This window comes from Trichechus manatus, unplaced genomic scaffold, assembly GCF_000243295.1.
Source record: "Trichechus manatus latirostris isolate Lorelei unplaced genomic scaffold, TriManLat1.0 scaffold00003, whole genome shotgun sequence".
NCBI lineage: Eukaryota > Metazoa > Chordata > Mammalia > Sirenia > Trichechidae > Trichechus > Trichechus manatus.
In genome coordinates, this window is record NW_004443939.1 from 13,036,716 (window position 1) to 13,108,804 (window position 72,089).

At 39.3% G+C, this 72,089-nt stretch overlaps 1 protein-coding gene across 1 annotated transcript; it reads left to right on the forward strand.

Annotated features, from left to right (window-relative positions):
* Positions 1–1,763: 1,763 nt before the first annotated feature.
* PDE4B (phosphodiesterase 4B) lies at positions 1,764–42,639 on the forward strand. The gene is made up of 10 exons (XM_004369028.3): positions 1,764–2,725; positions 24,183–24,276; positions 30,134–30,312; positions 31,539–31,637; positions 31,779–31,943; positions 33,822–33,921; positions 35,896–36,050; positions 36,167–36,289; positions 36,994–37,176; positions 40,115–42,639. The coding sequence occupies exons 1-10, from the start codon at positions 2,495–2,497 to the stop codon at positions 40,478–40,480; spliced, it is 1,695 nt and encodes a 564-aa protein (XP_004369085.1). The 5' UTR covers positions 1,764–2,494; the 3' UTR covers positions 40,481–42,639.
* The last annotated feature ends 29,450 nt before the right edge of the window (positions 42,640–72,089 follow it).

Here is a 72,089-nt window from a genome sequence, read left to right on the forward strand (position 1 = left end):
AACTGGTGCCAGAGCTACGATGCAGAGTAGAGGCCAGTCCTGAGCTACACTGGTTATTTTATTTGGCTGTACTCATGCCCCCCAGAAGTGGCAAGTGTTCGATGTCCCCCCATACTTAGCCCACTCCAATGTCCCTCCACACTCCCTTCTTCACCCAGTTTCTGTGACGAGAAGACTATGCCAGAGATATCTGCAAGTTCATGTACTATGGGACAAAAGGAAGTCCTGACTGCTGATTAAGAACTTGGGAAGTGACAAATTCTCATAACTCCAAAATGTAATAATTTTTGCTTATAAAAATATTGTGGTTGACCAGAATAAGAGAGGGCAATGGAGAGAGATCGTGTCACATCCATTGGCCAGACATTGATGTCTCACTCTTGTGCCAACGCTAGAGGACAGGTGTGCTTGTGCTGTGTAATACAGACAATAAACAAGCTGTGGTGGAAACACTGAATCTGTATATCTTTGAAGAGTCCCTTCTTTTTCAGCACTTCGGCTGTTCCAATGACTGTATTTCGTTTGTCAAGCTTGAGTGGAAATCAGATCCCTTTTTTCCTTTTCATGAAGAAATATGACATATCATCTTACAGTCATTTTGCTTATCAGCCAATTCAAAAGGCTCTGAATGAGTTGCTTACTCCCCCACTGTCCTGGTGGATGCCTGATCTTAGTTACAGAGAACCACAGGTTGTGATGTGGAAGATAACCAAGTCAGTAAAACCTGAGTAATTGGGAAGTGGTTGGATTTTTCTCTTTTATTAGAGACAGGGAGTGAGGATGGGAGGACTCTGTCTCTTCAGAAAAGACTTTCTTGGAAGAAGTGTCCTTTTGGAAGGAAACAGAGGAGGCAGGGGGTGTCTCGGAAGCACTAGATAGTAAGTGGGGAGCTGCTTCTTGTTGAGGCAACATTGCAAAATTGGGAAGGAAGAAGGGAAGGAAGGTATGTGAAAGTCTGGCTTGAAATGAGTTTTGCTAATAACACTTCAATTCTTGTCTGCATATTTTTTGATGAGTGAAAAAAATGGAGGCAGTCACTTCCAGTGGTTTTGTGGCTTTTTAAGTATGACGTACAGGATATTGAATTTTAACCCCTGTTTAGTTGGGGGCAAACAAAGCACCTATTCTTTGAAGTGTACATCTGTGGCCAAGTGATTCCAGTCTCTTGGAATCGCTCTTCTGCTTATTCCCTTTTCTGTTTCAAGAACCTGATTGCCACACACATAAAATTATTCATATAATAATGAAAAGCTATGTGGTCTATAAAACGTATAAAAAATGTATTCTAAATCTGACAGGAATGCATGTGCCTTTTTCTTTACACTAGAACTCCATACAAGATTTTTAATTGTGTTAGTGCCTGTCATGTACTTGTGTTCCAGAAAACCTGGTAGAGTTAATGGATGTTGTTCCCCTTGAAAAGAGACATTTAGGAGGGACAGACTGATTGCTTTTTACTAGCTGTCTGTAATATCATTAGTTCATTTAGCATTTATAAAAATTAATTCAATGTTTATTAACACTGGGTTCTTAAATCAATAACCTGAAGTATTGTTTAGACCCATAAACTTTTGGATATGCAAAGACATGTTGTGGACATTTAAAAAGAGTTTCAATTATCCAACAAAAATATGATCTTGAAAACTATATATATCTATATACAGTTTGTTTTGTTTTGTTTTGTTTTGGTATGGACCACTGAGAAAACTTTCCAGAAAGTCTAGATTCCTAAAATGACAAATCAGAGCCCCTGGCTTAATCAAAATGGAAATCTGCCGCGTTCACATCTGGCTCCACCTGAAAGTCCGGTTCAGAATTTCTCTGAGATCCTGGCACTAGCAGAAGGGAAGTTTTAGCTTTGTTTAGTGTAACAAGAGCACAGGACTCCCCGGCTAGTAAATGTGTTCACGTAAAATCCCAGACAGTTTCTCTTAAAGTCTTACTGGAGAGACCTCGTTTTGAGCCTAATTAAAAGAAGGCTTCCCGGGGAGGCGAGGAAGAGCGAAGTCTCTTACTTGCGCGGTCAGTGTTTGCCGAATTAAAAGTTACTCCAACATTAATACATTCCAGGAACGAAAGACTGTCTAGCCTTCCAATGTAATTGCCAAACGTCCTTTTCCCCCCTAGATTTTCTACTGTATGCTTCCTTTAGAAGAAAAGCAAACTGAGAAAACGCTTTCCTCACTTCTCTTGTAGACTGCAAACGTTCAGAAATGACATCACGCACCCCAAAGAGCCCCGGGATGACTAAGGCAGAGAGAGCCTGAGAAAACTCCTCACTGCTTCTTTCAGTTTTAGGGCACATTTATGCAGATGAGCTTAGAAGAGACAGTTTCCCCGCCTTCTTCCTCAGAGGAAGTTTCTTGGTAGATCACTGACACCTCATCCAGGCAGGAGGGGGGAAAACTTGGCACCAGCCACCTCAGGCAGAGCACCACGGTGATTTGTTCTCCTGGTGGAGAGAGCTGGAAGGAAGGAGTCGGCGGCGCAAATAATGAAGGAGCACTGTGGCACCTTCAGTAGCGCCGGGATCAGCGGAGGCAGCGGTGACTCGGCTATGGACAGCCTGCAGCGGCTCCAGCCTAACTACATGTCTGTGTGTTTGTTTGCAGAAGAATCTTATCAAAAATTAGCAATGGAAACCCTGGAGGAATTAGACTGGTGTCTAGACCAGCTAGAGACCATACAGACCTACCGCTCTGTCAGTGAGATGGCTTCTAACAAGGTAAGAGAGGACCGTTTTATTCATTAATATGGGACCGCTCAGGGAGCTCCCAGCCTGCAGCAGAGGTACACCAGGGACCGTGACTGTAGGAATATGTTTGCCGATTTCTCTCAGAATATCCTGTTCCAAAGAGCCACACTTTGCTTGTATCTTAATGCTACAGCAAAAGTTTAAGATCCACACCAAGCTTTGCATTCACAGCCACCAAACTTTTTTTTTGAATGATATAGTTTGGAATACGTTTAATGTGAGAGCTCGCAAGTCACTACACAAAAGAAAATGCCTTCAAAAAAATAATTATCAGGAAGCTAAACTAGGAATGAATCCATAGGGTAAAATTTGTAACATGTTCCACTGCAATTATGTGTTACATAGATATTTTTGACCAAAGATAATTTGACCTCCGTCTTTGGCTCTGAAGATTGATAAATTCCTTCTGAGAAGAAGGACATCCTGGGATTTTCTATTCTTTTGTGATGCTGGGATGACCTATGATAAAAAGTGACAATAATACTTTGTCCCGAAAAGAAAGTTATTTTTTAAAAGATTGCTGGTTTTCAGAGTGGAATAATTTGAAACTGAGTTTCACCCATACTGCAAAGACATTATTTTATTTACAATCCCCAGACAAAACTTAACTGTTCAAGAGCTGTAATTATCCATCATTATATCATTTGTTTAATTAACACCTGGACTTAGAGTACTAATTTATGTAGTGAGAGTCATTGTTTTTTGTTTTTATTTTTTCCTTGGAGAATTTTAAACTGTATATATAGATATATTTATATGTATATGGAGCACTGGTGGCAAAGTGGTTAAGACCTCAGACTGCTAACCAAAAGTTCAGCAGTTCGAATCTACCAGCCACTCCTTGGCAACCCTATGGGGCAGTTCTACTCTGTCCTATAGGGTCACTATGAGTCAGAACCGACTCGACAGCACGCAACAACAACAGTACATGTATGTATACATACGTATACGTTCACACACATATACAGAAAGCCTTAGCACTGTAACCTTCTAAGTGCATGTTTTCAGAGTCCCTGTCAGTCTAGCCTGAGGCGGCGTCGTATGTTTCCGGGGCTGGGAAGAGATTTTGCTGCACACCTGCCAACATGCCCTCTCTAGCCCTAGGTTTACTGGGGAAGTGGGTCCCTCCTCCCTCTTTCCTGGGGTTAAAAGTATCACCTTCCATCAAGGCTTGCTGGCTCCTGCTCAAAGGACCTGAGCAGAGGAAGCAATGAGTCCTTAAGAGTCCTGAAAGAAGAGGGCTCTTCTCACTTGAGAATTCATTGCTTTTTGGTTATTAATTAAAAGAGCAAAAATAAGTCACTTTCTAAAATTTTCATTCAGAGTATGTAACTACTTACTGCCTTTTTTCTTCTGAAGCTCTCAATTAAAGGCTAAATTCAGGGTTTTTCCAGGCCATTGTAAAACTCACCCAACTGCTTCCCCATATTCTAGAGCTGAGCTGCGTAACTTCTCCAAAACACACTGGACTCTATGTAGAGGGGTTTTTTACACATGCTTTAATTTAGCCTACTTAGAAATATTAACAGCTACTCTGTTCTCTGCATTTTGTAACCACTGATGTGCATGCAAGATATAGATCCAATATCTGGAGGTAGTTTTTCATCAGGTGCCTCCTAGAGGACATGGTGAACTCTTCCGGAATCACTAAGGTAAAGTAGGCAATTCACTCTGGGGGGAGAAGAAGAAAACTCACTGAGAAACTGCAAATGGCTATTATTTTCCAGTTTGTGTACTGATGAGTCGTAACAGTCTAACCAGGTTTGTGTCTAGAGTGCTGAAATTAGACATTGTCTATCTGTCTGTCTTGCCATTTTATTAAAAGTAATTTCATATTCAGTCTAGTAGTTACTAAGGTTCTGAGGCCGGGGATGTTGTAGGTCCTGGTGAGAATTCCCATCACTTCAGGCTTCCGCTCCTCCTTTATGGTGTGGTATGCAGGAAGTAATGAAAGTTGAATAGCGCTAACCCTAAAGAAAGGGCTAAACCTTAATGCTGACGCACTTAGCTCAAGTAGAAGGCATGTAGCATCGCCTATTTTCTAGATCTACAGTGGAAAGGTAGTAGGGCAAAGCGATTAGCCATTGTATGAGAGATGTCTGGACTGACAGCTAAAGTCAACTTTAGTTTTTAAAAAGATCACTTTTTACTTAGCTATACTTTTTTTTTTTAAGTCTTCATCATTCAGATAATTATTTCAGATAAAGCTTGAGTAACTTAAACCATGGTGCATGGCACATATGATATGCTATGACATATGATATGATATGATATAATGCAATGAGAATTTTTTGTGGCTACCAAAATGAAATTGATCTGAATTGGTTTTATGGGGAATTGAATTATCTGTGATAAAAATAAAATTCCACATTCAATTTTAAATGTTGTTGAAATTATTTGAGCTTTCCAACAAAGTTGCTGTTTAAAAACATAATCATTACTGTCTTCATCATCATCACTTCTGTGCACTCTTATTTGGTCATGTCTTGCTTATTAGCACTGAACAAAAGAACCACAGCAAATATCTGAGTTGTAGACATGGAAGTGAGTGTGTAGATGTTTTATGGAAGGAGTATGTGCAGAAATGGTCTTTGGGATCAGAAAATTACTGTTCAACTCCTGACTCTCCCATTTATTAGCTATTTGGCCTTGGCCAATTTACTTAATCTCTCTGGGACTCAACTTTCTCATCAGGAAAACAGGGATAAAAGTGGAACCTATCTCACAGGTTGTTGTGAGGTAATTCATCTAAAGCATTCAGTAAGGTATCTGATATGTAGTCAAAGTTTAATAAATGATAACTTATTGGAACATGTCCACAACAGTTTTGCAAGAAATACGTGTCCCTAGTTCTTTCTCAGCTAAGAGACTGCTGAGTTTTGTTTGTAACCCCTGAACTCACTTAAGGGTGGTGATACGAGAGTGCGTGTTATGTTTCGGGGGTATTTGGGAACTACAGATGTGCCGGTCTACATGCAAACAGTAGCGAGTTGACTGCCTCTAGAGGAGGAAAAAGAACAAACAGTTTTTCGTAGTTACTTCATCTGGGTAGGGCTATACATATTTTATTCTCTTTGTTATTAACTCTTTTATGGTTTAAAGAGGACTGAGTGACTCAAATATTGTAACTAGCTTTCCCAACTGTACTTCAGAGCCCAGGGTGATAGATAGGAAACTGTTTCTGTGACTTATAAAAATATAGTCTTCTCCTTGGCCCGAGTTTCCCAAATCCCTTAACGCTGACTACAGGCCAAATGGAATTCCGGAATATCAGAGATATATTCAGTCGGGTAGGTTAATATCGTAGATTATTTCCCCGCAAGAATGATAGCAAGATGACATCAATCCGGCGGGAATTTTACAAGGTGACAGCATTGTTTTACAAAATGAAAAGGATGTCCAGTGAACCTTCTGTCGGCAGCCCAAGGTCAGTTAGAAGTGTTAGAGCTGTTTTACTTAAAACTGTTTTGCTCAACGACAGATTGTGCTCTTTGACGTCTTCATTAATTTTTGCATTTCAACTTTTATCACCTCCTGAATCGGAAGAATTGTCTTACACTTCAGTGAAATACATCAGAACATGAGCTCCTCAGTGGCAAAACAGTCAGATGTTTTGAAAACAGGATGCTTTGGCTCTGCATTATAAAAAGAGGAACGGAAAGAGAAACAGTATAGAAAGGAAGAAAGCAAATAGCCTCAGCAGGATCCCCAGCCCAGCAACGGCATAAACAGTGACCTATCTTCCTGACCTTCACTGTGGCTCAGTTCCTGACCTCGTGTCACCAAAGCCAATCGACGTCATTGGAGGAGGATAGCAGGAATGGCGCAGCTGCTGTGAGGGTGACTAGAATTTCCTGTCTCCTTCCTGACAGACGCAGTCAGAAAAGTACAGAGTTGCAACCACAGTGGTGAGGGAGGACCGACACAGAACAACCCTAGTGAGGCATTGTTGTGACTGGTGGGTAGAGGGGTGTTTCTTCCCCCATTTTACTAAGAAAGAAACACAGTCTCTTGCCTAGAATTTTCAGGTGAATGTCAAAGGGGTCATTTGCACCCGGCATGTTAGATGTTTCTCAAAAGATGAACATGATGTGGTATTCGATATGGAGCTATGTTTAAGCAACTCGTCACTGTACTAGCTATCCCCGAAAGGCCCTCCAGTGTCCTTTATATAATCTACTCTACTATCCTTGCCCTAGGGCCATTTTGTATGTAGTACAAAGGTTTGTGTCCTATCAGTAGAAATTGATACTCTGCTGTTATAGAGAGTAATCCTGAAAAATAGCAATATTTTCTTTAAAATGAAGCATTAGGACCTGTTGTAGTTAGTGGCCATCCAGTCGCATCAGACTCATGGTGACCTCATATGTTACAGAGTAGAACTACTCCATAGTGTTTGCTAAGAAACCTACAAGATAGGAATGAAAGATAGGTGGTTGTTTTTTTCACTTAAAGCATCTTCATTTCGGAGAGAGGAAAGGAAGAAATAGAAGTTGAGGGTAGATACGCTAATGACAGGGTTTTGACTGCTTAAACTTTGACTAGGACTAGTGGAAAGGCAAACACATATCAAAAGCCCTAAAAATGCTCATATCCTCTAACCTATTAATTTGAGTTGTGGGACGCTAACCTAAGAAAGTAAACCCTGGTGGCATAGTGATTAAGAGCTACGGCTGCTAACCAAAAGGTTGGCAGTTTGAATCCACCAGGCGCTCCTTGGAAACTCTGTGGGGCAGTTCTACTCTGTCCTATAGGGTCACAATGAGTCAGAATCAACTTGACAGCAATGGGTTTAACCTAAGAAAGGAGTCCTGGTGGCGCAGTGGTTACGCGTTTGGCCGCTAACCAAAAGGTTGGCAGTTTGAATCCGTCAGCCGCTCCTTGGACAGAGTTATAATGATGAAAAACTATTGTGAATTTGTTGTTATTAATATCATATTAACACAGTAGAATATCATATAGTCATTAAATAATATTTATAATGAGAATTAATCACATGAGGAAATGTTGACTAAAAAAGTTGGAGATAAATTATCTATAGAGTCATTTTAAATTATGACAGGGTAAAAATGTTAACCCTGGTTGTCTTTGTAAGACAAGATATTTTCTGTTGCTTTATATTTTTCTCTACTTTCCAAACTTTGAGTTTTGATTTTTTTTGTTTTAATTTGGAAATTAATACAGCAAAAAGTGAAGAAAAACAACCAATGCTAGGGGCATTTAAAGTAGCTCACTTCAACTATTTTTTGCTAGATTTTGATCACCAAATTTTCAGGAATAAGAAATTAGTTCTCTTGACTTGAAATGACTAAGACAACTACTTATAGCTTCTACTCAAGAAGGATAAATAGACTATGAGAATGTTAAAAAACCATGCAAACTCAACTGGGAATGTCCCGTGTTGTATGTAAGCTTCATCAGCCGCTTGCTGAAGATGAACAGTAAGCTGGATTTGTAATCAGGCATGTATTTTAATATCTAGTCGCCTACTCATTCATTAACCATATGATTCTGGAGAAGTCATGTCATAATAAAATTACCTTTCATTTAGATTGTCCTTTACGTTCTATAAAGTTGTTTGGAAAGCATTAGCTATTTAACCCTCACTTTTTATTGATGAAAAAACTGATACTTCTGTTTTCTTGTCTATAAAATGAAGACTTCAAGAGATACGATTTTAAAGATCCTTCCAGGTTTAAAATTCTAGGATTTTGTCTACTGCAATCATGTGAGTTTATAACTAAAAGAAAAATGTTTAGAACTTTTTTTTGTTTTTGGTTTGATTTATCAGATTTTATCATCTGTGCTACCAAAGACATTAGTTAATTGCCAAATTAAGACATCACTTTTCTCCGATCAGTTTTAGCACAGCCTGTATGGTTGCATTGGAAAAACATTTCCAGTTAATGACAGTTTATCTTCTTACTGTTTTCTTTCCAAAATAACTGTTACAAATTATCTTTTCATATATCAAATGTTGCACCTCTTGTCCTAAATTTAATATTTTTTAATTGACTTAATCATTTTCACTTCCTGGCATCTGTACTCAGTTTTCATTTCTAGCTATTGCGAAGGTTATAACATTATGCCGCTATGCTGCTAGCAAAGGTAACTTGGCCATTTAAAGTTTTTAATGATCATTTAAAAAGTTACCGTATTTTGAATAGTTAAAAAGAAAAATGAAGAGATGTAATTGACAGCCATGAAGATGAATTTTATTCTCAATAAGTTCTCTAAATTTCAATCTCTGAGGGCTTTAGGTTTCCAAAGCGGTACATTTTAAAATTGCAAGTACTTAGCAGAAGGAAACACATGGCGACTGAAGAGCAGAATTGCATGATTTTATAGCTTTTAAACTCTGCTGCATAAAGAGAAAAAGATCATCGGGCATTTCTCAAAGAGAGTAAGATAATCAGGCACTTCCCAAAACAGAAGCTAAAGAAACAGGAGTTTAACTGTCTTCTTCGTTTCTGAAGAGCTTAACAGTCCTTTCTTTGTGGAAGCACTTGGCTACTTTAAAGTAAATCAAACAAAGGAAGTTACAGTAAAATATCCAAGAGACTAAACAGTTTGGCACCAGTTGAGGGAAACATCACGTACAAGTGGGCAAGACAGAGAGGGGCTGGCAGGCCCCTGAAAAATGTTAGAGGGGAAGGATGTGCAGGGAAGCACATAGACAATTGGCACAGTGCCTCCAAGAGTGTGAAATCCATTGAATGGGATACAAGTTTGCTGTGGTAGCCTCTGGTTTAGTAAGGCCTGGGAGCTGAGCTACCTCTACTTGCTGGGCACATTTTACTTAAAATGTTTTGGAACAATAGTACAAAAGCAATATCTTCCGTTGGCTTTTCCGTCATAGGTAACAGTAGTACAAAACTTGAGAGACTTTTAGACTGGGATATATTTTTTAAAAAGAGACAAAAAGTACTAAAAAATAGAAACCAAACATTTATCCTACTAATGTATTACAACTCTATTTTTCAAAAGTAGTTTTCTAGATTTATATTTGACACTTTAAACATAATTACCTGATTTTTCTTTTATGTGGAAAGAGAGACCCCTCTTAACGTGACTTATTTATCAGATGTTGAGAATGTAAAGCTCCCTTATCAGCCTGCCAGAGGAGCAGCAAAGGTAATTAATTTCCCTCTCTTCATTCCTGTTTGCTGTTTAGAGATTTGCTCACTTGGGGACTTTCAAGTGAGTTAGCAGAAAGATTGGATTAGATGGATTAGAATTCAGTAAAAGAAACAGCCCTATCAATAACAATGTAGATATATTTAAATTAAGCAAGATCGATTCCGAATCAAATTTATTACAAAGCACTAAATAACTTTCAAACCCTTTGCTTGCTAAGTTTTGATAAGACTGGAGCTTGGAATACTGAATTATACTTTCAGTAAAAAAAAAAAAAAAATGACAACTCTATTTTGTCATAGAGTAATTGAAACAATGCTAGATAAACAATAAACAGCTTAATCTACACTTTCATCTTTGTTTGAAGATAAAGCCAATTCCAATTCATGGCGACCCCACGGGAGCAGAGTAGAACTGCTCCATAGGGTATTCAAAGCTGTGACCTTTTGGAAGCAGATTGCCAGGCCTGTCTTCCAAGGTGCCTCTGAGTGGGTTTGAACCACCAACCTTTCAGTTGGTAGTCCAGCGCTTAACCGTTTGTGCCACACAGGCACTCCACGCTGCTAGTTTGGGAAGTTGAAATCGAGATGACCATCTCAGTTTGACTCTTTCCTTACACCCCAGAATGTTTCTGCCCAATGGCCCAGATTAGTGGAACTCTCACAACTTCAATACTATTTATTGAAGTTGTATTACCAATATCCTAGTACGTTGTTAGCCACACATTTTAGAAACAATATCAATGTAATTAATGCCTTGTAAACGTTTTAAGGGAAACCCTGGTGGCGCAGTGGTTAAGAGCTCGGCTGCTAACCAAAAGGTCAACAATTTGAATCCACCAGCGGCTCCTTGGAAATCCTATGGGGCAGTTCTACTCTGTCCTGTAGGGTTGCTATGAGTCAGAATTGACTCGACGGCAACAAGTTTGGTTTTTGGTTCGAATGATTGTAACAGCGGACTTCCAGGTTTCTCTCTACTCTTGACGTCAGAAGATCTGTTGAAAATCTGGCTTAAGAATATCACTAAGAGTTTCATTATTACTCAAGAATAAATACAGGCCTTTAACCCTCCTCTTGGCATACCTCTTGGCATTATCTGGGATTTTCTTTATGTCTGCTCCAGATTGCAAGCTCTCAAGGCCTGAGATAATGTTTTGAATTTTTAAAATTCCACATTTGCTTCAGGATATCAAGGTGGCATAGCTTGATTTCTGTTCACCTGTAAGGAAGGTACCCTGGGTGGTACAGATGGCTAACGTGCTTGGCTGCTAACAAAAAGGTTGGAGGTTCAAGCCTACCCAGAGGCACCTTGGAAGAAAGTCCTGGCAATCTACTTCGAAAAATCAGCCATTGGAAATCCTGTGGAGCAGAGTTCTACTCTCACACACATGGGGTCACCACAAGTCAGAATTGACTCTATGGCAATTGGTTGGTAAGGAGGGACGTGTAAAGCAAGTGGAGGGTTTTATTAGTGGTAGTTGATTTTTGGCTTATGTCTGCAGTCCACTTGATTTGATCATTACAAAGTTTAGTTTGATGTGAGGACTTTTGATGGATTATCCCACTTTGGACCAAGGCCAGGATACCTAATGACCTCACTGGTGGGCACAGCACAATATTGAAGGTTTTTTTTTTTTTTAGCATTTTCAAAAAATTTAAATTCACGCAACATCCTTATGCTATCCAGTAATAGGTGCATTTTCAGTGCAGTTTTGCATTTCCATTTGATGGTGAGAAACCAGGGAGCTTCTAATGGTCACTAATGAAATGGACTGCAACTCCCACTCTGGATATCCCATTCATAGCCCATACAGGGTCAATTTAACCGGCCAGATGCTACCCATTTACCAAGCTGAAAGGGCACAGTGCCCTTCCTGCCTGCAGTCCCTGTCCATTGTGATTGCTACTGCTGACCAATTTCTGTAATTGAGTCAGAATGATTGCGTTTACTGATGCAATGGATATGTTGTTCTTGGCCAGACACGTACATTATTTGTGTTCTTGACAGGGTAAGCTGCCACTGAATTTTACCCTGCTGTATTGTAACACACTCAGGGTCCGGTTACACAAAGTGTATTTGCATCTTTTTAATCCATTACATGGGAGCTTCCCTGATTCTACCTCATCAGTTTACCAGTATTATTTTAAAAACATTTTGAAGTCAGTATAATTTAATTTCAGAGACTCTGTTTTGTTTTTATTTTAATTAATTAGAAACAATCTTGGACTAATAGTCTTGTTTTGTATGTTCAGGTATTAAGACAAGGTTATTGTCTAATGCTAATGACATGTCTGGCATAGTAAAATTTTCAGACTGAGAAAGGTCATACGTTGCTTTTCAAGAAAGATTCTTCAGGGCCCTTAGTAAAGTCCTAAAATAGTAGAACTTTGCCAAAACCAACAACAACTACAAAATAAAATAAAATAAGCATCCTTAGGCAAAGATGGATTCTTTTTTTTAAGTAACGGAGATATTTTGGGTTAAAAATGAGTAAAATGTGGGCCCTTTTTTCTTACAGGTGATAAAGGAGGAAGAGACATTAGTTAGGAAGAATTTGAGGAAGATTTTTCTTTTTTGATCTGTTTTTCAACTCTAACCACAAAATTCAGGACTGCATTCCCCAGAGAACTCTGCTTCTGCCTGAGAGCATTAGTTAGGGGGCAAAGAAGGATTTCTAAAGTCTGTTTCCTCATTCAGCACTTCCTGAGGTATCAGGATAGAGCTTTGAAAAAAAAAGAGTCACTCTCTTTAACTGCATATATATTTATTATTTTCATGTAGCTAGATCCAGGGTAGGCTCCCGGTAAGGAAAAATATCCAAAGAGCCCTTTCCTGCTTACACAGCACTCTCGTCTATGTTATCTTGTACGCTACTCACCATGAGGAAAAGAAAACCCATTGCCATCGTGTTGATTCCTACTCACAGCGACCCTATAGGACAGAGTAGAACTGTCCCATAGGATATACAAGGAGCAGCTGGTGGGCTCGAACTGCCCACCTTTTTGTTAGCAGCCAAGCTCTTAACCACTGCACCACCAGGGCTCCATGAGAAAGGCAATATTATATCTGTATTTTCAGATGTGAAACTGAGATTCAAGAGGGTTAAGTGATTTGTCCAAGCTCTTCAGCTGCTAAATGGCAATGCTTGAAATCAAATGTTATTCTCTTGGCTCCAAAGTCAAATGATTTAAGAATAAAAATTAAAGGAAAATTCACAGGGTGGTTTGTTATATTCTTATAAGACTTGGTTGGTTAACAAGACATCTCATCATAGAATTTTAAAGCCAGAGATAAACCAACGTTCCTTCTTATTTTTCAGGCCTCAGTTTAAATGTCCACCCTTTGAAGAGACTTCTTTAATTACTCTATGCAGCAGCTTATTTGTTTTACAATTTGCTATCACAGTGTGTGACTTTTGCTTTGTTGTTGAACTTGGTTTTACTCATCTTCTTCATTAAACTGTAAAGTTACTGGGGACATGACAATATTGCCGATTGAGGACAACATGCCTGGTTTCTCAGACTAAGTTACCATACAGGGATGCAAACTGAAGTTCAGTTAATTTCCAGACTCAGCTGGATATTCAGCTGATCTTATGTCCTGCTATTACGATGCGGGGTTTGCTGTCAGAGTCTCCTTTGAGCTGTTAGGGCCCACTGGTAAGGCAAACAGGTAACCAGCACCTCCTCAACTTCATGCGTGACCTATACAGCTGACTCTGAAACTGCCTTTAGAAGTCTTCCAGGAACCAACAAGCTATTATTGTAGCTCCAGCATTTAGAACAGCTATAGCAACCCTGGTAGTGCGGTGGTTAAGAGCTACGGCTGCTAACCAAAAGGTTGGCAGTTTGAATCCACCAGCCGCTCCTTGGAAACTCTATAGGGCAGCTCTCCTCTGTCCTGTAGGATCACTATCAATCAGAATCAATTCAACAGCAATGGAGGGGTGTGTGTGTGTGTGTGTGTGTGTGTGTGTGTCTGTGTTTTAATAAGCATATGGTAAGCATCTAATAAATATTTGTTGAATCAATTTAAAGAGGACCAAATATGTTGTCAGTGGCAAATACATTAGAACCCAGGAACCATGATATGTATAGGTACTTGCCATGTTTAATCCCAGTTTTTCCAGTTGTTAGGTTGGAGAAGAAATGCCCATTTGGCTCACACTGACTCTTTAAAGTTCCCTCAGAGGCAGCAAAAGCTTGCTCCTGAGCCTTCTCTCACGTTCAAAGTCAGATAATAGACAACAGGTTGTCAGGGACAAATGTTCTTTCCTTAGATGCAGAATTGTGAAGCATGGGGCTTTTGTTTGGTTTGGCACTGAGGCATTTGGCTTACCTTTCCCTTGAAAACTTTGCATCCTGTGGACAAGAATCGAAGTCTTTCAGTGACTGGCAATGACGGTTGCATACTCAGCTGGAAGCATGTTTATGAGCACACGTTGTGTCTGTAACTCGCCACTCTTCCTATCTGTTGTGTCTGGAGAACAGCAGCCCGATCATTCTGCCATTGTTTGGTTATGTTTTTCATTCATGGCCTATGCTGAAGCTTCTCCCACCCCTACCCCAGCCACGTATTCAATTAAGTCAGATGTGCTACCAGGTTGACCTCAGCTGTGGAAATCTGAGTAAAATACATACTTGATGCAGTTACCCTTTTGTCAGGAAACGTGCAGTCCCTCATGGCTTTTGGTCAATTCATAAAGAGTCCTAAAGGCTTTCAATTTGAGGAAATAGGCTAAGTCAAGGAAGCATGAATGGATAGAGTTAGCAATAGCCGGACATCTCCAAATAGGCCTTGTAATGATACGACTTTAACATAAGGACATTTTGAGTTATGTTCTTCATTTGCCATGCTTCATCCATCTTTCTGGCAATTCTGGTTTACACTCCTTAGACTGGTGAATAATCTAAATGTCAACCAGCAAGCTTGAACTTCTGTGAGTAACTCATGTGTCACGTAATCCACATGACATAGTACTGCATCACACCTGTATCAGCATATTGTGGGAATTCTGTAGTCAATAGTATAAGCTGCTGTCAACAATGAGTAGAAAGAAAAGAGTTTAGGTGCTGAAGAGTCAACCGAAACCTCCACCCAAACACAAACCCAAGGTGAAATAGATCATTTTAAAATTCAGAGACAAAAAGTAGCTTCTTCAAGTACAAATCCTGTGGAATGAAGAGCACCTACTAGGTTTCAGAAACCTTGCCAATGGCTGTATTTTTAACCTTCATATTTTAAAGATGGAAACACTTAGCCTTCAAGAGACTCAACAACTTGCCCAGCTTTTCAGACCAAGTTACCGTACAGGGATGCAAACTGAAGTTCAATTTATTTCCAATCTCAGTTGGATATTCAGCTAATCCTATGTCAAGCTTTTATGATGTTGGATTTGCTGTTAGAGTTACCTTCGTGCTTTTTAGGCCCCCTGGTAAGGCGAGCCTATAAGCAGCATCCCCTCTACTTCATGCATGACCTATGAGGCCAACTCTGAAACTGTCTTTATAAATCTTCCAGGAACCCAACAAATCTATATATCTGTGGGGTGTAATGTTGTGCAAAGCACACATCCATGGTAAAATATAGTAGCTAATAACAGGAAAAACAAAATGGTGCACCAGTGTAACTATCTTTTTTTTTTTTTTTTTGCATTCGATAAAAATACTTAAGACTACTGATTTTCATCCTTTATAGTTTAAACCTCCAACCTGTGGCAGATTCTTCTCAAATTGCAGGTGTCTCAAAAGAAAGGCCTAATGATCTACATCTGGAAAAACAGCCATTGAAAACCCTATGAAACACAGTTCTACTCTAACACACATGGTGTTGCCATTAGTCAGAGCTGACTCGACAACTGGCTACTGATTATTCTAGCATGGAGAATACCAAAATACCAAAACAGATAACATGTAGGCATTCAGGGGTGAAAAGGATAAGTGTGTGTAGCCAAGGATTTTCTTGTATTTATTTGACAGGCCCCAGAGTTAAGCTATGAGTCAGAATTGACTGGACAGCACCTAACAACAACAGAGTTAAACTTGGAAATTGCCAGATTATTGGGATGCCCCACCACTAAGAAATTACTAATCTAGAAGCAAAGATTCCCAGGACAGGTTTTGAAGCATCCCATCATCTTTTATCTCAAAAGGTGTGTGAAAATCACTAGTTAAAATCAATTTAATTCATATTAAACACAATATGTGATGTTTTTAAAGGGACAGTAATCTCAAAAACAACTATAGTAGAGTTTTATAGCTGCAAAATATAACGGAAACTTTTAAAGGCAATACTTCATGCAGAATTTAAAATAACCTAGGAGATATTATACAAACTGAGAATGGAAATTGGTTTTTAAAAAGAATCATGACAAGTCCTTATGGGATTGTGAACATAAAGTAGAATGTTTGGTGAGTGAGTTCTGTGTCATTGCTTTCAAGTAAGACATGAAGGTTCTTACGCATATGTCTTGTCTTCTGCTGATCAGGAGAGGATACTGGAGTAGCTGTTCTGATCCAGGGTAAAATTTCTAATTTTTAAAAATATAATAAGTTTTCAGGCTTCCAGCTGTGAAATGGTTCAAAAGAAACCTTAGTCATCTGCTTTGGAATCACTTTAAATACTCCATGGCCTTAGAACTGGCTTTAGAAGCTTGAGGTTAAATATTAGCCATTATGCCTGCACAGAAAATGTTGTAGAAGGCTTAAAAGAAAAAGAAAAAGAGCAACTAAGTAGTAGTGTACCTTAATTTTTCTGGGTTGCTTCGATGATTCTTGTTATCCATTTGCGGGGGGGGGTGGGGGCGGGGAGCCTCTGCTGTATGGTTGGCAATGGGTTTGGTTGTTGTTGTTGTTTTATATTTAATTCTGGAGCCAACAAAAAACAAACCTATTGTCGTGGAGCTGCTTCCGACTCATAGCAACCTTATAGAACAGAGAACTGCCCCACAAGGTTTCCAAGGAGCGGCTGGTGGATTTGAACTGCCAACTTTTTGGTTAGCAGCTAAGCTCTTAACCACTGTGCCACCAGGGCACCAGTTATGGGGCCAGCACCCCAAACTGGCCCAAGTACCTTTTTTTGTCTATCTCTATTAACAGCCAGATTAAAGGGGAGGACGGATTACATAAAATAAAATTGTAATGCTCTAAGAATAGACACAGATCTTAGTGTATTGCTCACCAGAAGGAAAAGTTTCTGTCAAAAAGAACAGGTTTGAAAATTTTAAATTATCTAAAAATATGCAGTGCCTCTAAACCTGACATGTAATGAAGACTGTATGACTTTGAAATGGAATCTCTTTATATGTTTAGAGTTGCCAGATAAAATACATTTGGGACAGGCAATATTTGGGACATATTTTTACTAAAAAAAAGTTGTTGTTTATCTGAACTTCAGATTTAACTGAGCAACCCAAATTTCTGTTTGCTAAATCTGGCAATCCTACATACACACACAGATGCGCACACACACACCCACATACACACATATAGACATATATATAAAAATAGTTCTAAAATGCATAATACATATAACAGTATCAGGCACAAATATTTATAGTGTCTTTTATCTATATAACACTGTCTCTGCGGCAACTTTCAGAGTTTGAGGAATGCTGGATCATGAGAGATTTCTCAAAACTTTCTTATGGGAATTAATTTGGGTCTAGGAAAGGTCAAGTTTTTAGTGTCCCAATAATACAGGCCATGTCCCCTCTTGAGAAGTTTTCAGAAATTCTAAGAAAAATGGACAGTAGCAAAAGAGGTATATAGATAGGAAGAAATACCAAAAAAAGTTTAGGACTGTTAGAGGCTTCCTTTCAAGTTGTAGAGCAGTTGTATCAAACTGTTTTGGGTTTTTTTCAATCCTCTGTGTAAAGGCACTAATGCTTTACATCTACTTTGCCTTTGAAAATATCTCTTGTCCTCTAGCTGGCAAGTGGAATTTATTCTATTTTTGCTTCATCATAAATGCTAATATTTTGTTACAGAATTTTGGCGAAGATGTTCTTGCTTGTTTTTCATTACATACTTATTCACTGTGGCCTCTAAAAAGAGAATCATTCAATTTCCATAGGTTTAAGAGAGTGACTTTCTGCTTTGGTACATAGATAGAATGATCTGTGTTCTCTGGTGTATCAGGAATTTCGCTCCAAAGACTCCATAGGTTATATTTCAGATTATGTGCTCCAGATAGTAGTACACCAAAACTTGTTCGCAAGGATGCCCCATCCTAGAATTATAGTCTCTGGTTAAGTAGCTATTAAAGGACAATAACATGTCATTCCTTCTTTTATCCAACTTAATTCAAACTCAGCTTTCAAATAAGAAAAAATACATCATTAAAGAAACTGAACATCAAGTTTCAAACAGATCATAGCATTTATAGGGAAAGACAGAAAGGAGGGAAGAGATGACATGTGCATTGTTAAATAATCTCAAATGTTAAGAATTATGGAAATTGTGAGTTTAATAAAGGGTTTCAGAGAAAATACACTGTATCGCAGTTATTTTTTAAGTCATACTTTGGCAACAAAAAAGTGTAGGTTCTTAGGGATTATATTCCTTCACATCTTTGAGTCTTAGTTTCTTCCCTTCTAAAATTAGGGGTATGGAAGAAGCATTTTTTTTCAAATCAGAGGGAGCTTGAAAATCAGTCATTTTATAGCTAAAGGAACTGATCCCCATAAAGTTAATGCATGTTACCCAAGATTACACATGTGGTTAGTGCCCGAGCTAAGACAAAGACAAGCTCTCCTTACTTCCATTTCTCACAGTTTTCTCTTCTGGCACGACGAGCATTCCATGATTTCAGGAGGAATTTTCTGCCCCTTCACTTTCCTGATACCCGGGAATTCTTAATAAGTTATGACTAACAAAGTGCAAAATATGAATTGAAATTTAGTCCCTAATAAAGCCATTGTGACTTTAATGACTTCGGCAGAGTTTCATACTGCAAAAACAGGAAGATCCCACACAATAAGGCGCCTGTCTCACAGCTGGACTCATGCGTAGACAGCCACCCACAGGGGTAGTTACTGGGGCTGTCTTCCTTTCCTTGGCACTTTTTCATCTGCACAGTTTTCTCCTACTAATTTCAACATGAAGTTATCAATGACAGGAAAGTGCTTGCTTTGTCTAGTCTCCGATATGCTGGAGAATGTTTTTGATCATTTTGGACTCACTTACTAAATGATTTCCAGGTATTAAGTAATATTATGATTCTGGATTATTTTATTTTTTAGAAACATAAAATTACCAAATTTTAAGTTTGGGTAGAATCTCTGAGATCATCCTAGTCTATCCCCTGATAAATTTAACTAAGAAATCGTTACCAAGACAGTTAGTTACCTGGCCTGCCTTGTGGATCTTTGCAGAAAACTCAAAACTAGTCTTCCGATGACAAATATGGGAAAACGATGAAATGTTCCACCACTTCAGAAGAAATTGGCTCTGAATAAAATAAGCTCTGTATGTAGTATCAAAACTAAAGAAAATTAAAGCCACAAAACAAAATGTTCATTTTATGTGTGATTGAATTTCAGCTTTTGCTAGTTATTGTATGTTTTTAAAATAACTTCATGCTATTAAAGAAAGCCCTGGTGGTGTAGTGGTTAAGCATTCATCTGCTACTCAAAGGGTCGGCAGTTCGAATCCACCAGCCCCTCCTTGGTAATCCTATGAGGCAGTTCTACTCTATCCTATAGGGTTGCTATGAGTCGGAATCGATTCCACGGCAACGTTTTTTTTTTTTCTTTATGCAAAAAAAGCACAGATGATTTTATAGAAAAGATATATTCTAGGAAAGCAGTATTCAATCATATATATAAAGAAAGACACTTTTTTCCCTTTTCAAAAACACTGTGATTTCTAGCAATGTTTGTAAACCTAGGGCTGAGCATGAGCTTCGAAAGCCATTGGAGGAATTTGCTTTACTGAGGGTTCATTCACAAACTCTGCTTGTCTGCGTTGGAAAGGGGCTTTGGCCATTTCCTCTGGGGACATTATTTCTGGGTAGACTCTAACAAGGTTTTCTTGTGAAGGCAGATTCTTAACAGAAAAATAGGATCTATGTACATAGGGCAGCAGAGACACATTTATTGTTTATGTTCTTGTTTGTGGAGTTTTCTTTTGCATTTGATAAAGTAAATAATGTCCATTCCCTTTCAATCCTATAACTCCTTGGGACAGTTTTACTCAGGATAAGTAGGTAGGAAGACTCCAAGAGTCTTAGAATATAAAACTCTGGATGGATGATAAGTACTTCTCTTCCTTTGTTGGTGATTTGTTCTTAAGGACTTGTTCTTATGCATTTCGGATTTGGCCCGTTTTTCTCAGTAGTGTTGAGGTGTTTTGCTTTCTGGGAAGTATTGGTTGCTGGTAAATAATAAGCTCAGGCACAAAATTTATCAGAGAATCATGAAAGGTGAGGGCTGAGAGGGTGAGATCCTAAAATCATGCACCACTCTCATTTTACATATGAGAGGTCAGGTGACTTTTCAAGACAGTGAGAGCTGAGCATGAACTTCCAGATTCATCCATCACATCATGACTGCCTTCTGGTTCAAGAGAAACAACTTCTAGATGGGAGTCAGACGCCAGAAAGCCCAACTAAGTTTTGCTCCCAAACTGTCTCCTCAGCCTGAACCTCAAACATAATTCAAATTTATTCCATTCCTTAATGCATCTCACATCCAGGCCAGCACTAATTGCACTCTACATTACTAGAATATATAAAATACCCCCTGTCTACTCCTCAAAGGCCGTGTCTGCCTTCTTTAGTTTGTACAGAGCCTGACATAAGTGAGTCCTTCATAAGTGCTTTTTGGTGAGAGCAATGATTGCCTTAGTCAATGTGGTTGGGCCCTCCCTTTACGGAGGAGGAAAACCAATGGTTGTTGCTAAGCAACGTTTAAAGGACTGGGCAGTTTCTGACACTGAGTGACCTCCATTTACGTACTTCATCGTGTTGCATGTTTTATGGTTACCTTAAGATGACTTTGTTTTTTGGTGACATTGCCATGCCCTTAGCAAAAGCCTAGTAGAAAAACTTGTTTAGGCAACAGAAGGAGCGAAGTGGCATTCATCTGTTAACTATGAACATAAGTACATTTATCCCTTGGTAAGTATGCAGGAAGGGTGAGGAGTTTGGTTTATTCTCAGCCTTGTGGCCAAGAGCCACCTGCCAGTCCTACACTGGGACTGATTAATAATGTATCTCGTCAGGGTCCTCCAGTAGTAGGAGGAAAGAAAATAAGGTGAAGAGTCTTTCATCTCCTAACATTTTATGATTCAATTTCCAGCTGCTATCTTCTGAACTGGGAAATAGGTGTATGGCTAATAAAGAACTGGTCCCATCCTCGCCAGACTGTTAACTATGGTGGTTAACTAACATACCCTAATACGTATGAATTTCTACTAGAATGTAAGCTGATTAAAAACATGAAAAGTTTCGTTTTTTTTTTTTATTTTTTATTTTTCTCACTGCTACATCCCCAATGTATTGCCAGGCACATTTTAGGTGTTCAGTAAATATCTGTCGAATACATGACAAATGGCATTATTGAACTAGTGCAGACCTGATTGACTCCAAATTATTCCCAAGTACTTCAAACAGACCAGAGTAACCAAAATGAGGATGATTGTTTGACTGTTTCATTTGGCTAAGTCTGGTGCCCAGGCCTAATAATGAAAGAAATCATTTGACTCTGAGCTTTTTACAAGATATTTTTTACAATGGTCCAAGTTAAGTTTGCTACTTTGCCAAAATTCAGCTGATCAATCAGAACACAAAAACCTGTCTTTTCCAGCTTCTAAATCTTCAGTGTTCCTGCCTGTCTTTGGAGAACTGAAGATGAGAGGCCTTTGACCGAGCAGTTATGTCTTAAAAAATAAGTGAATTGGAATGTTCCTGGAGTTCAAAATTGCACAATCGTTCAATCAGTAAAACGCACTAGCTGAGGTGATTGATTCAGAGATCCCCGGTTACTAGTACTAACATATCGTGTCACGGAAAACACATGCATACACAAGCAGGGTATTCCAGAAAGAGGGTGATTGTGCCTCTTTGAGGACAATGCGTAGGGCAGTGAGCCAGTGGACAGCAGTACTGACTTGCGTTGGTTTTCAAAAGGCCAGGTCTCCTGGGCACAGTCAGCAGCATGACTGGAGCTTGGATGCTTGAAGTGAAGCCATTGTCAGTGCAGGATGCTCATCTGAAAGGAGAAAATCTCACAGAAAAGAGAGCCAATTGCGTGTGGGGGCTGTTGCCATGGTGCCTTGCTATTCCTTTAACATGCTGTACTTGAACTCCTGGGAGTCCAGGGGTGGGGTCATAGAGGGAGGGAGAAGGAAGGGAGTGGAATGGGAATGGGTAGGGTGGGAATTCCACTTCAGTAGGGCTCTAGTCTTAGTCTTTCCTCTTGTGTGTGCTCTAATGCTGACAAGGAAAGGGAGAGAGGGAGAGAAAGAAAAGCCCAAAAGAAAGGGATGAATTTCTCAACATGCCCTAGATTGTTAAACTAAAATAAAAATTAATTTAATTCCTAAGTATTTCTAACATGAATTGGAAGATGGAACACGGAAATGCCAAAAAAAAGTGTAATAATTCACAACCCCAAATAATTCATCATTCATTCAGCGAACAATACCTTCTATTTTGTAACACACTCTGGATCCTAGACCGAAAGGTTAAATGTGTTTGATGCATTTGTCAAATGCAATCTAATATACATATTAATGATGTGATGGCGCGCAGAAAATTGCCTTCTACACATGAAGGTACTTGTAAAATGAAGTAAATTAATTCTATTCCTATTCTTTTCATTGTGAAGAAGGCTACGTATGTCGGCACACTGCTGGTTTGCAAAACACCTCCCAAAAAAGCTAATTAAAGAAAAAAAAATCTAGTATATGCAAAGCCTAGTCTGAAAACATTCACAGTTCTAACTGTTTTCAATTTTTTGTTTTTTAATGATCAGAAAGTAAATGAGTCTAATGCACCGTCACTTTGAAACAATTCGAGTGGCCGAGCTTTGTGTGGAGGGTGCATCTGCAAAGTCCTTGTCTCAGCAGTGGAGAGGGTTAAGGAACACCTAGTTGAAAGGGGGGAGGATACCTACTTCAGATTTACTTAAATATTCATGGGGCTTCCTCCATTTTAATCTTCTCCTTTTGAAAAGATGGCTGTGTTTCCCAGCCTGGCAACCCCTCAGGAAAGAAGAATTGCTCCTTCCTTGCAGAGTTCAGCCGAGCAGGACTAATATAAAGTGGAAACCCCTTCAGCCACTGGGACTATTCATAATTTATAAGTGCTTCACACCAGCCAGCTGAATACATTTGGACAGATTCTTGCAGAGCTTTCATGCAATCCCTGATTTCATTACTCTCTTCTGCCAGGAAATAAGCACGAGCATAGGCTTCTTTCAAGAAGGGAATCCGAAGATGGGCTTTGTTTGGATTAGGAAATGCCATGAGTTTTGGAGACTATGTCTTTTATAGGTTTTAATGATTTTACCACTGGATCTGCAAGATTTTTGTGGTCCTTTTGAAATTGCTGTCTGCACTGTGAATTCTTTCAAAGGGATTTGTGGATTGTGGCAACCACAGCATTCCAAAATGCCTGAGGCAAACTATTTGTTATCTGTATCTTGGGGTTACATCAAGGTGGGTTCATTTGATTCTATTACGTGTCTTTAGTAGAATATGAAACATTTTCATCTGTATGTTTTCTGTGGAGTGGAACTCATCCGTGATGATTTATTTGTGTTGTCAGCCCGCTGAGGCTGCTTATTGTGAAATAAGGGCATGTTATATTACATTGTATTTAAATATACTGTGCTGTATTATATCTATTAATCCTATTCTCTTTACTCAACTCTATTTTTAAAGGATGCTATTCTCCCCCTTTGTTTTCCCTTAAACTTTTCATATATAATCTCCTTTTTTCCAGGTAAGCTCTAATTATATTTTCGAGCTAATTTCCAATACATGTATTCTAAAATGTAGTTATATGTTCAAGTGAAATTATCTCAACCTATATTGAAATTTCTTTTCCGGTATTTGCATCTCCAGAAGAAATCAAATATTAATTCTAAGAAAATGTCTTTTTACTAAGGGTGACACTGGAATCATTTTTGAATTAAAATGGCATTATATTTTGTAGAAGCAGTATCCCTCACCTAATGATATCTGTTCATCAATTTCTCGGCGTTTCGACAGTAAAGTTGGAAATATTTAAAGTGAGAACATGCCGTTTTTTAGATGGTTAATGTATTTTTGTTCTTCATGCACAGTTTAAAAGAATGCTGAACCGCGAGCTGACACACCTGTCAGAGATGAGCCGCTCGGGGAACCAGGTGTCTGAATACATTTCAAATACTTTCTTAGGTAAGATATTAACTGAGAAACTAGTCCCATAGCTGAGATTTTTCAGTATTACTTTCTGCAACCCATCAGGGGCATCCCTATGTAGTTTTGAGATGGGGTTAAGTCACATAAAAACAAATCCATTTAAAATAAGAAGTAAGGACAGTCTTTAAAGGGAAAAAAATAAGCAAGAAGGTGATGTTAAAAAAAAAAAGAGGAGAATGAAAATACACAACAACGACAGAAGGTTATTAATGGGCTGACTGTATTTATATGGACCTCAGGTCACGCTTTACCTACCCATCCACTTCCATCTCTGCCAAGACTTATGCTATATGAGGGGGGAGGGGGATTGTCCTGCAATCACTCAAACACTAGGGACAGCTCTGATGGCTTCTCTGACAGTATTACTTAAATGCTTCCAATGACTGGGCTTTGAGCAAAAGGTTTCCTCTTAGGTATTACTTAAGGGATATGGTTGGAGAATCATTCTAGAGTGATTAGGTCCATGAGAATAAGCTTTGGAAATAATTTGACTATTGCTTTGCTAAGTTATCTCTTAAAGATAAGTGGGGGGAAGGGGAGAACGTGATAAAAACTTCCATGTCTCTGGAAAATTTTGTCTTTTGGAAGCAGCATTGTTATCTTCCCGATCTGATCCTTTATCTATTATTCTCAGTTGCCACATTGCTGGCATTTAACACATGGCACTGACAAGAAATGGTTTACATAATGATCCTCAACTACTGGCATGCATCCTGTTTGATTACTATGGATTTCTGATCTCATGCTTAAAGGCAACTCTATTTGTATCATCAACCTATTTGGACTTTATTTTGATTTAATAAGTCCTGCAGAATCTGCAAATCTGTATGTTAAAGGGAATGGATAGCATTTAGATTCTGATTCTGTTGACTTTTGATTATTTGCTAAATTGTATTTGATTAAAGAACCCCACTTTCCAGGGAATTGACCCATTCACAGCTGAACATTGCACCTCCTTTCTTTGTTGGCATAGCTACATGTCATTAAATCCATGAGCATTTGCCTTGATGCTCTGTGGAAACATATACCTCTTCTGGTTTTATTTTTAAAAGATCAATCCTGTTTCTCTAATGCCAAAGCAGTTCCTGCTATCAGCAGATCAATCAGCTTGCTCTTTGCACAGCCCAGTACAAAGCTCATTGCATTACTCTGCAGCTGATTGGCACCAGCACAAGTGCCTTTCCAACTGTTTCCAGCATGTGGGTGTCCGCGGCACCTGGTTTTCTCCAGCTGCAGTTGCGACAACCTTGTGTCAGAGAACAAAGGAGAAGAATTTTTCATACAACCTAGCTCTAAGAAGTGGCTAGAATCTAACAGAACAGAAAACATTACATACTGATCCTTTTATTCTCCTTTCTTCCCCCTGTATCCCTTTGAAGACAGGCATCTTCTATTAAGTATTGTAGATATACCCTGTTCTGTACAACACCCAATTATTTTTCACAAACTGGTGGCTGTTTTATTGATGTTTTACAGGTTAATGGCTGTGAGAGAGAAGGTTAAAGTCAATAAGTGCAATAACCAGTTTTTGTGTTCATAAACATTGCGTTTTAAAATGTCAGAACTTGTCTTTCTTCTCAGAAGAGTCTCTCACAACCAGAGTTAAACCTGAAGTCCCTGCACCTTCAATTATCCAAGACTGGCCCTAAGCAGTCCTCTTTATTTGTGGCCTCTTTCCCTGTCCGTTTGCCAAAGACGACAAGAATATCTCAGTATACTAATTCATTACTCTCTCTCTCTCTTTTTTTTTTTATCATCATAGGCTCTTAAGCAAGAAAATTGATAAGATAATAAAGATCAGTTCTCAGTCCAGCATCCTTTGTATCTCAAGAGCAAGCAAATGTCAACTCTTTTTTGAATATTACATTTGCTATTTGGTCACATCTCTTGAGAAAAACAAAGCATTTGGTTCATTATTATTCAAAAAAAAAAAGTTATCAAGGACAAGCTGTTGAGGAAGGTCGTTAGAATTTCAATCCTTACAGACCGTTAGCATTAGAAGGGTGGTGTGTGCACGTGTGTGTAGACCTGAGCAAACAAATGAGAGAAGCAGAGTAGAATTTTAAATGTTCTGGGGAGAATATAATGAGAAAGAAAAATCATATAAGCAAAACCTGCATCAGCTGCCACATCTGTAAAACGGGATCATTGGAATAGATGGCTTCCACTCCAGTGTTCTATGTCTCTGATATGGACTGACTGTTCACCAATTTTGCTAAAACATACCTGACAACCTGATTCTCTGTTATGGACCCTAAGCTTAAATTTGACACTTTTAAACACAAACAAATGAATGGAAGGCATATTTCCAAGCTATAAATGCAAGTCCCATCTTGTGAGCAATGGTGAATGTTCCTGAAGGACCATGATGCCTTCTTCATAGACTGTCAGGTCTGCAAGGGGCCTCAGTGGCCCCATACTCCAATTTCCTCTTTTACTAGAGAGAAAACTGAGGCCCAGAGCCAGGAGTGGATTAATTTCACCCATGTGAAATTGTGCAGTACAGATTAGCAAGTAGGTACGAATAAGCCTGTGCGTACCTTGCTTATTGGGTAATCCATCCCTGCCCAGAGGGGTGAAGTAACTCGACCAAGGTTACTCAGCTAATATATTCCTGAGCCAGGACTTCAGTCTCTTGAGTGCTAGACCTAAATACACCATTGGTCTTTGAACTATGAAAGAAGGCTGTTAAGACCGCAGAGAACGTATAAAAGAAAAGCACATTTTAAGAACAATTGAGTAATATTATATTATTTTGGAGAAAAGTCTTTAAGAGTTAGGATTGTAGGACCTAAAAATAAAACATATTTATTAACATTTTCCAATAATATAAAGGGTTCTTGTCAGGCTATGGCAACCATCTCAGTGAGCACAAAATGAAAAGATCTTAGAGATTTAACCCAAACCTGAAGAGCAATAGCTCAGTAAAAGTCATTGCATGTCAAAATGTGTCATGCAGGGAAGAGGGAAATCACTTGGTCCAAGGGTCTGTAAAACTCATGTTGTTCCTATCTAAAAGGATGATGTCCAGATGGACAGGCAGGCAAGCAAGAGATTGTTCACCAAACCAGGGACTTACCAATGCTGTTATATGATAATGGGCTGCAGGGAGCTGATACAAGAGCAAAAAGAGGTATCTAACTTCAGGGGAAGTGAGGCAGGGCCTGAAGGGAAGAAGCTTAGATAAAACAAAATTTTTAGATATCATATGACAATGTCGTTAATGTTTTTGTAAGCAGAAAAAAAATCATTCTTTCGAATCTCCTACTTACCGTCTGAAGAGCTAGAGCTTAGAATTTTCAAGAAGCAAGGAAAAGAGTCTAATCATTTTGCATCATTGCATTCTGTGATCTAGCAAGAAGAGCAACCAAATTATGCCATTAGCAGGGTTTTGACATGAGCATTTCCTGTATCTGATTTTTTGTTTGTTTTATACTGGATAGTGGTTTCCCCACTAGATTCTGACCATTCTGTGAATGTAAATTCAGCGTTTCTTGTGATTCCTTTAGGCTGTATTTCAGGTGTTTTTCTCCACTGTGCTTGCTAAGCATTTAACAGAGGAAATTCAGAATAGGGAAACCTATCAGTTGTTCCATTGCCTGCCTAGGGGAACACCCATTAATGTCAAATTGGCACTCTCTGTGAATAATGGCTTTCTTCTTTATTGCAATGTTCCAGACACAGTCGTGGTTCAGCTCAATTACTCCCTGTTGCAGGGAATCTTTAATTAAACAAAGGGAAAATGCTGCTAGTCTCACGAGTGATGGTTATATCTGCAGTGCCGCAGGAGAATCTAACAGCTTCTTTCACCAGACATGAAGAATGGTGATCCGGAAAGGCAGAGGCTATTGTGGCCTTTCATTTTAGCATAAAGTAATAATTATTAGGAGCTAAGTAACAGGGAGAAAAGTAATTTCAAAAATAATATACGATTTTTCTGCCAGAGATTGTGAGGCAGGAAAGAGATTTTTGACAGGGACCTTAAGACCTGGGTTCTATGCTATTAAATCACGGGGTCTGGAACAAAGTAATTGCAAAATAAGTATCTGTTGAATAGATTGCCCTTTCAGCTTGGGCAAGTTGCTGACTTCATCTGAAAAATGAGTGTGTGATTACGATTGGTTCCCAAACCCGGCTGATCATCAGAGTCACTTGGGAATCTTTTAAAAAATACCGATTCAGTAGGGTTGGGTGGGGCTCATGAGTCTGTAGTTTTTCAAAGTCCCCTGGGTGCTTCTGATGCTGAAGTAAGTTGGAAATCATTAAACCAATTGAAATGACCACTAAAATTCCTAATAAGCTAACATCATTGGCTTCTGCGTTTAGGAGTTCATGGGCACCTAGAGAAAATACCAAGATGCTAATGATAGGGGGTTCCCTCACTCCAGCCTGCAGCCAGGCAGCAAGGTATACATGAAGGCTGGTACTCAGTGTACTTGCATTGCTTTGCTGTGGTGCCCACAGGGACCTATGAGCAGGCAGAGGTCTCTAGGGAGAACATATGACTATACCATCATCTGAAAGCAAAGAGTCTAGATCCCAGCATGCCAACTGGAAGCATGTCGTTTTCAAATGAAGAAGTTATCTTTGTACTAATTTTCGCTGTAACCAAAACCCACTGCCATCCAGTCGATTCCAACTCATAGCAACCCTATAAGACAGAGTAGAACTACCCCATAGGGTTTCCAAGGTTGTAAATCGTTATGGAAACAGACTGCCATATCTTTCTCCCTCAGAGCGACTGGTGGGTTTGAACTGCCAACCTTGTGGTTAGCAGCCGAGCACTTAACTACTGAGCCAACAGGGCTAAGCAGAGATAAATGGAGGCATTTTTGAAAGCTGCATTAACTCTTTCAGCTACAGGGTGTCATTTAGTTCAATGAAGTGGCTCTTAAGCAATTTAGTAAATTACTGCCTCAGTGCAGTCACAGGCTTCCCTGTGGCCGGAAAGAGTTAATGCATTTTTCAGAAATGCTCAGGATATACTCCCTGTGAAACAAAATCAAATATTTGATTGCTGGTATTTTTGATAGCATAATATAGAGGAAAGAGTTTCTTGGAGCATGAAGGCATGTTTTCACTAATTCTATAGCTCCGTTATTACCTTGTAGCAAAATTTTTAAAAAGATTAAATGAGATGATTATTAATATTTAATAATCATACATATTTTAATAAATATAATGCCTATTACAAATGACAGGCATTGTTATTATTACTTATTAGTAGAATTAATAGATACAAGACATAAAATAAAACTGAAATTATGGTCTTCCTCTAAACCTCAATTTATAAGAAAATCAGGGCTTTAAAGTAATTGTTTGAAGATTACAAGCCTTTTATGATATACTTACTGCCCGTCTAAACTGAACCCAGCTAGTGTCATTTGGATTTTTTAATTAAAAAATAAACATATAATAAATTGAGCCTGTTTTTATTAACTTGGCCTTGACTGCATGAACCTTTTTGATTATACAAATATATGTTATTCACTTTAATAAAAATCTACATACAAATATTGATGTTTCATACAGAAAACGCACAAGTGTAATTCTCCTAAATCAGACTAAAAACAGAAGTCTTGGGCTTGAGTCCTACCTCTGCCACTTCTTGGACAAATGACTTAGCTCCTGTGGGCCTCAGTTTGCTTAGCAATAAGATGGAGCAATGAATCATCATATTTTTCCCACCTACTTCATAGGATTGTGAGATAATGCTTTGAGAGTCCCTTTATAAGATACAGCATGCATTACAGATGGTTAGAAGTTTTAAATACTGCAGTGTATTCTCACTTGCAAACATGTGTTGAAATACATATCCCCTTGTCTGTTGCAGACAAGCAGAATGATGTGGAGATTCCATCTCCCACCCAGAAAGACAGGGAGAAAAAGAAAAAGCAGCAGCTCATGACACAGATAAGCGGAGTGAAAAAACTGATGCATAGTTCAAGCTTAAACAATACGAGCATCTCGCGCTTTGGAGTCAGCACGGAAAATGAAGATCATCTGGCCAAGGTGTGTATAATTTGGGTATGTGTGCATATGGCTCTCTGCTGTGCAGTGAAGTGATGCTCTGAAACCACCTATTAGAAAATAGTAGGGATTGCTTTTGCTTTATTATTAATTTTTTATAATAAGGAAGTTGATGTGGCCTCTTTGTCCGTTGCTGGGGCACCTAATTGAAGGTTCTTCTCCTATACCAAAGGACCATTTTTTGTCCTGAGTTGGGTGTTCTTCACTAATGGACAGTTCCTTATGAATGGAGAATCCTGCTGAATGGACACTGGGAGAACCCAAAGGGAGGGCAGGAGGCAGGACTGAATCATCCTTGAGGAGATTTCAAGGATTACATGCCAAGGGTCAATGGGAAATCCTGGACTAGTTGGAAGGGCTAGAGAAGAAATGATGAGAAATTGATAGCACTGACTCTTGATCCCCAATCCAGGTAGTGAAGGACGGCATAGAAAGGATTTATACACCTCCTAAGGGGCAGTGCAAGGCAGCTGCTAAAGTTCTCTCATCCTTATGAGATTATGAAATGAGCTGAATGTGACCAAATGAGCATTCACTGAGGCCTTCGGACAGCTTTCTTTAGAGTAAGATTGACTAAACACTGGCCCAAACCTCTGAAGTGAGCCTAGAACCCTTATTCAAGGCAATAATTAAGAATGGAATAAATTGTTCCTTGAATCAGATAATCTTGAAATAATCCCACAACACAGGGCGGATGATATGTCTTCTAGTTCTTTCTATGGCCCAGAGGCCTAAGATAAAATGCATGACAGTCATTCATGACCTTTTGCATTTAAAGGTTTTCCCCTACATTGGGGTTGACTTATGCACATTTTGTCAGCTGAGCCTCCCTAATCTGGTTCTCAGTGATAATAAGCAAAGGGCAGAGGAGTTTCCCAGGCTGTTATCAGTGGGCCAGTGAGCAGCTATGGGAGAGAGAAAAATGAGGCTAAAATGATCTCTACCCACTTACAGCTACCTTTGAAAGTAATGTTGGTCGAATGGCAAATACAGGCCAGCAACTAAATTTTTAAGCAGTCACGCTTTTCCTTTCTCTGACAAAACATAGAGAAACTGGTAGCTAGCATGAAGAAGACACCCACCATCCTAGGCCATTCCATTTTCAGATTTTCATGCAACTAGAGCACCCTAGAGACTTAGGCAGTCATTGTCCAACAAATAAATAAAAGATCGCCCTTATCCCTAAATTCCTCTAACATTGATTACAGGAGCTGGAGGACCTGAACAAATGGGGCCTTAACATCTTCAATGTGGCTGGATATTCACACAACAGGCCTCTAACATGCATCATGTATGCCATATTCCAGGTGAGTAAACGGGATCGGAAGTTGATTATCTGCTTGGATGGCTCTTTATGATTTTTTTTTTCATCCCAGTTTATTTTCTGATTTGACTGTATTCCATTTTGAACATCCACTTATTATGTTCTAATGCATTTTACTACGTAGGAAAGAGACCTCCTAAAGACATTCAAAATCTCCTCTGACACATTTGTAACCTACATGATGACTTTAGAAGACCATTACCATTCTGATGTGGCATACCATAACAGCCTACATGCTGCCGATGTAGCCCAGTCAACCCATGTTCTTCTTTCTACGCCAGCATTAGATGTGAGTAGTTATGATCTGTTTCCACACCTGCCCATCTTCTTTAGAAAGTGCCATGAAATGCGTAATATATTTACAAAAATGATGTAATTAGATGACTGTGAATATTGGAACTGGTATGAATGTTCTTTATTATATATAGCATCCATCAAGTGGGTTATAAAAATGGATGACAGTTCTATTTCTTTTGTTTTCTAATATCAGGGCAATCTTCTCTTTACATCTCTTGCTAATTGAAAACTATTTAATTATCAAGCAATTACCATAATCTTCAGGGCAAGGACAACAGTTTATTCTTCATGGTATCCCTAGTATCAAATAAGTGTCTAGTTTTGTATCTGGTATATAGTATATCTTCAGTATGCAAGTATGGACTGAAATGCCCAACATCATACCAGGCAGTGTGAGGGATCTCAAAGAAATACAATATAAAGTTTTCTATATTGTTACTGTTAGGGGTAAGCTTCTATAGGCTTATTCTCTTAAGAACTCATAAAATTGATTCTACGGGTTAAAAAAAAAGGAGCTGAAAATTTAGAACAGAGGACTTAATAATGCTGAAGCAAAGAGGAACATAAAGCAAAGAAGGGTGGTGTTCCATCTTGCCAGACGAGATCTGAGGTGGTGGCTGGGACTCTGTCCCTTAGAGATTAATGCGTTTCATATACCAGTACAAGCAGCAGTGTGCCCAGCTGGCCATGCTCTTACTTGACAGGTGGGGCAGATGGTGGTCAGGTGCTTCCAAATGCACTGACTCACTGCAGGAAGGGACTGCCAAACCCTCTCCAGCCCCACTTTTGCAAGCTCAATTTGTGAAACGAGGAAAGATTAAACTGACCACAACCCCCTTACTTGGGTTCCGTGTTTTCTAGGAAAAGAAATTCGAGAAGACTTGAGGAAGTAAAATCGAGCTAAGGGTGTTTTATTCCCTTCAAGGAAGGAAATAGTATTATGTTTATGCTCTGTATAAGTATCCCATAGTGGGCCAACATTGTTCATCAGCTCTGCAATGCTGTTGATAGAATACCTACTGTGTGGCCAGGGATTCTCTATGCGTGGCACAGAAGTTTAGAGAAGGGAGAGCTCAGTAGGTCCTTGAGTAATTAGATTGGCCTTCATGGGAGTGGTGAAAATTGAGCTGGCCCTTGAAGGATCAGTAAATTTAAACAATCACAGAGGATGAGGAAAGACATTTCAGCATGGGAAAACAGCAGTGATATATACCTAAATAAATACTAGATTTAAATCACTGGGCATGGGTCGGGGCAGAGAAGCCTTCATGACATAACACAAAGGAGTTGAGCAGGAGGCATTAGGTTTCACTCTTGGAAATGTTCTCAAATCTTGCCCATAGTAAGCATTCAAAGACTATCGATTGAATGGATGAATGAATCATGAAAGCTTCTGACCACACTATAAATTTAGCTTTGGGAAATAATTTATTGCCTGTCTTACGAATCTGTTATTTGGCCTTTGTTCTCTAAATTACTCAGCCTAAAAAAACACGAAGGTTGTTATATCCCAGAATAGGACCAGTTTGACTTGCTTCTTTGCCTTGTATAAGCACAATACTGCCGTATCGCTTATCCAAGAAACAAATATTAGGTATTTACATAAACCATAGGCATCATGCTAATGCCTTTCCAAGCCTTGTCCTGGAAGCTTGATTTGGGAATGAGCTCTGACCATCATCCCTTTCACTTCAGAGACCTTATGGTGATGGACCGAATTGACATTTTAATTAAATTAACATATTCAGACATTATGTAAATCAACAAAACCTCTACCAACAAGAATTAAATGGGATGCTTTAAAATGAAACTAAATAAACAGGATCAGTGAATGGGATATGAAGTTAAATGCACTCATTTTGCTCCCCAGGCTGTCTTCACAGATTTGGAAATCCTAGCCGCCATTTTTGCAGCTGCTATCCATGATGTTGATCATCCTGGCGTCTCCAATCAGTTTCTCATCAACACAAGTGAGTTCACCACTAAAACAGTCATTCGAGATAATTGTATGATTCACTGCTTTTTTTTTTTTTCCTTTTAATGTTTTCATTATGGGTAATAATAAGAGTAATAATGATGTAACCCTTGCATTCCACACAAAGTGGTCAAAGCTTTCCTGGATACTGTGTCAAATCTGTCAACACAGGTTTTGAGCTGAATGGAGAATTTGGAAAATATGATACGTGGGGAGAGAGTAATAGATGTGGAATTACCCAGGAAGGACAAGAAAGAGTTGGGGATAATGTAATAATGGTTTTCAGTAATATGCAGGGCTCGCACACAGAACATGGTGACCCACTAGTGTTCCTCTCTGCTGAGGAGATGTTGAAGAGACCCAGATGTTGAATCTGGGAATGGGAACCTCCAAACAGAACTAAGATTCCAAAAAAGCACTGGAATGGGTTTCCAAAATTCAAGAGGATAGGTCATTAAAAGTCCTACACATCTCTCTTCCAACTGGGCAGTTTTAATTATGGATTGGTTTGTAGCAGGGAGGGTGACATCAGTGACATTCAGGATTGGTCCAGCCTTAGGATCCTAGGCTATACTCAAAGCTTTTGTCGTGCTCAAAATGTTTGGTTTCCATGCTAATGAAAGTCCATTAATTCTGTCAGTTCATGCACTTTCTCTAAGTAGGGAAAATCTAAGTATTTTTTTGTTCTGAAATATTTGTTATTTCCTTATGGTCATAATTAACATTAAGTGCTGATGGTTTTATAGAAATGTTGTTTGAGCTACTTCATGTTGTAAAAGAGTACTTGTCAGGCTTTATCATGAAAACATCTCAGTGATCTAGACTTTGGGTATCTTTTTTTTTTTTAAACACCTTGTTCTCCTATTGAAAGATCATAAACTTTGGGCAACTACTTTCCTGTGTGGGTTATATCAACTGATATCAGTGTGCTGCCATGAATCAATTCATGTACAGGCCAGTTTGCATCACATAGAAGAGTCGCCTTTCCGCCATAGCCACCGACAACACTACAACATATAAAGCTGGTTTGCAGAGTTGTGCCCTTGATTTCCAGGTGAACAGGGCAAGAGTGCTCAAGTGACTTTATATAGCCCGCCACCCTTTCTCAGGATGCAACTGAAAGCACACGGTTAAAGATACAGTATGTCAGTAACAACGTCTGCTGTTAGTAACTTATTACCATCACTTGCTATTATTCTTGATTAAGAGAAAATGTGGCTTCATGAGCTTGATGCCCATATTCTCAAGTGCAGATCAAGGCTCTGCCAACAAAAGATATCTGCAATGTTTCTGTGTGAAAAGCAAGCTGGAAGGTGTAGTTTAGGTATCCAGGTATTGTAACTTCTGGTATATAGAGACAGAAAGCAGAAAATTTGGCATCAAGAAAATTCCAAAAAATGGTAACTGTTTAGTTACTATATTTATAGGAAGCTCCAAAAAGTTACAATATTTTAGTAAAATGAAATTTTACATGAACACCATTATCTTCTTTGAAGATTCCAATTTGCAGAGGTTGGGGAACATACGAAAAAGTGAATAGAGTTTAAAAATCTTAATAAATTTGATAAACTTTAGAGGCATTTTTTATTTTCTTCTTTTCCAAATCACAAAATATTGAAGGACAGAAAGGAAATTACAGGCTAAGATAAAAATAGGAGTTAGCTGCTGGGGAATGCCCTTGCCTGACGTCAAAATCTCCATCTGTAATGAAGAAGGAGAGAAAGGACTTTAGATACACTGACTTCTAATCAATGAGAAAGCACTAATATCTACTAGAAACATTTTTTGCATAGAAACTGACTACTTCCCTTTGTGGAGGGAGACTGTTTCTCTAAGGGGAAATGGCATGTGAATCATTGTTCTTGAAACCACCTGGGGGGAACTAGCTCTGATTTCAATACATTGAGGTAATGCCAACGTCTGAATCTCATCCCCTTTTACTAAGCCATCATTTTTTCTTGTTCATTAGATTCAGAACTTGCTTTGATGTATAATGATGAATCTGTCTTGGAAAACCACCACCTTGCCGTGGGTTTCAAACTGCTGCAAGAAGAACACTGTGACATCTTCCAGAATCTCACCAAGAAGCAGCGTCAGACACTCAGGAAAATGGTCATTGACATGGTAAGATTTCAGCCTCTCTTTGTTCCTCACTTACTTTTGCCCTCACGAAAGGAGAAACTCCATTCTGTCTGATAGAGTGAGTTTAGTAAGAGTTTTCATTTTCTTTTTTACCTAAGGTGTTAGCAACTGATATGTCCAAGCATATGAGCCTGTTGGCAGACCTGAAGACAATGGTAGAAACAAAGAAAGTTACAAGTTCAGGCGTTCTTCTCCTGGATAACTATACTGATCGTATACAGGTATTTGATGCAAACCTTTGATTCTACACAAAACCATACCAAACCAACCAACAATTAAAGAAAACAAACAGGTTATTTTAGTTGCATGGCCTAGGTTACCACTATAGCTTTGGGCTTATTTTAAGAACTAAGGATAATAGTCATTAAAATTTATTCTATAATTTATGAGAAAAAACATAACCCTACTCACTGAATTGCTTGGTTCTAAAATAGATGGCAAAAACTATTTATAATAGGGCATACGTGACTGTTGGTCACAAAAGCTCATGTTTGGATATAAATCCCATCGACTTGAGGTTCATTAGGTCTGTTTTGGTTCTACAAATTGCCATCAGCTGGTCTCTTCTTTCCACCAGTGGAAAATATGCAGGCATCCACTTTGAGTAATTCTTTGCATTCTTTCCAAACTGAGGAAGAGAAACGATAGCAGTTTCTGACTTCAAATGTCCCTTCCAGTTTTTAAATTCAGTGACTGTCGATCTAAGAAGACACACTTGTTCCTTTTTGGGACTCTGTAATGGTAAATGACAAACCCTGGCCAGCACCATTGTAATGCTGCTTTTTTTGATGTACGCACCATAATTATATTGCAACTAAAATGTTCTCGAGTTTGGTACCAAGTGTACTAGTACAAGAGGGATGAAATGTTCAGGTACTATTTACACCTAATTTTATGGGATTTTTTTAAAACTTGATAATTTCAGGTCCTTCGCAACATGGTACACTGTGCAGACCTGAGCAACCCCACCAAGTCCTTGGAATTGTATCGGCAATGGACAGACCGCATCATGGAGGAATTTTTCCAGCAGGGAGACAAAGAACGGGAGAGGGGAATGGAGATTAGCCCAATGTGTGATAAGCACACAGCTTCTGTGGAAAAATCCCAGGTATGTACTATGAGGTTTTCAAAGTTTTTATGATCTATGCTGTTTTGAGAACTGGAGGTTTCTATCTTCCTTCTTTCATATATAATTTCATATATGTACATGAAATTACAAGGAAGCAACTACTCGTTTAGTTCCATTGTACACATGACTCATTTGCCTTTTTCATTGCACTCAGTTTCACAGGATGGGGATAAAGCAGCCATCAGAAACCCATCCAAGTTTGGACTGTGTATCCCCTAACAGTTTAGATAGTTGTCTATGACCCAACTGACTCAACTGAATGCGGTTGTCTTCCCCATATCATCGTCTGTATTTTTTGCCAAGTCTGTTTTTATACAGCAACTCTACTCATCCTTACTTATGGCAACCTTTTTTTGCCATGCCTCCATAATGAAGCACACCATCACCATGACCAGAAACACTGAATCTTATTCTCACACATCTCTTCCACCCCATTGTCCAAGCCCTGACGGGTGTCCTCTTCCAAGGCTGCTTCTACGCCTTTGAAAACATGTTGGCATTTTCTGGTTGATTTGGCAGCTGGTATGTCCAAAGCTGTAAATCCCCTTTATGCTGAGAACTTAGGATAATACTGTGGAGGAAGGGGGTATGGAAATGCCCCGGATGCCAATAGCTGCAGAGTTTGCAGCACTAGAAGGTATCAGTATCTTTACAAAGGCGTTGGGGTCAGCCGAATTGTCCTTTTTTTTTTGGTCAACAAATGGTCTGAGCCAGATGACCATGACTGAGAATAGATCTATAGGCTCTTCAAGATCTTTATAATAAAAGTATTTTGAGTATCCTGTGTTAGCGCTTATCCTCTTTCCCCACTACCTGAAAATCCCAAATTTGAACATCGATTTATAGTTCCTTTGCAATTATTACTTTGTTGCTTCTTAGAGAAACACAATTAAATCAGGTTAAAACCTATGAAAGTTCTCTAAAATCTAATATGTGATACAAATGCATAATAACATTAAGTTAATCAGGGTCAATTCAAATACCCCCAAGGTATTATTGGAACAAGATATAAATAAATGGAGATAATGCCTTTTTATTAATAACAGTGATTTTTAAAAATAGTTATATGATGTCCTACGTGGTTTTCCTCACGTTTCCCATACATTATCTTATTTGAACCTCAAAACATTCTTGTGAGATAGGAAAAGCAGCTCATCCCCCTATGTTGCAGGTAAAGAAGCTGTTCTTTTGGTCTCATTCACCAGCTCCTTAGTGACTCACCAACCGTCTGCCTAGTGGTCCTCACTCTTCATCACTGGACAGGTTTCCCTGTTGCCATGACATCATTGTCCACTCCAGTGTTTCCTACAGAAGAGCTCTGTTGAACATTATCTAATTAGCCTAGTTATTGAGCCCTTGACTAGATGGTCCTAGGATTTGTAGAGCTCTCTCATCCCATGACCTAGGAAATAAGCAACTAGAGGCCACCTTTCAGAAAAGTGCTGAGTGCTTCTTAGCAGAAGCAAAACAGATGAAGAAAGGAAATGACCGCACTGCATTGAGTCCATTTGGTTTTCTCCATTGACTTGAGTTTGTTCTTCCAGCTCCCTGGAAAACACCTTAAAAATCATCTCTAAAATCCATTAGACATGCGTAAATAAGTAAAAGGGAGAAAAAAGGAATGGGTGGAAGTAAGAAAAATATAGGATGCATCCAAAGTCAAGCTCTTGTAACCAGTGCAAATCAGAGATGCCCTGACTTTGGCATGAATTCTGTTTGTTAAGGCCAGGGAAGCACCAGAGGGAAGTTATATATATATATATATATTTAGTCACATATGACCAAGGTTTGTTTTATTGTTTTTTAATGTAGTACAACTTGGACGTATTAAATAACTGGCTAAATACCAGAATAATAATAAAGGGAAGTTTCCAATAGTGTGGAAAGGTAGCTCCACGATGTCCCCTGGGAGAAAATAAGTTGCCCCTGCTCACCTCCCCCTGGTTCCCTACCCAGCATCTCTCCAGTTCTTCAGACCATGACAGGGGAATTCCATCCCCTCATTCAACTAGCTGCTATTCTTTCTCTCTACCTGCCCCCTTCCCCAGTGTTTCCTGTTTGTCCAGCAATGTGGAGGTCACCATAAGGGCACATAGGTAGCTCATGCAGGATGCATAGCCCCTGTCTAAATCATAACAGAGCCATAAGCCTCGTCTTTATTCACAAGAACAGCAGCAAAAGGAACTGCTTAATTGTTTTTATTTTCCCTTCTTTCTTTTAATGGGAATGACTGTGTGCACTATGGACCCAAAACAATTGCAGACATGTCCCTGGAGGGAATATTTGTTTGTTTAGGGGCTTGAAGTATTTTCCAGTGTTTTGCCAAACCTGACTACAAGCCAAAACCATCCCACAGAACTTGAGAAATTCTAGAGTAGTCAGGGGCCAACTGCCCTTCGTTCATTCTGGAACAGCAACACATTTAAAAACTACCAGGGAAATAATGTTGAGTCAGAGCATGTTAGACCCGGGGCTTCCTTCTTCAGAGGATGACTCACAGAATCCAAGTAGTGACAAAGTCATTCCCAGCCAGAGTTACATCCAGACCTCTTATCTGGCAGACATAAAAGGAAAAGCAGTCTGTTGTAGTGAGAGGAATCCAGGCTTTGTAATCAGAAATGATTCCAGCTCCACTACTTGCTAGAAATGTAACCTTGAACAAGACATTAGGAAACTGAGTCTTAGATTACTCTTTTGTAAATGGCAGATAATGATTCTTATTTTGCAGGATTAAGAGCGGTAACTCATGCATTGCATCCAATGCATGGCCTATCATATAGCAGATGCTCAGATAATGGAATTCATTACTATTGATCTCCCCAGTGTTGTTACTCTTTCTTTGCATGAAACCAGGACAGGTACTTTGGTTGTCAAGGGCTCATCACAATAACAGTTGTATAACCTTATTTTTCTCCAGGTTGGTTTCATTGACTACATTGTCCATCCACTGTGGGAGACCTGGGCAGATCTGGTACAGCCTGATGCCCAGGACATTCTGGATACATTAGAAGATAACAGGAACTGGTATCAGAGCATGATACCCCAGAGTCCCTCCCCACCACTGGATGAGCAGAACAGAGACTGCCAGGGTCTGATGGAGAAGTTTCAGTTTGAACTGACCCTTGAAGAAGAGGATTCAGAAGGACATGAAAAGGAGGGAGAGGGCCACAGCTATTTCAGTAGCACAAAGACACTTTGTGTGATCGATCCAGAAAATAGGGATTCGCTGGAAGAGACTGACATAGAGATTGCGACAGAAGACAAGTCTCCGATTGACACATAATCTCCCTCTCTGTGTGGAGATGCACATTCCACCCTTAACGAGCATGCCAGCTGTGTGGTAGGGCCAGCCCACCATGGGGGCCAGCCTACCATGGGGGCCAAGGCCTGCACCGGACAAGGGCCACCTGGCCTTTCCAGTTACTTGAGTTTGGAGCCAGAGTGAAAGACCGTGAAGCAAATAGCAGCTCAGGAAATTCCACAGTTGACTTGCCTTGCTTGTAAGCTCTGTGGAGAGCAGAAGCTTTGTGTAGTACTGGACGCCAGTTCCGGTCAAGACTAAATGGCTTGAAAATGGAAGACACAAAACTGAGAGATTTTTCTGCACTAAGTTTCGGGAATCTGTCCCCTTTAGTGACTGAACTTACTAATAACTTTATTTATAATCTGCTTACCTGTCCCCTTGTCTGCCAACCTGTGTGCCTTTTTTGTAAAACATTTTCACGTCTTTAAAATGCCTGTTGAATACCTAGGGTTTAGTAACAACTTCTACACAGAAGAAGCGTTTCAAAGTTGACATATGCTCTTTTGATTCTTTCAGAAAAAGAAAGTGAAGAAAACTGTCTTCCTTCTTTCTTGGGCAATATCTTTCACTTTACTACAGTTACATTTACAACTAGAAAGGATACACTTCTAACCACATTCTACTTCTTTCCCCTCTTGTCCAGTCCAACTCCACAGTTGCCCTTACACCTTATCTCTGCCTGCTTTAAACAGTATTTTTTGTCCTCTGGAGTTTCACTTTTTTGCCGTAAACAGAATAAAGTTGAACAAACTAGGGGATAGGAAAACGTAGTTATGTTGTTCACAATAACTGTGTAAAACTCAGCTGAATTAGGCAGCGTGCGCCATATTATGTCCTCACCCCCCTTTGCGTCTGGAAGTTGCACGCTCCCCTGTCCTGTTCTCTTATGCCTCTCTTCCCCCACACAGCCAGTTACGCTGTTTTTCAGTTTAATGCTGCCATCTTTCTCCTGCACTGCCTTTTGCGCTAACATCTCCATTCCTGTTTATAACAGTGTATTTATTACTTAATGTATATAATGTAATGTTTTGTAAGTTATTAATTTATATATCCTAACATTGCCTGCCAATGGTGGTGTTACATTTGTGTAAAAAACTCTGCATAAGAGTTGCGACTTTTCTTGTAACATTTTGTATCGTGTATGATATAGCCTGAATACCACGAGAGACAAACCGGCCCCTTGCCAGTGAGGACATTGGTGAGCTTTTATTCAGAGGATCTGCCCTTTGGCCTGTCTGAGTTGCTGATACTGGGCAACCCCTTTGGGACGTGGTTTTGGAAACAGGATCTCACAACATTAGATACTAAATGGTTTATACTGAGCTTTTACTTTTGTATAGTTTGATAGGGGTAGGGGGCAACGGAATGTGGTTTTTACCCAAGTTCTATCCAAATCTGTGTACACATGAGCTGGTTATAACAGGGTTTTACTGTAATTGTGGTTTCAGCTTAGAAAGCAACACTACATTTGCTCAAAGATGGTCGCTTGGAGTATTCCCAAACTACTGACTTTGAAGAAAAAGCCTCCTGAAGGTCATTAAGCAGGAATGTCATGTTCCCATTAATTACAAAAGAAAAGAATAAAACAATGTGAATTTTTTTAAATAAAATGTGAACTGATGTAGTAAATTATGCAAATGTGAAGCTTCTTCTGATAACACTTATTAGGCCTCTTACTGGTGTCAGTCTGTTTGTAAAATATGTGTCATGCTTTCAGTTCAACATTGTGACTTAATAGTTAAAGAAAACAGCACAAATGTGCATGACCAATGGGTTTGTATGTCTATTGAACACTGCATTGTTTCAGGCGGATGTTTTATCGTCTCCAAAAGTTTCTCACAATGTATGTTATAGTACTATTATTATATATTGTGCTCCAATGCATTCTTAAGAGACTTTTATATGAGGTGAATAAACAAAAGCATGATTAGATTAGACTGTAGGCCCCATTATTTCGTGATTAGTTCGGACGTATTAAAAGCAGATTTTTTCTCTCCTACCATACTCCAAAAAGAAAGATAACCACTTTGCCAGGCCAAAATCACAACTGAAGTTTCAGAATCTGTGTCCAAAAAGTCCCCTAGCTTGGAACGTTTTACTTTTTTTTTCTTAGCAACAGTTCACCCAGCTCAATGGTGCAGGAAGGGAGGCGGTGAAGGGAAGCAAACAAAACCACTGTGTTGAGCTCCTACAGTTTCCTTCTACCTCTTTAAAATTAAAGAGTTTAGTCTACTAGATGAATAAAGGGAATCCCCAACTTGGCTGGTTCCTCTAGAAAAATGAATCATCGAATCACAGAACACTAGTGTAACGTAGTCAGATGGTCTCATTGATTCATTTGACATATGAAGAATCTGAGGTCCAAAGAGTCATCTGAAAGCTTGGTCCACAGACCGCTCGCTGGTGGACGCTCATAATCTTGGTGGTGGTTGCTGGAGTCTCCTATTGATTTAAGGTTATGGTTTTATTTCTGGAAAGAATGTTATTTAAATATTCTAAGCAAAATACTTAATTGCCTTGTTTAAATCTTAATGTCTGCATTTTAAACATTTTATACTGGGGAATATGTATGTGTGCAGGGGTATGTGTGTGTGTGTGTGGTGGGGAAGGTTGCAAATCAGAATCAGTGATGGTCCACAATATTTTTAGACCAAAGAAGAGGCCTGAGAACCAGTAAAAGAGTCTGCTCTAGAAAAACCCCACTCAGTAAGCTGAAATTACTTTATTCCTTTATAAAGGCAACCGGAGATGAGGCCACATTGTAGAACCAGTTTGCCTGCTGGTTGCAGAGCTAATGTTTACACACTTTGCCACCATCCCTGCTTTCTAATTTAATTGTACCCCATCATCTCTGAGTTTTACACCTTGAGTGACAAAAATGAATTGTTGAAATAGCCACAGATGTGACTTTTATCATGTCTAGAGCTATAAACATTTAGAAATATTTACAGAGAAGTGGTTCTTAACCTTGGATGCAATTGAGAATCACCTGGAGAATAAATATTTTTTAAAAGACTGATGTTTGTGAGAAGAATGAAGCCTTAGGTGACATCTGTGCTACAATGGCTGACATTTATGCTCTTTAGATGTGTTATTTCACTGTTGTTGTTAGGTGCTGTCGAGTTCGTTCCAACTCATAGCAACACTATGTACAACAGAATGAAACATCATCCAGTCCTGTGCCATCCTTTGGAAACAAGGAAGAAGGATCAGTATTTGGAAGATATGGCCTTGGTGATAGAAACAATACTGGAGATTGCATGATAGTATTCTTCAAGACCAACAACCTATCCATTGAAAATACCTATTTTCAACAACATAAATAGTGACTATACACATGGATCTCTCCAGATGGAATGCACAGGAGTCAAATCAATTACATCTGTGGAACGAAACTATGGAGTAGCTCAATATTATCAGTCAGAACAAGGCTAGGGGTCAACCATGAAACAGACAATCAATTGCTCATAGGCAAGTTCAACTTGAAGCTTAAGAAAACTAAAACAAGTCCACAAGAGCCAAAGTACAACCCTGAGTATTTCCCACCTGACTTTAGAGACCATCTCAAGAATAGATTTGACACACTGAACACTAATGAAGACCAGACGAGTTGTGGGGTGGTATCAAGGACATTATACATAAAGAAAGACAAAGGTCATTAAAAAGACAGGAAAGGAAGAAAAGACCAAAATGGATGTCAGAGGAGACTCTGAAACTTGCTCTTGAATGTTGAGTAGCTAACGTGACAGAAAAAATGATGAAGTAAAAAGCTGAACAGAAGATTTCAAAGGGCAGCTCAAGTAAACAAAGTAAAGTATTATAATAAAAAGTGCAAAGACCTGGAGTTAGAAAACCTAAAGGGAAGAATACGCTTGTTTCCTTGACTATACTAAATTAGGAGATGGCTTGGTCATTTTCTCCGAAACTGCCCATTGTTTCCTCCTCAACAACAAACTCTTCCCCTTTGGTCATAATTGTATGGAATTGCAGTTCCCTTAGTTTCTTCCTCAATTACAAAGAACGTTTATTACACTCTGAAGTAAACTTTCTGAGACACTCCTTTACCAAATTATCTTGAATACCGGTGTTTCTTAGGTAGTCTGAGTCACTTTTCTCCGAGTCCCTGAAGTTTTTCAAATATCTGGCATAAGACTCAAACTATTCTGCCCATTTTCAGATCCAAATTGTTTCTCTCAGAAGCATATAAATGCCCATGTTGACACTGCATCCAGCTGTCTAGTCTGATGGTCAGCTGGTCAGTCGAAAACTACTTACTGAGTGCCTGCCACGTGCCAAGCACTGTCTAGCCCCCTAGGCTATAATGATGAAGAAAACACAAGAAATGTAGTTTCTGCCCTCAGACCATAAAGATACAAATTAATCAAGGGATTGAAAAATAAATGTAAGTGGAGTAAGTCATTCTGTGGGTTTTTGGGGTTTTTTGTTTGTTTTTCATCTCCTGGTAGCTCTTTACTGGTTCTTTGTTAGGCCTTTTGCAGTTAATATGAGAAATCTACCCTAGAAACTTATGTCTTTAACATGCTATGATCTTCCATAATGTATCTTGCTGTCTTAGAAAACCCGTTTATCCATTTCACAGGTGCATAAAACTTTGAAGCTGAGAAGGAACTTTGAAATTAGCCAGTCCAATGTTTCTCAAACTTGAATGTGTAAACAAATCGCCTGAGGATCTTGTTAAAATGCAGCTTGTGAATCAGTAGGTCTGGGTAAGTTCTGAGATTCTGCATTTTTAAAAAAGCTCCCAGGTGGTACCTTTGCTGGTAAATGGACAACATTTTGAATAGCAAGCATCTAGTTCTCTGGTTTGTAACTATGACTATCCACCGAAATACCCTGCTTTTTCAAAACACAGATTCTGAATCGAACTCTAATAGTAGATCCAGGACAAGTGAAATTTGAAAAGGCAGTCTCAGACTTCCACTTCCAGCAAAATGGAATAACAGGAACTGAATTTACCTTCCTGCCTGAAATGACCAAGAGAAAAAAAAAAAGGAAAGGAAAACCCCTGACAGAATATGGAACAACACTTTTCAAGACACTGGACAATAGTCAATGAAGGAGAATGACCCCTGAGACAGGAAATAAGTGAGGCAAGTTCAATGATTGTCCCAGTTTACTGCATTAAAAGAGTTTATAAACCACAGCATAGGGAGTGGTAATGCAACCAGAGTCCAGCAGACTCTTAATTAAAGAGGCAGAGCAGAGAGTCAGGGGAGAGCAAGGTGACTAGAGTTCTCAGGGCAGAGTACCAGAAAGGCACAAGCTGCACAGAAAAGGAACTTCAGAGATCTGCAGAGTCCCCTTCAAGTACACAGTAGGATATTGATCAGTATTGATGTGTGAGGAAACTATCCAAGGCAAGGGTAAGGACAGGAAAGGATAAGAGGTAACAGTGCCCTGTGATCACACAGGGCTGGAAACAGTGTCTGTCCCCACCAGGGTGTGCCTGTCCCCAGTAGGCTGACTGGAAAACCTTATGCTTCATGGGGCATTAGGTAGAGTACTCTGGAAGGTCTTCTTCAGATGAGGCATAATTATCCCTTGGGTAAGCACTGCTACAGTCCCACCTAATAAATCTTAAAAGCAAGTCTCAAAACTATTAAACTGTTTCCAGGCAACTTAACTGTGCCGCAGAATAAAGCTCAAGAATATTTATAGGATTACAAATTATTCAGGACTAGCAAGGTAAACTCACAATGTCTGACATCCAATAAAAAATTATCAGGTATTCAAAGAAACAGAATACAATGCATAATGAGGAGAAAAATCAATCAAACAACACTGACTCTGAACTGACAGAAATGTTAGAATTAGGAGATAGGAATACAGTAAAGCTGTATTCCATATGTTTAAAAGTTAAGCGGAGCTGAGAAGGTATTAAAAAATACATTGGATAGGATTAATAGAAGATTAAATATTGCAGAAGAAAAAAAGTAGTGAACTTAAAGACATAATAGAAACTATTCAACACTGAGAGAAGAAAGAAGGAAAGAAAAGAAGAAAGAAAAAATGAAAGACAGAAAGAAAGAAGGAAACAAACTGAGCATCAGGACGTGAGAAGAGGTTCATAAAAATATTTTTTAAAAAAGCTAAATGTTAGAGATTTTCTAAATTTGATGAACACTTAAAGCCCGCAGATTCAAGAAACTCAATGAAGCCCAAGCACGGGAACCTGAAAAAAACACCATCAAACATGTCATAATTGGTCAAATCCAGTGATAAAGAAGACAGGGTGCAGGGAGAGGGGGGAAATCATGTTCAGAGGAACAAAGATAAATATGTCAAGAGATTTCTTGTCAGAAACAATGCAAACAAAAAGGCAATGGAGCAACATCATTAAAGCATTGAAAGAAAAAAAATTGTCATCAAAGAATTCTATACCTAGCAAAAGTACTTTTCAAAAATAAAGATTTTTTTAAATTAAAGCCTATGGTACTGTGCTCACTCAGTGGTGGGTCTCGGTTTTTCTTGAAATTGAATACTAATATCAGTCGAGGTACATTGAAATAAGGACAGCATAGGAGGTGGACCAAGATGGTGGAGTAGTCAGATGCTTCATAACATCCCTCTTACAATGAAGACCTGAGAAAACTAGTGAATCGGACATAGATGACAGCTTTGGAACCCTGAGCATCAAAGACAAAGCTGAAGAATTGGACCAAGCACCAAATGGAAGGAGAGACAGTACGAAAACCGCAGACACAGAGAATTATGAATTGTCAGTGTTCTACCAGCCAAACCTGCACAACACAGCCATACTGAGACAAAGCAAGTAGCATTCCGAGCCCAAACCCCCATCATCTGGTGCAGCCAAGTAGGAGCAATTTTGTACTCATGTCCAGAGTCAGGTGGGAGTTCTTCCCACCCCGAGAAAGTTAAGTGTGTGCACCCCACCCATCACGCCTACCCCAGTCCCCAGAGCTGGAGGCCTGCGGGCCTGTGAGCCCTCTCGCCCTCCTCGCCCATCCCCCTCCCACACAGGATCTCAAGCCAGCAGGAAACCACCACCACCCTGCCCCCTAAGCCAAGAGGCTACAGACTAGAGGTGCCCCCCACCTTTGCTTAGCCACTAACACTGGGGGCCCACGGTCTTGCAGTACCTTCTACAGCATCAACAGTGCCTCCTGCTCCCTCCAGCCACCCACGCCAGGGGCCTTAGGGCTGGCAGTGCCTCTGACTCCCTCCAGTCACCTGCTCCACGTTCCTGAGGACTGGCTGCACAACTTCCCCTGCCACACACTCTAGTGGACAGGGGCACACTCTCCAGCCAGGCATCCATGGACAGGTGACATCCCCCTTGCCTCACCCCCTACATTGCCCCCAGCCACAACTGGAGGTTTGTGCTGGCTCCAAACAGCCCTGTGCAGCCCTGCTCACCTGGGATCATCAGTGAGAGTTTCCACAGCACCCACCTCGTGACCGATGACCCATGCACCCTTGCCCTGACCACCCAGCAATCAGCAGAGCAAACACACAATACGTAACCTAGTACCCAGGGACAATGCCCCCTGCACCCACAGCCAAGTGACCGGCTGGACAGACACATCACCTCACCAGAAATACCAGCTATATCCTCAGCAGCTCTGCAAGAACAGCAATCAGGCACCCGTGCTCACGCACTCAGTCATTGGAGCAGGAAGTGAGAGCTTCAATGTGGCCAGATTAGGGTACACTAGGGTAGCACACACACACCTGGCCTACTCTGATATATCAAAATAAAACAAAACAAAAATTCAAGACTCAGCAAACAAACATACAATAAATAAATAAATATAATAACTTCTTGATGCCTCTAGACAACAGACAATATCGAATCATATAAAGAAGCAGGACAAGATGGCTCCAGCAAGTGACTGAAATAAAAAGCCAGAAAACATTCCAGAGGAAGAAATGGCAATGGAACTACCTGAGAAGGAGTTCAAAAGACTACTTAATATACAGGGCTCTCCAAGGGATCACAGAGCCCTGGTGGCACAGTGGCTAAGAGCTTAGCTGCTAACCAGATGCTTAGCAGTTTGAATTTACCAACTGATCCTTGGAAATCCTATGGGACCATTCTACTCTGTCCTCAGGGTTGCTATGAGTCAGAATTCACTCAACAGCGACAGGTTGTGTTTTTTTTTTTTGTTTGGTCCAAGGGATCAAGAAAGAGATCAAGGAAAACACAGACAAAAACCAAAGGAAAACAGAAAAAACTAAGGAAAACAGAGACAAAGCAATAGAAGAATTCAGAAAAACAATATAAGAACAAAATGAAAACTAAATAGGCAATTAGAAACCATACAAAAACTTTAAAGAGACAAAGAGTGGCAGAATGGATTAAAAAAATCCATCTATATGCTGTCTACAAGAGACACACCTTAGACACAAAACCAAACTAAAACTCAAAAGATGGAAAAAAAAGTATATCAAGCAAACAATAACCAAAAAAGAGCAGGGGTGGCAATATTAATCTCAGATATAATAAACTTTAAGGCAAAATCCACCATAAAAGATAAGGATAGACATTATATAATGATTAAAAGATCAATTCACCAGGAGGATATAACCATAATTAATATATACACACTCAATATCGGGGCTCCAAAATACATTAAAAATAAAAAATAAAAAAAATAACTCTAACAGCACTAAAAAGAGAAACAGACAGTTCCACAATAATAGTAGGAGAATTCAACATGCCACTTTGGGTGATGGACAAAACATCTGAAAAGAAACTCGACAAAGATACAGAAGATCTAAATGCCACAACCAACCAATTCGACCTCACAGACATATACAGAACGCTCTACCCAACAGCAGCAAAGTATACATTCTTTTCCAATGCAAGTGGAATATGCTACAAAAATAGATCACATTTCAGGCCTCAAAGAAAGCCTTAAAAAACATCCAAAACATCAAAATAATACAAAGCATCTTCTCTGATCACAATGCCATAAAAGCAGATATCAATACCAGAAATAACAAGAAAAAAATATCAAATACATGGAAACTGAATAACACCTTGCTTAAAAACCACTGGCCAAGAGAAGAAATCAAAGATGGAATAAAAAAATTCCTAGAATCTATTGAGAATGAAAACATATCTTACCAAAATTTTTGGGACACAGCAAAAGCAGTGCTCAGAGATCAATTTATAGCAATAAACACACACATCAAAAAACAAGGGCCAAAATCAAAACATTAACCCTACAATTTGAACAAAGAGAAAGAGAGCAGCAAAAGAAGCCCACGGTAACCAGAAGAAAGGGAATAATAAAGATTGGAGAAGATATAAATGAAATTGAGAACACAAAAACAACAGAATCAGTAAGATCAGAAATCAGTTTTTTGAAAGGATCAACAAAATCTACAAGCCACTGGCCAGAATGACAAAAGAAAAGCAGAAGAGGAAGCTAATAACCTGAATAAGAAATGAGATGAGTGACATCACAACAGAACCAATTGAAATAAAAAGGATCATAACAAAATACTATGAAAAATTGTACTCCAACAGATTTGAAAACCTAGAGGAAACGGATAATTTTCTAGAAACACACTACCAACCTAAACTAACACAAACTGAGGTAGAAAAATGGAACAGGTACATAACAAAAGATTGAAGAAGTAACAAAAAAAAAACTCTCAACAACAAAATCCCTGGTCCAGATGGCCTCTCTGGAGAATTCTACCAAACATTCAGAGAAGAGCTAACACCAATACCACTCTAACTGTTTCAGAGTACAGAAAAGGAATGAATACTCTCAAATTCATCTTACAAAGCCAACATAACACTGATACCAAAGCCAGGCAAAAACACCACAAAAAAAAGAAAAGAAAATTACAGACCAATATCCCTCATGAATACAGAAACAAAAATTCTCAACAAACTCTAGCCAATAGAATTCAATAGCACATATAAAAGAAATAATAATACGTCATGACCAAGTGGGATTCATACCAGGTATGCAAAGATGCTTCAACATTACAAAATCAATCAACATACTCTACCATGTAAATTAAACAAAAGAATCACATGATCATCTCAATCGAAGCTGAAAAGGCATTAATGAAGTAAACATCCTGATAAAAACTCTCAGCAAAATAGGAATAGAAGGGAAATTCCTCAACATAATAAAGGACATTTATACAAAACTAACAGCCAACATTATTCTCTATGGAGAGAGACTGAAAGCATTCCCTTTGAGAATGGGAACCAGACAAAGATGCCCTTTATCACCACTCTTATTCAACATTGTGCTGGAAGTCCTAGCTAGAGCAATAAGCTAAGAAAAAGAAATAAAGGGCATCCAAATTGGTAAGGAAGAAGTAAAACTGTCCCTATTCACAGATGAGATGATCCCATACATAGAAAACCCCAAAGATTCCACAAGAAAACTATTGGGACTAATAGAAGGATTCAGCAATGTAGCAGGATATAAGATCAACACACAAAAATCAGCTAGATTGCCCTACACCAACAAAGAGAACTTCAAAAAGGAAATCAAGAAAACAGTATCATTTACAATAGCTCCCCAAAAGATAAAATACTTAAGAATAAATCTAAGCAGGGACATAAAGACCTATACAAAGAAAACTACAAAATGCTACTGCAAGAAACCAAAAGAGACATACATAAATGGAAAAACACACCATGCTCATGGATAGGAAGACTCAACATTGTGAAAATGTCAATACTACCCAAAGTGATCTACAAATATAATGCAATCCAGATCCAAATACCAACAGCATTCTTTAAGGAGATGCAAAAACTAATCACCAACTTTATATAGAAAGGAAAGAGGCCCCATATAAATAAAGCATTATTAAAGAAGAAGAACAAAGCAGGTAGCCTCACACTACCCTGTCTCAGAACCTACTATACAGCCACAGTAGTCAAAACAGCCTGGTAGTGCTACAACAACAGACACATAGACCAATGGAACAGAATTGAGAAATCAGAAGTAAATCCATCCACCTATGGACAACCGATCTTTGACAAATGGTCAAAGCCTTTTAAATGGGGAAAAGACATTATCTTTAACAAATCTTGCTGGCAAAACTGGATGTTCATTTGTAAAAAAAAATAAAAATAAAAATGAAGCAGGACCCATACGTTGCACTATACACAAAAACTAAGTGAAAGACCTAAATATAGGTCTTGGATCAAAGACCTAAATATAAAATCTAAAACTATAAAGATTATGGAAGAAAAAAATAGGGACAACACTAGGAGCCCTAATACATGGTATAAATAGACTAACAAACATAAGTAAAAATGCACAAAAAGCAAAGGATGAACTAGAAGAATGGGAACTCCTAAAAATTAAACACTTATTTTTATCAAAAGACTTAACCAAAAGAGAAAGTACAGACTTGGAAAAAAATTTTTGGCTGCAACATATCCTACAAGGATCAAATATCTAAAATCTGTAGAAAACTTCTATACTTCAACAGCAAAAAAACAAATAATCCAATTAAAAAAATGGGCAAAAGATATGAACAGACACTTCACCAAACAAGACATTCAGACGGCTAACAAGCACATGAAAAAATGCTCGCGATCATTGACCATTAGAGATGCCAATCAAAACTACAATGAGATACCATCTCACCCAACATTACCGGCACTAATTAAAAAAAAATAACAAAGAATAACATATGTGGGAAAGGCCGTAGGGAGATTGGAACTCTTATACACTGCTGGTGGGAATGTAAAATGGTACAACCATTATGGAGAACAGTATGACACTTCCATAAAAAGCTAGAGAGAGAAATATTGTATCGCCCAGCAATCCCACTGCTAGGTATATACCCTAAAGAAGTGAGAGCTGTGACACAAATAGACACGTGCACACACATGTTCATTGCAGCACTATTCACAATAGCAAAAAAGATGGAAACAACCTAAGTGCCCGTCAACAGATGAATGGATTAACAAACTGTGATGCACACCCACAATGGAGTACTACATAACAATAGAGAATAAGGATAAATTCGAGAAGCATCCCACAACATGGATGAATTTGGAGGACATTATGCTGAGTGAAATAAGTCAATCACAAAATGACAAATATTGTATGAGACCACCATTATAAAGAAACAAAAAAAGGTTTCCACACAGGAAAAAAATTGTTTGATGGTTACCAGAGATGGGGGGTAGGGAGGGAAAATTACCAAATAGGTAGAAGACACATGTTAATATTGGTGAAAGGAAAGGCAACACACAATAGGGAGAAGTCACAAAACATGACCAAGGCATGGAAGGACACTGAGATGAACACAAGGACAAAGGGTAACAGTAATTAGTATAGCATAGACAATCCTGCAACAATAGTATTATTAAACAATAATTTACAAATGGATACATAAGTAGATATTATGCCAAGAGGTGTGGGAGGGTGTAAGGGAACATACATACCTGCAGATATAGGTTTGGAAGTGGATATTTCTACACACATACCTGTAGGTACTGCTTATATATTGATATAGACAATACAACACACAAAGGCCACAGTCAAGGCAACTTCTTAGACATAACCAAACACCTTGTAGGACAAAGTTTCTAGGCTCAAAGGCAAAGGACCATAGACTTAAGGGTCATCTATATCAATTGGCACAATATAGTTCATAAAATTCTGTATCCTAATTTGGTGAGTAGCATTTGGGATCTTAAAAGCTTGTAAGTGGCCATCTAAGATACAACTATTGATCTCTTACCATCCAGAGCAAAGGAGAGTGAAGAAAACCAAAGACTTGAGGGAGCCATTAGTCCAAAGAACTAATGGACCATATAAACCACAGTCTAGATGACCCCAAGACCAGAAGAACTAGATGGTGCCTGGCTATCACTACCGACTATTCTGACTGAGATCATAGCAGAGGATTCTGGACAGAGAGGGAGAAAAATTGTAGAACAAAAAATCAAATTCACAAAAAAGACCAGTCTTGCTGGTCTGACAGAGACAGGAGGAACTCCCAAGACTTTGGCCCTAAGACACTGCTTTGAACTGGAACTGAAGCCATTCCTGGAGACCACCTTTCAGTCAAACCATAGACCAATCTGTTGCCATCAAGTTGATTCTGACTCATAGCAACCCTATAGGAGAGAATAGAACTGCCCCACAGGGTTTCCAAGGAGCACCTGGTGGATTTGAATTGCCGTAGACAGGCCCATAAGATAAACAATAACACTGGAGAGGAACGTGGTCCCTAGAACTATAAATTATACGAGATCAAAAGGGCAGCACTTGCCCAAAAGCAAAGATGAGAAGGCAGGAAGGGATAGGAAATCAGGACGAAAGGAAACAAGAACCTAGGAAGGAAATGGGGAGAGTGTTAACATATTGTGAGAAAGAAACCAATGTCATGGAACACTTTATGTACAAACTATCGAATGGGAAAACAACTTGCTCTGTAAATTTTACCCAATGTGCAATAAAAAACTTTAAAAATAAAGACTTTTTCAGACGTACAAAAGCTGAAAGAATTCATGACCGACAGATCCACACTACAAGGAATGTTAAAGGAAGTCATCAGGCAAAAAGAAAAGTAAACCAGATGGAAACTTGGATCTATACCCAGGAATGAAGAGCACGAGAAATGGTAACTACATCATTAAATATATAGCAACTTTTTCTTATTTTTAAAAATCTCTTGAAAGGATAATTGACTGTTGAAACAAAAATAAAAACAATATAGCACGGAGTTTGTAACATACGCAAAAGTAAAATGATGACAACTGCAGTACAAAGGTCAAGTAAAGACACGGAAACATACTATTTTAAGTTCTTTTTTTTACTGTTTGTGTTTAAGTGGTATATAATATCACTTGAAGGTAAATTATATATTGCACATGTATATTATAAGCACTAAAAACCTGTTCAACATTATGGCAACATGCAAGCCTCCACTGACAGACGGGTAGTGGCTGCACATGAGGTGCATTGGCCAGGAATCAAACCTGGGTCTCCTACATGTTGTTGTTAGGAGCCATCAAGTCAGTTCCAAATCATAGCAATGCTATGCACAGCAGAATGAAACATCCCCTGGTCCTGCACCATCCTCATAATCGATGATATGTTTGAGCCCATGATTGCAGCCACTGTGTCAATCCATCTCATTGAAGGTCTTCCTCTTTTTCACTGACCCTCTACTTTACCAAGTATGATGTCCTTCTCCAGGGACTGGTCCTTCCTGATAACATGTCCAAAGTATGCAAAACGAAGTTTAGCCATCCTTGCTTCTAAGGAGCATTCTGGCTGTACTTCTTCCAAGACAGATTTGTTCATTCTTCTGGAAGTCCAAGGTATATTCAATATTCTTTGCCAACACTGTAGTTCAAAGGCATCGATTCTTCTTCCAAAAAAACCCAAACCAAACCCAGTGCTTTCAAGTTGATTCTAACTCATAGCGACCCTATAGTACATAGTAGAACTGCCCCACATGGTTTCCAAGGGGCACCTGGTGGATTCAAACTGCTGACCTTTTGGCTAGCAGCAGTAGCTCTTAACCACTACGCCATCAGGGTTTCCAATCCTTCAGTCTTCCTCATTCATTGTCCAGCTTTCACATGCATGTGAAGCAACTGAAAATACCATGGCTTGGGTCAGGCACACCTTATTCCTCAAAGTGACATCTTTGGTTTTGAAAACTTTAAAGAGGTCTTTTAAAGCAGAGTTACCCAATGCAATGTGTCTTTTGATTTCTTGACTGCTTCCATGGGTGTTGATTGTGGATCCAAGTAAAATGAAATCCTTGACAACTTCAATCGTTTCTCCATTTATCATGATGTTGCTGATTGGTCCAGTTGTGAGGATTTTTGTTTTCTTTATGTTGAAGTATAATCCATACTGAAGGCTGTAATCTTTGACCTTCATCAGTACCTAAATGTGTACATACCTAATATCATCACTTCCACATATAGGAGGCAAGTACTGAAAGAAATGCAAAGAGAAATAAAGAAATTCACAACAGGACAAGGAGACAGAAATTCAATAACGACATAGAAAAGGGGTTATTGTTGTTACCGGCCATTGAGTCAGCCTCTGACTCATGGTGACCTCATGCACAATGGAACAAAATGCTGCCTGGTCATCCCATGACCAGTTGTGGGTTAGACTATTATGATCCATAGAGTTTTCATTGACTAAGTTTCAGAAGTAGATTGTCAGGCCTGTCTTCCTAGTCCATCTTAGTCTGGAAGCTCTGCTGAAACCTATTTAGCAACATACAAGCCTCTGCTGACAGATGGGTGGTGGCTGCACATGAGGTGCATTAGCTGGGAATCTAATGGAGGTCTTCCACATGGAAGGTGAGAATTCTACCCCTGAACTACCATTGCCTCCCAGAAAAGGGATGGGCAACCTTTTCGTGTAAAGTGTCATATAGTAAATATTTTGTGGTTTTGCAGGCTTTACACTGTTCATCACAACTACTCAACTCTGCTATTGTAGTGCAATAGCAGCCACAGACAATATGTAAATAAATGCACATGGCTGCCTTCCAATAAAACTTTATTTACAAAACAGGAGGATTTTGGCCTGCAGGCTGTATTGTGCTGATCCCTGATATTATAAACCAATTTGGCGTAATTCAGTTGTATAGAACACTCCACCCAACAATAGCAATATACCCCTTCTTTTTCTGTGTACACAAAACATTTGCCAAGGTAGACCATATTCTGGGTTCTAAAATGAGTCTTAATAAGTAGAAAAGGTTTCAAGACATACAAAGTATATTGTCTCACCACCACGGAATTATCACTAGAAAATCCTCAAATATTTGGAAACTAAATAACACACTTTGAAACAACCAATGGGTCAAAGAGGAAATCAAAAGGGAAATTAGAAAGTGTTTTGAACTGAATGAAAATGAAAAACAACATATCAAAATTTGCGGAATTCTGCTAAAGCAGTGGTCCCTGGGTGGTGCAAATGGTTTGCGCTCAACTACTAACCAAAGGCTGGTAGTTCAAACCCACCTAGTTGTGTCATGGAAGAAAGTCCTGGTGATCTGCCTACTTAAAGATTACAACCAAGAAAACCCTACAGAGTTCAGTTCTACTCTGTAACACATGGAGTCACCATCAGTTGGAATCAACTTGACAGAAATGGGTTTGTTTTTGGTTTTAGCTAGAGCAGTATATACAGGGAAATTGACTGCACTAAGTGCCTTTTGGAAACCCTGGTGGTGTAGGGGTTAAGAGCTATGGCTGCTAACCAAAAGGTAAGTGGTTCAAATTCACCAGGCACTCCTTGGACACCCTACTCTGTCCTATAGGGTTTCCTACAGAGTTGGAATCAACTCGATGGCAACGAGTTAGTTTTTATATTTTAAGTGCCTTTAATATTAGAAAGAGTAAAGGTCTCTAATCAATGACCTCATTTTTCACTTTAGGAAACTAAAAAAGAAGGCAAATGAATCCCAAAATATTCATAAGAAAGGAAATAATAAAGGCCAGAGAAGAAATCAATGAGATAGAACACAGAATACAGAAAATCAATGAAACCAAAAGCTGGTTCTTTGAGATCAATACAATTAAGCCAGACTGATTAAGACAAAAAAAGAAAGAGAAGGCACAAATTACCAAAATCAGGAATGATAGGGGTGGTGTCACTACAGACTCTACAGATGTTTCAAAGATAAAGGAATGTTATGAATACCTTTATGCCAACACGTTTGGCAATTTAGTTGAAACGAGCAAGTTCTTGGAAAGACACAAAAGCTCACTCAAGAAATAAATGGCAAACCTGAAAAGCCCTGTATCTCTCATGAACAAAAATGCAAAATGTAAACAGTGGCTATCAAATCAAATCCAACAATATATAAAAAGGACAACACATCCTGATCAAGTGGGGTTTATTCCAGGAAGGTAAGGTTGTTGAACATTTTTTAAAAAATTAATCAATGTATTTCACCATATTAGCAAAAAAAGAGAAGATCATCTAAGTGCAGAAAAATCATCTGACAAAATTCAACAGCCAAACCAGTTAAGAATTCTTAGCAAACTAGACATAGAAGGGGGTTTTCAAAACAAAATAAAGGGCATCTATGAACAACCTAATGCTAACAACATGCTTAATGATGAAAAGTAGAATGCTTTCTGCCTAAGATCAAGCATAAAACAAGAATGTCAGCTTTCACCACTTTTGTTCAGCACTGTTCTGGAAGTTCTAGCCAGTGCACTCAGGCAAGAAAAGATAAATAAATAAAAGGCATATGGAATGGAAAAAAAAAGTAAAATCTGTCTTATTCTCAGATGATGTGACTATTTATGCAGAAAATTCAATGGAATCTACAAAAATAAAGTTACTAAACTAATAAGTGAGCTTAGCAAGGTTACAGGATACGAGACCTGTATCTAAAAAATCATATTAACAGACTAACTACTAGCAATGAAACTATGCTAACAGCAAAACTATGCTGGAAACAAAAAACAAAAATTGAACTTAAAAAAAGTACAAGAGCATAAAAAATATGCAATTCTTAGGAATAAGTGATTTTAAAGGATTCTGAGATTGGTTTGGCGAAGTGACTTCACACAGGTGTTTTAGTCAATAAACTCAGACTAGTACTAGGAACCTGAACTCCAGACTGTTCCACGCTTGCTTCCTTCCATGCGTTGATGCCAGCAGAGTGACCAAATCTCATACCTGGTGGGTGAGATGTGTCCTCAGTTAGGAAATTTGTATGACTTTATTGTCACAGAACAGGAGTGGCCTTAGTGGACAACTGGCCAATTAGCTTGTTGCTGCCCTCCCCCCATAAAGAATATTGTCATGTCAATTAACTCTAAATCAATGACATTGTTTTTTGCAGGAAACCTTTAGCATTTATCCAACTTAAAGCTAACAACATTTTATATCATTTCAGTATCTTCATTTTTCCAGAAATAACATTTTACTACCAATGTATTTTGACGGACACATAAGAATGTAATATTGCTCAAAGTTCTCCATTCATTTATAATGATAGCTAAAATGTATTGTGTGTTTTCTACATGCCAGGCTTGTAATAATAACCTATTCAACCCCTGTCATAACCCTGAGACAGGTACCTTTATTAGCCTGACTTTATACATGAGACAACTGTGGGACGAGCTAATAAAGTGTAGAGTCTGAACACAAATCCAGAAGAGTGGGCCCAGATTCCCTAAGCTTTGTCACTACAGCGTATTGCCCTCTAACTGGATGCTCACCAAGACTTTTTGTTTGTTTTCTAGAAGTTACTGCTTTTAAAAAATCTGAGATTTAAATTATTGTGGCTTTGCTAGACGCGTCTAACATTGAGGGCCTTGATTGCTTTCTTCAAAATAGTATTTGGGTCCTGTTCTTAAAAAAAAACAGCTTTATTTATCCTTCGAACAAATATATAGTTAGTGCTGGAGAAACAGAGATTTAAAAAGATAATCTTTGACTTCACCGAGCTCACAGTTCAATGGGGTGGGGGGTAGGTAAGGGAATTTTTCATTACATCAAGATGGGAAAAGTGCTCTGCTAGCGATAAACATAGAGTATTATGAAATCACAGAGAAAAGGTTTTGCTAGGTCTCCTTAAGGGGCTGGAAGGGATGTGACGAGTATTCTGGGAAGGGGTGATTAGAATTCTATCATTGCTTCACAATTTAACTCCAACTTTTAAGATTTGATTTAAATCATGCACACCAGTGCTTGGAACACTGTAACACGGGGGCTGGCAAATAGAAAAGTACTCAATAAATATCTGTTGAATCAACAAAAATGTACATGTGCACATGAGCACGTACACGCACGCACACACACATTCACACTGAATCCACCAGAAACTGTCTTTAACTTTTATTTTGTGCTTATTTTTCTTTTTGTGTTCTTTGGAACACCTGCAGCTGGTCTGGCTTGGACCTAAGTCTGCAGCTTTCCCAGATGTGGCTGACAGACAACTTCCCAACAATCGAGCCTGTGGGACATTTCCAACAGTGTCCAGACGAGGACAAGGCTAGTGAGACACTCACCTCAGGTACAAAATTTAAGGAAGTGCCAAAAAATATCAGTAATCAGCATTTTAAAAAATAATAAAAACTATTGCTAAAAAGCAAACAAAATAATTTCAAAGACAGGATCAGTATTACTGATTTTTTTTTTTTCCTTTTTGGCCTTTGACATAGCTCAGCATGACACTGATTTCCAGCAATAGCCCAAGCATCAGATCCATAGTGAAGTAAGGTGAGCCAAATTTACCATTTCCTTCATCACAACTTGGAGCACCCTTCCAGAAACATTGCTGCAGGGAGCTTTACTCAGGAGACCTGGCCACTATGAGCTTAGTTTCTCCCTTCCAAAACAGGCTTATTTATCTTATGAATTGTGCAAACACCTCCTGAGAAGCTAATTAAAATAGAAGCCCATGCTGCAAAATCCCAGAAGCCTCCAAGTCAGCATCATGAGGCTGCCAAGAAGTTTTATTAATAAACACACACACACACACACACACAAACACACACACACACACACAACTCATCCCTGTGACTTTGGGGCAGAAGAGTTTGAAGGACAAGCTCTTTAAGGTGGTATGAAATGGAAGTTGCTGACCTCCACTGTCAATACACCAGCACCTGGGCAAATGAGGGGCACTCTTTATGTGCATGAATGAATACTTGATGGGTGTGAGTGGATGGAGTTTAGGGACAGGAATAAAAGTGAATTCCCTTCTTCTTGCCTTCGCTTCCTAAAACCATTATATAAAGTTGATTTGTATGCTACCACTTACTAAGAAACCTAAATAAATAAGACAAATCACTTAGTTGGCTCCAGTAGTAAAATGAATACACAAAATCTGATACATAAATATAACCATTGATAAAGCATAATAATAAAAAAAATCACATTTACAATAGCATAAATATTTTAAAATACCTAGGGACAAATTTAAGAGGAAATAGGCAGGATCTATATGAAGAAAAATTATGGATGGGGGGTTCATTGGTAGAATTCTCCACTTCCATGTGGGAAACCCAGGTTTAATTCCTAGCCAGTGTAACCTCATGCCCGGTCACTACCCATCCATCAGAAGACTTGCATGTTTAGAAAGGCCTGGTGATCTAGTTCTGAAAATCAGCCAGTGAAAGCCTTATGAATAACAACAGTCCACACCTGATAATGGATATAGCAAGGACTGGGCAGCATTTCATGCTGTTGTCCATGAAGTCTCCATGAGTTGAGGGCCAACTCAATAGCAGCTAAGAACAACAACATAAGAAGAAGAAAACTAGGAGACTATACGAAGGGCATAAAAGAAGACTTTACTAAGTGGCAAGTCACACTAAACTCCTGGGTGGGAAGATTCAGTATCATAATAATACAAATTCACCTCAAATTCATATGTGAATTTAATATAATTTAAAGAATAGATCAACAGCAATTTTGGAAGAACTTAACAAAATGATCTTAAAATTCATCTAAAAGATCAAAGCAGTGAGAATAGTTGAAGAATTTTGGAAAGAGAAAACTTATGGACACCATGAACTTTTAGGTAAATAAAAATATTACAGAACTGTAATAGTTAAGATAGAGGATGGTGTTACAGGATAAGAAAATGGACAAACGAAACAGGGCAGAAAACCTAGAAACTAAACTTCCCTCCTATAAGACTTTAATATGTGATAGAGGCTTCATATCAAATTATTTTTGAAAGATAGTTTTGTTCAATATTGTTAAAACCTGGAACTGTTTATTAATTATTAGAGAAAAATAGATTCCCACTTTATATTACATATCAATTAAATTTAAATTTACTAAAGAGTTAAGGGTAGAAATAAATTATAAGAAATTATAGGCTACTATATGATCTCACTATACTATAGACTACAGGGTCTCTATGAGTCGGAACCTACTAGAAGGCACATAACAACAACAACATGATCTCAAAGTGGAGATAGATTTTCTAAGCATAAAAAACAAGTAAAGAGACTAGAAATAAAAAGGTTGATCAATTTTCTTCATAAAATTTAGAAGTCTGTACATCAAAGCTCACCACAAACAAATTAAAGGAAACAATAAACAGTAGAAAAGATATGCCGCATATATGAAAGGCAAATAATTATTAGTCTTATACATAAAGGAGTTTCAAAAATCAATAAGAAAAAGAAACAATGAATACTTAAAAAATGGGTGAAGCTCATGAATAGCAGATTCATTTAAAAAGAAATCCAAATGGCCAATTATCATATGAAAAATATTGACCTTACTAGTAACAGAAGAAACGAAAGTTAAAATATCAATAGGACACCATTTTGCAAACTGACAAATTTTTTGACATTTGTGTTTTCTTATTGTGGTAAATATATATATGTAACAAATCCTTTTCCATTTCAACATTCTTCACATGTACAATTCAGGGACATTAGTTATGTTTGTCATATTGTTCAACCATTACCATTATCCATTTCCAAAATTTCCCATAACATTTAACAGAAGCTCAGTGTCCCTAAGCAACGACTTCTCCTTGCCCACTCCTTCCCACACAATCCCTCTCCCTCTGTAAACTTTTATATACTTGACTATCCTAGATATTTGCTGTAAGTGGAAAAATACAATGTTTGTCCTTATGAGTCAGCATTGAGTCAACAGCTATGGGTTTGGGTTTGGTTTTGTGATGGACTTATATCACTCAGAATAATGTTTTCAAAGTTCATCCACGTCATAGCATGTATCACAACTTTATTTCTCTTTCTAGCTGAGTAATACTCCGTCATACATATGTACCACATTACGTTTAGCCATTCATCTACTGATGGACATTTAGGCTATTTCCACCTTTGGCTATTGTGAATAGAGCTGCAATGGACAAAATTATTTTAAAAGATCAAGCTCAAAAGTGAGATTCCAGTAACACTGGGTTCCACAGCCCCTGCACACTCACATCCCCTGGTAGAAGTGACCAACAGTGTGACTCTTCTGAAAGAGTAGATACTATCTGGAGATCTTTGGTTTTAAAAGAAAAGGGTGAAATTGAGCTAAAACCAAGGGAGGAAGTGGTAGAGCTTTGCTGAGAAGAGTTTTCAAATGTGAGAAAATCTCTTAGTAATGCTGAAGGGGACGTGGTCCACAGCTGACAGCTGACAGCTCAGTTCCCAGATGACAGTCATGCTCGAACAGCAGATGGGCTTAGAAGACAGTCTGCACTCTTGCCCCAGCTTCATCACTTCCTAGCAGTAATGTGCAATTTACCTATTCCCTCTGGGGTTTATGAGTAGATAAAAGGGTATATTGCATAGAGCATGAATCTACCACCACCAGTTGCCATGCAGTTAATTTCAACTCGTGGAAACCCAATATGTGTCAGGGTAAAACTGTGCTCCATAGGGTTTCCAATGGCTGACTGTTATGGATTGAATTGTGTCCCCCAAAAATGTGTGTCAACTTTGCTAGGCATGATTCCCAGTGTTATATGGTTGTCCACCATTTTGTAATCTGCTGCGATTATCCTATATGTTGTAAATCCTAACCTCTATGATGTCCTGGAGAAGGACGTCATGCTTGGTAAAGTAGAGGGTCAGTGAAAAAGAGGAAGACCCTCAATGAGATGGATTGACACTGTGGTTGCAACAATGGGTTCAATCACAACAACGATTGTGAGGATGGCGCAGGACCCAGCAATGTTTTTTTATGTTGTACGTGGGGTCACGAGTCAAAACCGACTGGACGGCCCCTAACAACAACAACAACAACAACACGATGTTAATGAGGCAGGATTAGAGGGAGTTATGCTAATGAGGCAGGACTCAATCAGAATTAGGTTATATCTTGAGTCAATCTCTTTTGAGATATAAGAGAGAGAACTGAGCAGAGAGAAGAGGGGCCTCATACCACCAAGAAAGAAGTGTCGGGAGTGGAGCATGTCCTTTGAACCTAGAATCTCTGTGCTGAGAAGCTCCTAGACCAGGGGAAGATTGATGACAAGGACCTCCCCCCAGAGTTGACAGACAGAGAAAGCCTTCCCCTGGAACTGGTGCCCTAAATTTGGACTTGGGGCCTCCTGAACTGTGAGGGAATAAACTTCTGCATGTTAAAGCCATCCACTTGTGGTATTTCTGTTGTAGCAGCACTAGATAACTAAGACACTGACTTTTTTGGAAATAGATCACTAGACGTTTCTTCCAAGGCACCTCTGGGTGGACTTGAACCTCCAACCTTTCTGTTGGCAGCCAAGTGCATTAACCCTTTGCACCACCCAGGGACTCCAGGGCATGAGCAGTACTGAATTATTACTAACTTGTTTTCTTCTTATTTTAGCTCCAGATCTATTATTTGCATTTGTATCGAAAGAAAATAAAAAGGGAGTAAGTGAACAGTTACTTATTGAGTCTCTGCCCTATATGTAAAGATGTTTTATGCAATTGTTCACTTAATCCTCCCCAGGGCCCCAAAAGGTGAATATTAAGATCTTGCATTTACAAAGAAGTTGAAACTCAGAGAAGCCAAGACACTACTGTCAGGTCTCAAGCTAATTAAAGGCAGAAAAAAAATTCTGTTTACTTCCCAAACTCCAGCCAGGCTGCCCCTAAGCCCGTGCTGCCTTCTCCAGCCCAAATCCCCACAAACTGTTAGTGGCACCCGCCCCTACACATCTGCTGCCATGGGAACAAGGCTCCCACCCCCTTAGTCACATAGACCTGGAACATGGCTCTTGCTTTCTGGCTAGGCTGACCCAGGTGAGGACACAGCCAGATGCACCATCCCGGGGCCCAGGACTGCTGCAGGTCACAGGTACCCCTCTAACGGTAAGATACCATGCCCAGAGCCCCCTGCCTGGCAAAACATGGGAACTCAGAGTAAAACACTGGCAAGAAAAATCTGTGTGCCTCTATCCCACAGTGAGTCTCTGGGGCTGGAGAAAGCTCTCCAGGGATGCACAGAACCCAGAGGCATGAGGGACTGGGAACAATTTTAATGATGCAGAAACACATGGGATGGAGTAGGGTGGTGGGGTGGAGAGCTGAGAAAGATTTTTTCACACTATGTATACTACCACGGAGTTCCTGGGTGGTGCAAATTGTAAACGTCCTTGGCTGCTAACAGAAAGGCTAGAGGTTCAAGCCCACCCAGAGGTATCTCAGAAGAAAGGCATGATGATCTGCTTCCAAAAAGTCAGCCACTGAAAACTCTATGGAGCAGTTTTACTCTGACATACATGGGGCAGCCTTGAGTCAGAAATGACGCCACCACAGCTGGTATCTTGCCACACACTCTAACATGGTTTAGTGCCTTTATATACAGAGTAGGAAACTGAGGCTCAGGCACATCAGGGAGACGCTGGTTCACGTGGCAGAAAGAACTGGGCTTCTGAGTCCTTAAGATCTTTGTTTCAATTCTAGTTTCTTTACTTACTTTGCTGTCTGATCTTGGGCAAGTGGCCTGATGGCTCTAATAACACAACAATAACAACTACAAAAACGACTAGTATTCATTGAGTGCTTACTAAGGGCTAGGTTCTTTCTCCTAAGCTCTAAACATTTATTATTATACTTCATTCTCACAAAAACCATAGGGGATAGTCAGTTGCCATGGAGTTGACCCCGACTCATGATGACCCCATGTGTGTCAGTGTAAAATTGTGCTCCCTAAGGTTTTCAATGGCTGATTTTTTTCAGAAGTAGATCATCAGGCCTTTCTTCCCAGGCACCTATAGGTGGACTCGAACCTCCAACCTTTCAGTTAGCAATCTAGCACGTTAACTGTTTGCTCTACCCAGGGACTCTATAGGAGATGTTGTTGTTGTTGTTGAGCGCCATGGAGTCAATTTTGACTCATGGTGAACCCACGTGATGGAGTAACAGGGTTTTCAAGGCTATAACCTTTACAGGAGCAGATTGCTAGGGCTTTCTCCCGCAGATGTGCTGGGTGGTTTCGATCTGCCAACAGATCGCTTAACAGCTGAGCACTTAACTGTTGTGCCACCAGGGATGGAAACCATTATTATTTCCATTTCATGGATGAGGAGCTGAGGTACAGTGCAGACTAAGATACCTGCTTTAGGGCTCAGAGTGCTCTGCATATGTCCTGAGACCACCTCAGCCAGACACTTCTCCTCTACAGAGTAGGGAGTCTCTGAATATCAAAGGCCAGTGTCAGAATTTTTTTTTTTCTTTTGAAAATCACTGCTTTAGGTGTTGCTGTGGGGAGGAGGCTCCTGGAGAGACATTTGTGACTGTTCAGAAGGGCAGGAACTAGGCCACATGGCTGGAGCTGAATTTGGTAAAGTCATTCACCAGGACTCCCTCTCATTCAAAGCAGCAGACTGCTCTCTCTCCAGTTCTGGCCTCTGGGTTTCCAGAACCTTGGGTTTTGCTCTCTGAGAGCCTCAGGAGTGTTGAAACTCTGGAGAAATCAGGGGAAATCTTTACTGGGTCACAGCCTGTGCAGTTATCCCTCTGGGAGTTTCCAGCTTGCGTGGGCTCAAAGTCAACTATTTTTATTTGAAAAGCTCTAGAGTTGGCCATGGGCCAAGGTTCTCTTTACTCTGCCAAGGTTATTGGTAAGAAAACGTAACGGTTATCTTTTTATTAAGGAAAGAGAAATTGCCTCAGCCCAATTGTCATGAGAGGAGAGGCCAGTATAATGGAGAGGAAAGGACCCCACGTATGCAGGGGTCCTACACTCCTCACTGAATTTTCACCCAAGAAGAAGGAAGTATGATCCCCTTTTCAGAGAAAGAACTGAGTTGGTCAAAGTCACCCAACAGAAGGTAGAATGGAGAGACTTTTCTCTTTTCAATGCTAATGCTGTTTTCATTGCCCACAATTCCTTGCTAATTCTCCAGCCGATAGGTGGTAGTGGGTAGTGGTTAAAAGCATAAACTCTGAAGAAAGACTGTTTAGGTTTAAAGCCTGGCCCTATACTTATTAGCTCTGTAACTTTGAGCAAATTACTTAATCTCTCTAAATCTCAGTTTCCTCATGGATAAAATGAGGCCAGTAGTGCTAGTACTTGCTTCTTAGGGCTCTTGTGAGTTTTAAATGAGTTAGTATGAGGGAAATGCTTAGAACATGTACTGTGACATATTGTCAGGTATTTTAATCATGGAAAAATGAGGAAAACCCTCCCTGAGATGTATTGACAGGATGCTGCAACAATGAGCAGAAATGTGGGTGCTGTAACAAGATGATCATAGTTGACAACCCCTTACTCAAATCCATTCATGACCATCAGTCAAACATACCAAAGATTGTGGGAATGGTACGGGACCAGGCAATGTTTTGTTCTGTTATACATGCGTTGCCATGAGTCGGAGCCAACTTGACAGCAACCAGCAACCAAACCATTTTTAATCCTGTAACTTGATGTAAGAAATGTACTGTTGTTTTACCTGGTATGTAGTGTACCCTGGAGAAAGAGGATACTTGTACAAGGAACTAGACTTTGTGCTGGGTGTTTCAGATTCACAATCCCATTTAGATCTCCACAGCAATCCTACGAGTGAGGCATTTTACAGATTAGAAAAGCTAAGCCAGGTGATGAACGTTGCACAGCTGCAGGGTATTAAAGCTAGAACTCAAACCCCAGCCTGACCCCAGCACTTCCATTTTCCTCTCTATCTTGCCATCCACCGCCTCCGGGTGGAAACAGAGCAGTCCAACAAGGAAATATGAGAGAGAGAGAGAGAGAGTGTGTGTGTGTGTGTGTGTGTGTGTGTGTGTGTGTGTGTGTGTGACTAGAGGACCACCAGGGAAAGGAAAATTGCCATTTTACTGAGTTGCCTCGTTTTATAAATGCATTATTTCCTGACAGGTCCTCTGCACATTTAATTAGTGTGAATATTTTAAATGCTCAAAGCCCAAAGGAAGCTGGCAATTCAGCAGACTCCTGTAATGATTTGGAATTTGAAAACATCGGTTGGTATGTATTTGTTTGTTTATTGTCTGCCTATTATGTTCCAGACGCTGGGGCTACGAAAGTAAATGAGGAGTGACCGAATTGATTAAATAATCATACGATCAATGAATATTCACAAACTGTAATATGTACCATGAAAGAAAGTTCTATGGTATTAAAATGGGTATATGGGGGTCTGATCTGGTCTAGCAGGAGGCTCAACAGACAGCTTGGAGAGGTCTAAAACAAGAGGAGAAAATAAGAGGATAAAGTAAGTAGGTAAAGAGAGAAGAGGATCGATATTACAGAGAAGAGTAGCATGTGAAATGGCCTGATGGGAGAAGACAGCATAGATTATTTGAAGAACTGAAAGATTCTCACTCTGTCTAGAGCACAGAAAAAGAGGTTCAAGATGAGATTGGAAAGAGGTTTAAGATGAGAAGGGGCTAGAGTATGGAGAACATTAGTGAGCATGTAGAATGGTCTTTGCCCTAAAAGAATGGGAAGGAATTTTGATAAAAAATAAAAATTAATAATTTTCATAGGGCTGGTAAAAATTTAAACAGTCTGCTTAGGATACGGTTAATACAATAGTATCCTTCAAATTGTGAAGAGATGATAAATAGCCTTCAATTTACTTGCCAGCTCTGAAAGATAATTAGTGCCTATAGGAAGGATGTGTTGAGGACTCAGTAGCGGTATCTGGATCCAGTGGGAATGAGTATTGTTAACTATTAACAAGATAGGCCATGGGATGGGCTGGTGTTGGCTGCTGTAACTCAGGTTGTATAAAGCACAGTGGCTCTGGCATCAGAATGACATAAGGTTGAATCACAATTCCACCCCTTGCTGTCTGTGAGACCTTGAACAGTTTGCTTAATAGCTCAGAATCTCAGCTTTCCAAGTTGTAAAATAGACATTACGCTACCCACCTCCAAGTGGCTTTGTGACGTTTCTAGCAGTTAAAATGTTCAATAACCCAGCCCTTAATTTACTATAATAATAAACTTCCTGTATGTAAAGGGCATTTAGGAGTATAATCATGGAGTATTAAGAGTTGGAAATACCTTGGCTTGAGCGAGAAGGAAAAAATGGAAAGGTCAATTTATTTCACTTTTCACAACAAATTTTTGACCTGCCTTCTGTGCAGTGCAAAAACTCCTAGCATAGAGAACTGACAGCCAGCACGTAGGCTTTGTTGAATCAAGCTTCCAAGGCACGGAGCTATGTTTTGGAGAAAACAAGTTGGCTTTAAGTATGAATGCTGTACAATAGACCTTTACTGAAACAACCAACTCAGTGGGTTTGTGTTCTCAATTCATTCACCTCAGTATTGTAAGCGAGGCTCAGTATTGTAAACTGAGGCTCCAAGATAGACTAGATACTAGACACTGAAGAGAAATTTGAATTTGAATTTGAATTTGAGGCTCTCCACCCCGAAAAAAAGAAATCATCAGGAACCCACTGAATAACTTACACACATTGACAGGATAAAAGGGTTGGGATGCTAAATATTAAGAGAGGATTCATGAAGAGGCTTTCTTCATAGAGAGTTGTTAGTGAGCTGTGAGTTCTAGCCACCCCAGGGTTTTATTATATAATTTTTCTGACACAGTACCAGGCACGGAGTTGATACTCAATAAGCATTTATTAAATGTATGATTGAATGAACAACCAACACATGAACATAACCTGAAATAGGTGAGAGATGGAAAAAGAGCATTAAGATTCTTTAACTGAGCTTGTCGTTCTTGTTAGGTGCTGTTGAGTCAATTCCAACCCATAGCAACACTGTGTACAACAGAAAAAAAAACTGCCCTGTCCTGTGCCATCCTCGCAATCATTGTTATGTTTGAGCCCATTGTCGCAGCCACTGTGTCAATCCATCAGGGATTGGTCCTTCCTAACAACATGTCCAAAGTACGTGAGACCTAGTCTCGCCATCCTTGTTTCTAAGGAGCATTCTGGTTGTACTGCTTCCAAGATAGCCTTGTTCATTCTTTTGGTGGTCCGTGGTATATCAATGTTCTTTGCGAACACCATAATTTGAAGGCATCAATTCCTCTTCAGCCTTCCTTATTAATTGTCCACCTTTTGCATGCATATGAGGCAATTGAAAATGCCATGGCTTGAGTCAGGTGTATCTTAGTCCTCAAAGTGACATCTTTGCTTTTTAACACTTAAAGAGGTCTTTTGCAGCAGATTTGCCCACTGCAATACGTCATTTGATTTCCTGATTGCTACTTCCATGGGCGTTGATTATGGATCCAAGTAAAATGAAATCCTCGACAATGTCAACTTTTTCTCCATTTATCGTGATGTAGCTTACTGGTCCAGTTGTGAGGACTTTTGTTTTCTTTATGTTGAGGAGTAATCCATATTGAAGGCTGCATGCAGCCTTTGACCTTCATCAGTAAGTGTTTCAAGTCCTCTTCACTTTCAGCAAGCAAATTTGCGTCATCTGCATATTGCAGGTTGTTGGTGAATCTTCCGCGAATCCTGATGCCACATTCTTCTTCATATAGTCCAGCTTCTTGGATTATTTCCTCAGCATACAGATTGAACAAGCATGGTGAAAGCGTGCAGCCCTGATGCATACTTTTCTTGATTTTAAGCCATGCAGCATCTCCTTGCTCTGTTAGAATGACTTCCTCTTGGTCCCGTGGGATATAATTTACACGAATTTGGAGGCTCCAGTTAATCGATCTGGAGCCTCCAAATTCGTATAAATTATATCCCACAGGATTGAGAAAGCATGCAGATATGATGAGGGAGACAGTTTTTGTAACTTTGAAGAGTTGTTGAGTAAAGTTCCAGAAGACTGGAGATAAAGTTTCTCATTTTCAAAAAACTGATTTTCAGAAATGACAGAACTATGGCATTAGTATGGACAAAACCCTAGAGCATATTTCTAAACACTTAGGCATGAAATAGTACTAGGAGCCAGCATTTGTCTGGTAGGGTTACTAGACTACTCTGATCAGGAACAAGCTAAAAATGATGTATTCTGATTTTAGGGGGAGATCTGACAGCTAGATTAATTGCAGAAATGTGGGTGCTATGACAAGGTGACACAGTGGTTAAGAGCTTGGCTGCTAACCAAAAGTTTGCAGTTTAATCTACCAGCTGCTTCTTAGAAACCCTATGGGACAGTTCTACTCTGTCCTACAGGGTCGCTATGAGTCGGAATTGACTCGACAGCACACAACCACAACGTCAAGACAGAGTCATAGTTGATAACTACCTTACTCGAATCCATTCGTGACTTTTCAGTCTAGACAGAGATCCTCAGACTGATGACATAGGGCAGCAGTTCTCAATTCTGGCCAACTACTGGAATAAAGATGGAAACTTTTAAAACACGTCAATATTTGGCACCACTCACAGAGATTCTGATTTTAATTGTCTGGTGTGGGTACCAACCATTTGTATATTTGAAAAACTCTCCAGTGTTGTAATGTGCGAGGGTTGGAATAGAACTTTAATGTTCTATTCTTGGCCATTGCCTTTATGACATGTTTTTAAAGGACATATTGAATGAAGATGGGGAAGTCACCTGTGTAGATAAGTCAAAACTAGGAAGTGATGGAATTAAGTTTAAAACAAACACAAAACTTCAACAGGCCAGAAAAATGAGCAGAGACACTAACAAGATGATACATCTTGTTACAGAAATGTAGTGAGAATTAAACGAGTCAACACAAAGAGCTTAGAGCAGAATCACACACATAGGTGTTCTCAGTACAGCCACCACATTAAATTCTCTTCACCGTATAAGGTTGGCTTTATCTCCATATTAGAGAAACAGAAGCGCAAAGACATTAAATGATTAGGCTAAGATCATAAAGTAAGTGGCAAACTTAGAATTCACACCAACTCTTGACTTGAGTACAGAGACGAAGCTCTTACTTACTATCCTGGGTGTTATGTTAATTTTGAAAGGGATGCTAGCGATCAACTCATACATTTTAGGGAGGGAAACTGAGGCTCAGAGAGGTTAAGTAACTTACCCAACAGTGCATAGTTAGAGAGTGGTGAAGCCAGGATTTAAAAGTAAGTTTGTTTAAAAAAAAAAACAAAGGAGGGAGAGAGGGAAAAATAAAGGAAGGAAGGAAAGGATACAGCCAATCTCTGGGCTTAGGGTCCTTTCCAGAGCTGGGAAAATCTAGGCGGGTCCTGGCTTATCCCATGGAAATGAAATTCATCAGCTGGGAATTCTGGCTCTGATAAGGGAAATCCCCTAGACAGCTTCTGAGAAATGCTCACAAAGAGGTCCTTATGAATTCTCACAGGCAATGCTGGATTTTTCTCACTCATCTTGAGACCTCCTTAAGGAGCAGATTCTCCCTTATCTACCCTCCACAGTTTCATACCTAGACTGAAAGGCTGAATCGAAGAGGCAGGTGAGGCCCCTATCAGGGAGGGTGTTAAGGAGTAAGGGCAAGGTTTGTTTTCACTGGCATGGGGAAATCCTGGCGAAGAGATGTGGGGAAGGCTATTGAAGGTGTTTCACAGCAAAACAAAACCTTCGACCCAGGGTTTGTTCAAAAGAACTCTAACATGTACTGTGGCTGGCTCTTACTTCCCCTTGCTAATGAAGGATCTCAAGTCCCAGAGAGTTTGGCCCAGTGATTTCTGGAGTCCCCCAAGGGGATCCACATACACTCATGAGTGAGTTCTATTTGCTACCATATTGTTTCTACCCCATGTTTCTTCTTCTCTCCCAGCATCCCCATTCA

Coding starts and splice junctions, on each gene's coding strand:
- PDE4B (XM_004369028.3), top strand. CDS start 2,495: ATGAAGGAGCACTGTGGCACCTTCAGTAGCGCCGGGATCAGCGGAGGC. Junction 2,726..24,182: donor GTGAGATGGCTTCTAACAAG/GTAAGAGAGGAC, acceptor CTTCATGCACAG/TTTAAAAGAATGCTGAACCG. Junction 36,290..36,993: donor ACTATACTGATCGTATACAG/GTATTTGATGCA, acceptor TGATAATTTCAG/GTCCTTCGCAACATGGTACA.